Source organism: Dromiciops gliroides, chromosome 2, assembly GCF_019393635.1.
Source record: "Dromiciops gliroides isolate mDroGli1 chromosome 2, mDroGli1.pri, whole genome shotgun sequence".
In the NCBI taxonomy this organism is placed as follows: Eukaryota; Metazoa; Chordata; class Mammalia; order Microbiotheria; family Microbiotheriidae; genus Dromiciops; species Dromiciops gliroides.
In genome coordinates this window covers 433,731,722-433,803,810 of record NC_057862.1, presented here as the reverse complement: position 1 = coordinate 433,803,810, position 72,089 = coordinate 433,731,722, and the positions used below count along the sequence as shown (strand labels likewise).

The following is a 72,089-nucleotide window of genomic DNA, read 5'->3' as shown; positions in this document are numbered from 1 at the left end:
TATGAATTTGACTTTTCAGATCTAAAGGATTTTCCTTTTTTTTTTTTTTTGTGAGGCAATTGGGATTAAGTGACTTGCCCAGGGTCACACAGCTAGTAAGTGTTAAGTGTCTGAGGCCGGATTTGAACTCAGGTACTCCTGACTCCAGGGCCGGTGCTCTATCCACTGTGCCATCTAGCTGTCCTGGATTTTCCTTTTACATTTATTTTTTTTCATCTCAAGAGATTTGGGTTTTTGAATTATGACTTTCCTATATTTCAGCTATCCTCTCAATATTCATGCCATCTGCAAATGTGATAAGCATGTCATTTATGCCTTAATCCATGTGAAAGTCTCAAAAGGCACAGGGCTAATGTCCTTGAGCCACTTGGTTAGAGACTTTCCTCCATGATTAAATTGAAACATGAATGGCTATTTTTTGGTTTTAGTTACTTAAAGAATTTTGAATCCAGCTAACTTTATTATTATCTAGTCCATCTTTCATATTAGATAATATAAAATGCTTGGTCAAATGTATTGCTGAAATCCAGGTTAATTATATTTATGCAATTCTGCTGATCTACATAGTCATAGTATCACTGTCCAAAAATGAAAAAAATAACAGTGAAAGAACTATTATAGCAATATTCAAAATGTGAGAAAGAAGGTAGCTGGCAAGGGCAATTTCTCTGGTTTAGAATCTGTAGCCTACATAAAATCATAGCTTAAATACAGTCTTATCCATGAAGTCTTTCCTAATCTTGCCAGCTACTGATTCTTTCCCCAACTCTGAAATGAATTTGCCTTGAATTTGTATATATTTGTATACATGCATATTGTTTTACTCAATAGAATATAAGCTCATTGAGGGCAGGGTCTATTATCTTTTTTCCCAGTTAGTCAATAAAAATCATTTATTAAGTGCCTACCATGTGTCAGGAATATGTTAAGGGCTAGGGATACAAAAAGAAGTCCCCCCACCTCACCACTGCAAGAAAGAGACCTGAAGGAGCTCATGATCTAAAGGGAGAGAGAACAAGCAAATAATTAGATTGCAAGTTCCTAGGGCAGGGACTATCTTTTGACTTTTTTTTGTATCCCCAGCACTTGGTACATAATAAGCACTTAATCAATGTTCATTGATTAACTGATTGATACACAAACAAGCTACAAACAGGGTAAATAGGAAATAAATTACAGAGAAAATAGAAGGCTTGATAGAAGCTTGCTATAGAAGATAAGATTTTAGTTGGAACTTGAAGGAAGCGGGGGAACCCAGTATGAAGAGATGAGGAGGGAGAGCATTCCAGGCTTGGGGAACAACCAGAGAAAATGTCTGAAGTTGAGAGATGGAGGGTCTTGTTTGTGGCATAACAAAGAGACCATTTTCATTGGATTGAAGTGTGTGTGGCAGGAAGTGAGGTGTAAGAAGCCTGGATAGGTGTGTTTGTGGGTAGGTTATGAAGGTGGTTAAATGACAGACATTCAAAGTCTAGCATAGTACCTACCATGTAGCAGAGATGCTTAATAAATGTTTGTTGGTTAATTCACTCTCTAAAATACTTTCATCAAGTAAAATAACTGAATTCCAGAAATTCAGGATTTAACTTTCAAGAGAAAAGCTGATTTCCTAGTACAGCCGGGGCCTGTTGTCAACCCTGACTCTAGATCTTTGGGCTGACTTCTGTATTCATACTGACAGATCTGGGTTCCCAAAGTCATGACATTCAGTCATATTCCTGGAACTCAAACTCTCTTTCAGGACACTAAGAGTAACCTTGCTGTTGAGAAGCCCCTGTGAAAAAATTTTAAGATGATGGCAATTGTGGGAGGCAAGATGTTTCCTGAGGAGAAGAGTTCTAATGTGTTATCCTTGACCATCAGCCATGTTGAAGTGGAGGCCAAATTTGCCATCAAATATGTAGCCTAGGTCCTAGCAATCTGTTTATTTTTATATAACCCTTATCCCAGGTCCATAAATGGAACCAATAACTCTATACCCTCTGCTTACCTAATCAGGCCACAAAGAGATCTAAGTTCTTGTATCCTTATGAATATTTTAGCACCCATGGGTGCTGTTTCTTTTTCTTCCATTGACTTCCTGAGTGACTAAACATGGGCTTGAGACTCCTCTAACTTTCTTTAAATAAAGAATATGTCACATTGAAAAGATGGCCAGGAATCACAAAGTTATTTTGTGAGTGGGATTAATCAGAAGCTAAAATACTGCTTTGTCATCCAGCATTCTCTTATAGTTGGCCCATTTGAGGAGTGAGTCAATCTTGAGGCAGCCAAATAACCTTTTGTGATTTTGATGACATATTAATTTCTATCCCGGAGTCCTATTAGAAAAAAGGTATTTATTTGTATTACATTGTCCAGGAAGAATGACAAGCATGAAGAGATTAAAGCAACAATAGATCAAAGAAATTATCTCAGAATATTCTATGTGACTCACTTGGCATAAGAAAAAGACCTCCTGGGATAAGGAATTCTAGCCTGAGGCCAGGCCTTCCTAGAAGTGGCTTATCAGGCTCAAGCAAAGAGTGGGACCTGGGACTTCTCTGTGGTCCTGGAGTCCAAAGGTTGGGTTTTTAGGACAAAATATTTTTCTATAGCATGGACTGAGCTGACCAGTGGGATTGTCCTCCCAAAGACATGACTGACTAAATCACTGGTCCTGAGAGATTGAGATGGCCAAAGCAGGGTAGGCAGCTGTTCCCATAGTTTTCATTGAGAAACCTTAAGACTTAACCTTTCTACCCTGTTCAATTGCAGATTGATATTCCCAACATTAAATGTTTACCAAGGTTTAATAGAAAAGGCCTAATAAGTTTTTTAAAAAAATTTTTATTTAAAAAATATTCAGTGCAACAAACATTTATTTTATTTTTCCAGTTACATGGAAGGGTAGTTTTCAACATTAATTTTCATAAGATTTAGAGTTCCAAATTTTTCACCTTCCCTCCCTTTCCTCCCCTCTCCACAAGACATCAACCAATTTGATATAGGTTATATATGTGCAATCCACAAGTGCTCTTTTTATCAGTTCATTCTATGGGGGTGGATAGTAAGCTTCATCATTAGTCCCTTGGGATTGTCTTGGATCATTGTATTGTTGAGAGTAGTTAAGTCATTAACAATTGCTCATAGAACAATACTGCTGTCACTATGCACAATGTCCTCTCAGTTCCACTCACTTCACTATACATCAGTTCATTTGAGTCTTTCCAGGTTTTTCTGGAATCTTCCTGTTTGTCATTTCCTAGAGCACAATACTGAAATGGGGGAGAAACTGATAGTAGAAAGCAGGTGGGTCTTTAGGATTCCTCTGTAAAGAATTACACTCTCGCACAAGACCTAATCAGGAATAAGAGAACAGGTTTATTGGGGTACAAGAGAAACCAGCCGGGAGGTGACCAGCATCATGTCAGGCCTATGGCCAAGCTGGACATAGGAGGCAAGCCTAGGAATGGTTTTGGGGCGACCTCTGTCTTACTCTCTGGTTCAGGTCCTAGCATGCAATCAAGGCACAAAGTGGGGATGGGATAAAGGGACCCTAAATGGAGACAGACACTGCCTATCACAGAAGTAGGCTTGAACTCCCTCCTGTAAAGCAGGTCACACCCTGTCCTGCAAAAAGGTCCCACTTGACTCCTGATCTGATAAAGTCCCTTTTCCTTTTTGCTCTGGTCAGTTTTAATTTTTTTGTTTAAGTCTGTTCCATCTAGGCTCAAGGATTCATGGCAGATACCCATTGTGCCTATGTGTCGACTCTGGACTCTCTGGGCCCCTCACAGCTCTGCGCACTCCAGGCCTTCTCCACTTCTCTCCCCTCCCCCTCCCTTGCACCGTGATTTCTTCAACCCCCGGTCAGCATGAAGCAGTTTCAGAAGAATCTTTGTCCCCTTTCCTTATATATAGAGTGGGGAATGTCATGGAGTGCAGAGCACCCCAGAAGTTCTCTGGGGCACATCAAGGAACCTTCTCCTTGAGAAACTAAACCAGAGGACAGATAACGCCTAGAGAGATAAGCTGAATCAAATTGGACTGAGCTAGCTTTGGATTCCTACCCTTCATTTTGGTCTCCCTTACCCTGGGGAGATAAGTTTAGGTGTGGCTTCGGCCTTTGTGTCCTGAAGAGAGGTCTGTAGCCACCCCTCACCGATGTAATGGTGGGAAAATGGGGTACGGGTTTGAGTAGGGGTTGGGGTTCTTAGGAATTCCTCTTTAAAGAATCACACCGTCTTGCACACAAAACTTAGTTAGAATAAGGGGATAGTTTATTTAGGAGCAAGGGAAGGGAAGGGTGGGGGGAGGGAAACCATGAAAGAAATCCTTGGACTTTCATGGGGAGATTGGCATAAAGCACACGGCTCAGAGGTACCAAATCTCCTCGAACAGGAGACTGGAAGGTACTTTTATAGAGGACTGATGGGGATGGACCATCTGCCTGTGAAAAGTTCCTTTAGTGAAAGAGGACCATCCCCCACTGGTGGTAGCTGGGGGAATTGGGTGAGGAGTGGAGGACCATCCCCCACTGGTAGTGACTAGAGGAATTGGGTGAGGGGTGGCTACAGATCCCTCTTCAGAACACAAAGGCCACAGCCACACCCAAATTTATCTCCCCAGGGTAAGGGAGACCAGAATGAAGGGTAGGAATCCAAAGCTAGCTCAGTCTGATTTGGTTCATCTTATCTCTCTAGGCATTATCTGTCCTCTGGTTTAGTTTCTCAAGGAGAAGGTTCCTTGATGTGCCCAGAGAACTTCTGGGGTGCTCTGCACCCCATGACAATACCATTCCACTACAATCATACAATCATTAAATATATAGGTGAAGTCTCATTAGATTATATTCACTGGAGTGGAGTTTGACAGCAAAAAAGTCAGAACAGTCAAACTTCTGTGTAACTTTTGGTTCTATGCATCTCACTAAAAGAGCCAAAGGCAGAGATAGTTGTTAGAACCTGCCAACTCTGATTCTCCTTGGACTTCAGACATTCTAAGATTTTGTATCTCTGGAAGTAGCAAGGGGGCATATATTTCATGTCTGATACAAATTAAAGCTCCAAAGAATGATCAGTAAACTCCACAGTGGACCTCCAAGATTGTGTTAGCTTTAGGTTTGGTGGTAATACAGGTTTTGCTAAGGGATTGAATTTCTAGGCTGTAGGCACTGACTCAGCTCTTCTTTGAAAAGGCAGCAAGAAGAAAAGCCTTCTTTGAACAAACTAGGAGAAATGTAAAGTTATCTTCATGTTATATCCCTTTCCTCATCCAAACTTGTGGAGATTTTGGGGAGTTAGGGATGTGAATAAGTTCCCAATTAGGAGATTTATATGGGCTTTTTTTTTCTGTAGAGAGGAGAGGTTGGGGAGTGTTTGATATGTGGGTGAGGTGTGGGGATTTGTTGGCAGAACATAAGAGGGATGAACTTCTCAACCACTGGTAAGCTGCTTCCTGGTATCCCATTAATTCTGGAAATTTAACTTACCTAGTAGCAAAATAAGGTACCATAGAGGGTGACTATTACAGAGATAAGAACTAGAGAAGTATTGGGTCAGACCTGCCAATTATCCATTCTAGGTTCTTTGGGAAGTTTCCAATGGATATAAGAACCCTTAAAGTCTTATAGGAATACATGAATTTCCTCCTGATTGGTAGATTTGATAGAGTCATCATCTTTAAACAAGGTGATAGCAAGAATGGGTTTTGACTCTATGCTTTCCCTGACTCTGCACCAAACCTCCTTTCATTCCCTTTCTTGTCTAGTTTTTTCCTTTTCTCTCTCTCTCTATGCATATGTATATGTATGTATGTATATATATATATATATGTATATATATATATATATATGTATGTATGTATATTAACTTCTTCACAGAATGTATTTAATTACTTAAACTATAGTTCAGCTAGTGAGCTCTGTGGAAGGAAATTCTTTTTAGCAAATCCATTCACATGTGTCTTTGCTTTTGCATCATCCTTCACTCCAGAACAGGCACAGCTATTTGAAAGTTTCTAAAAGATATTCTAGAATAATCTAGAATCCAACAGATTAGTTGCAATTGAAGAGGCCACTTGATTCAGTACATCTACAGGAAGGTGGTCTCTCAGACCATCCCAAAGATAAGACCTTGTTTAATGCATCTCAAAATGGTTTCAGTCATGATTTAAACTGAAGTCCTCTAATTCCAAATCACATGTCCTTGTACCTGTGGCTTTTTGTGATCTTTCAATATCATGGTATTGGGAAGCTCTTGTTTCTGCTATTTCATGAAACCCTAAGGAACCATCACTGAGTATCCATTGGATTTTTAAAGAAGAGGATGATTCACTTCATTCTCAGAATCAGTGATATCCAGGAAATATCAGCTATCTTTTCAGATAACCCGTCATTCCCTATGACAATATGCTTTATAAGTTTTTCCTTCCTTTTCTAAACTCTCTCTATCACTCACAACTACTGTTTTTTTCCAGTGCTACATAAATGTATGAAGCAATCAACCTTGGTTAAATCTGTTTCTTTTTTGAGGTTTTCTTGGGGTCAATGGACACTGAAGCCAGCAACAATCAGTCAAGGTGCCCTTGACTGGGAGCCCTGGGAACACAAACTTCCAAAGGTTGGGAGGGACTTATAGCTTCTATATATGCAATCAGAGGTTGCATATGGAAGATACTCAAATCGATTGTTGAAAAATGAAAATAAGACCCATCCATTTTCTCTTCATGATGCTAACTCTAAGAACTTTAACTATGGTAGCTCAGGGTTTTGTTCCAGGACATTAAAACTGAAGACTTGCAGTCTTCAGCAGAGGAGATTCAGCTTTGATCTTAATAGAAAATTAGCAAGCATAATTCTTTGAAGTAATAAGCTACTAGAGGGTATGCTTCCTTCTACCCTCCCTCACTCTTATCCCCCAGGAGAGCTCCTCATAGTGTCCCTAGATTTCTATCTCATCATCCACTCCATGAGCTAGTGACCCAGTGTTTCCTTGTGATCAACTCTATTTGTCTTTCAAAGTTGATTTCTGAATGTATTTTATGCCATTTGCTGTGGACACATATCATATTACTTACCTTAGGTGTAATAATTGCTAGTTCTAGCTTTGCTAACAACCTTTTCCCTTTCCATTAAAATAAAGAGCAGTTTGTTTTTCTCTGTCAGCTGAATGTTGTACTGGATTGATCAGATGTTTGGAAATGCAACAGAAATGCCCTGAAGCTTCTGCCATTTGCATGGGAACCTGTGAATAACAGCAACTGACTTATATAATGCTTTGAAGTTTACTGAACTTCTTGAAAACATAACTTCATTTGAGTCTTACAATAATGCTTTGAGACATATACTAGAGGTATTATTACCTCTATTCACTAATTGAGGAAGTTGAGGTGTAGGGAGGTTAAGTGAATTGCCCTTGATCCCACAGCTAGTGTTAGAGGGGAGGATCTAAAGCCAGACCCTCCCATCTGTAGCAATGCATAGTAAGCTATACCCTGTTATTGTTAATAACATGGCTGGACCCAAAGGTAAGGAGAGAAGGTAGGGACCTAGGAGGAGTGGATAAGGACCAGAAAGGCTGTCTGACTGATTGCCATGAGATTGACTATACCCACTATTATCTGAGATACTTATTTGTTGGAATACCATTTAATATGCTTCATAGGCTATATATTCAGACCTGTGGTATATATGCTATGGGGATTATACATAGGTATAAAACAAGATCACTGCTTTCAAATGGTCATGTATTCTAAACCATGAGGTAGAACATTGAGACACCACCATCATCATAAACAAGACACTGATAGGGCACTTATTGTGTGTCAACCTTTGGGAATTAAAAATGTATATGATGATGGGGCAGCTAGGTGGCACAGTGGATAAAGCACTGGCCCTGGATTCAGGAGTACCTGTGTTCAAATCTGGCCTCAGACACTTGACACTTACTAGCTGTGTGATGCTGGGCAAGTCACTTAACCCCCATTTCCCCAGCAAAAAACAAATGTATATGTTCAAGCCCCTGTTCTCAATGCATTTATTGTTTAGTAAACATTTATAGTTTAAATATATTAAAAGGCAGGATGGTAGCATGTAAGCTTGGGATTAGGGATACTTTTATGTTTTGTCTTTGTATCCCCAAGATCTTACCTCTTGTCAGACAAAATAGAAAAGTGGAAAAAGAAATTTAAGGCGAAACAGATCAACGGCATCTGGGTGTCTCCAGAAGGTAAACCACATTACCCCCTTTGGCGTCTCTCCATTATCGCTAACCGACTGTTAAAACTTTTTACCACACACCCATCTCAATTATGAGAAGGAACAAGTTCCACATTTTCTTAGAGGAAGCTGGTGCCACAGTGGATAGTATATTGGACCTGGAGTCAGGAAGTCTAGAATTTGGCCTTAAACACTCATCTATGTGTCCTAAACTTTTCTGCCTCAGTTTTCTTAACTATAAAATGGGGATAATAATAGAACCTACCCACCTGCCCTTAGGGTTGCTGTAAGAGTCAAATGAAACAATATTTTTAAAAGCAGTTAGCACAATGCCTGGCACATAGCTAGGTGGGGGCACTGCATAAAGCACTAGCCTTGGAGTTAGGAGGACCTGAGTTCAAATCTCACCTCAGACTCTTACTAGCTGTGTGACCCTGAGAAAGTCATTGTGTGACTCTGGGCAAGTCACTTAAGCACAACTGCCTTAGTCATGTGGGGCCATCTCCAATTGTCCTGTTGTATATCTTGTCAATGTACCCAGATGGCTCTGGAGGAGACAGTGACCTTGCACAGCCCTCCCTCACTTAAATCCAATTCACTGCAAGTCATGACATCACCTCCCATCACACCTTGTCCTTTCCCAAAATAAAAGAGAAACACCACCACCACCACCACCACCAACAACAACAACAATAACACAGGAAGAAGATACCCTATAAGTACTTATTTCCTTCCTCCCCTTCCGCATATGTACACTGGTGTATTCCTTTTACCCTCCACTTGTCCTTCTTTACATCTTCAGTTCCTTAGAATTTTTAACCCCACTACCTTGGTTCTTATTTGCCTCCCTCAATCCCCTTTGAAGACATTAAGTTCAGAAAGGACATTTGTTTCTTTTCTTTCTGGTGGAATATTAACACTAAATTACAATACACTTCCTTCCAGATTGCTTAAATAAATGTACCTTTCTAGGTTTCTTTGGACTTTTGTGTTTATATTTCAAAGTTCCTACTCAGCTTTGGTCTTTTCCTTAGAAATGCTTCAGAGCCCCCAATTCTAACAAAGGTCCATCCCCCTTCCCTGTACGATTATATTAAAATTTGAAGGAGAAATAATTCTTTTTTGTGTCTATCTCTTTTGCCTTTTTGAATATTGTATTTCAAGATATCCTTTTGTTTTTAGTAGAAGCTTTTAGGTCTTGCATGATCCTGACTGTAATTTCTTGGTACTTCTACCACTTCTTTCTAGATCCTTGTTTTGGTTCTGCTCAGTATTAGTCTGCATGCCCTTGGTTACTGCACTGACCTCCTTCTTCCACATTTAGGCTCCCCTGTATCTTTCAAGTTTAGAGCCCTGGATTTGCAGGCTCCTCTCTGGCATCTCATAAGACAGAGTTAGGGATCTCATTGGGCTATGTCAATATGAGCACTGTGATCTGCTGGTCACTGCCTCATTTTTGGATTCCAAGGATCCCACTTCTAGTTTTTATGACCATGTTGGGGCTTTCTAAGCCAGAAGGCTGCCTATTGTAGGCTAACTTGTCCCTTGCTCATTTCCTTATTGGAGATTCCCATTTTTATTTCCTTTGGGCAATTGGCTCACATTTTTTGGATGTTCTAGGGTGTAAAAATCCCCATTGGGAGGTTTTTTATTAGAATTCCTGATCATTTTTCAGTTTAGTATGGACTTCAGAATTCTTCTGGAGTTACATAGCTATTTGAGAGCGAGGTGCTACCTGAAGAGGATGCCTCCTGTTTGGCCAGCCATCTTGGCCAAAAGTCATCCTCAATACTTTTAAATTTACTTCCCTTCTGGGTGCTCCCTTTGATTCCACTGATACTATTACTATTTAAGTAAGCAACATTAACACCGATTCAAATAAACATCTTGATTTTTAATTTTTCTCCAATTTCATATAAAAACAATTTTTGACATTCCTTTAAAAAATGTTGAGTTCCAAATTATTTTCCTCCCTCTCTTCCTCCCCACCTTGAGGAGGCAAGAAATTTGGTATAGATTACATATATGCATTATGACATGTAGTCAAGGCATCTGAATTTTAAGGTATTATCACACACAAAATGAGAAATCACTTGAAACTATACCATTTACAAAGATCACAATTTTAAAATTAGCCATAGTCTGCTGCTATAAGATGGGGAAGGGGAGGCAGGCAGGAGCAGCGTGCTTTACTTCCTCAGAATCTAATTCTCAGGTGAGCAGTAAATAGAATAATGGAGAAAATGGGATGGAAAATCAGAGAGTATGATGTTAGCTCCCCAAGAAAACTTGATCTCCCAGACAGTCCCACCAACAGCCCCTTCCCTGCAACTTAGATGGTTGCTGTGGATGACTCTGGAATTCTGTCATGTATAGAAATGCTGATGATTTATGTGGATTTATTTTATATTCTGCTACTTTGCTAAAGTTGTTAATTGTTTCAAGTAATTTTTGAGTTGATTCTCTAGGATTCTTTAAGTATGCCATCATATCATCTGCAAAGAGTGATAGTTTTGTTTCCTCCTTGCCTATTCTAATTCCTTTAATTCCTTTTTCTTCTCTGATTGCTAAAGCTAACATTTCTAGTACAATATTAAATAATAGGGGTGATAATGGACATCCCTGTTTCACCCCTGATCTTATTGAGAAGGCCTCTAATTTATCTCCATTGCATATAATGCTTGCTGATGGTTTTAGGTAGATACTGTTTATTATTTTAAGGAAAGCTCCACCTATTCCTAAACTCTCTAGTGTTTTTATTAAGAATGGGTGCTGTATTTTGTCAAAAGCTTTCTCTGCATCTATTAAGATAATCAAATGATTTTGGTTAGTTTTCTTATTGATGTGGTTGATTATGTTAATAGTTTTCCTAATGTTGAACCAGCCCTGCATTCCTGGTATAAATCCCACCTGGTCATAGTGTATTATCCTGGTGATCACTTGCACTAATCTCCTTGCTAATATCTTATTTAAGATTTTAGCATCAATATTCATTAGGGAAATTGGTCTATAATTTTCTTTCTCTGTTTTTGCTTTGTCTGGTTTTGGTATCACCACTATATTTGCGTCATAAAATGAATTTGGTAGAACTCCTTCTTCACCTATTTTTCCAAATAATTTGTATAATATTGGAATTAATTGTTCTTTAAATGTTTGGTAAAATTCACATATAAACCCATCTGGCCCTGGGGATTTTTTCTTAGGGAGTTCATTAATGGCTTGTTCAATTTCTTTTTCTAATATGGGTTTATTTAAGGATTTTATTTCCTCTTCAATTAACCTGGGCAGTTTATATTTTTGTAAATATTCATCCATTTCATTTAGATTGTCAAATTTATTGGCATACAGTTTGGCAAAATAATCCCTAATTATTGATTTAATTTCCACTTCATTGGTGGTAACATCATCCTTTTCATTTTTGATACTGGTAATTTGGTTTTCTTCTTTCTTTTTTTAAAATCAAATTAACCAATATTTTAATCTATTTTATTGTTTTTTCATAAAACTAGCTCTTAGTTTTATTGATTAATTCTATAGGTTTTTTTTGCTTTCAAACTTATTAATTTCTCCTTTAATTTTTAGGATCTCTAGTTTAGTATCTAATTGGGGATTTCTAATTTGTTCTTTTTCTAGCTTTTTAAGTTGCATGCCCAATTCATTAATCTCCTCTTTCTCCTTTTTATTCATATAAGCATTTAGAGCTATAAATTTTCCCCTAAGCACTGCTTTGGCTGCATCCCATAGATTTTGGTATGTTGTCTCATTATTGTCATTCTCTTGGATATAGTTATTGAGTCTTTCTATGATTTGTTGTTTGACTCATTCATTCTTTAGAATGAAATTATTTAGTTTCCAATTGATTTTCCTTCTACTTTTCCCTGGCTCTTTCTTATATGTAATTTTTGTTGCATCATGATCTGAGAAGGATGAATTTACTATTTCTGCCTTTCTACATTTGACTATGATGTTTTTGTGCCCTAATACATGGTCAATTTTTGAAAATGTGCCATTTACTGCTGAGAAAAAGGTATATTCCTTTCTAAACCCATTCAATTTTCTCTAGACATCTATCATGTCTAACTTTTCTAGTAATCTGTTCACCTCTTTCACTTCTTTCTTATTTATTTTTAGGCTAGACTTATCTAATTCTTAGAGGGGGAGATTCAGATCCCCCACTAGTATAGTATTACTGTCTAATTCCTCTTGTAACACATTTAACTTCTCCTCTAAGAATTTGGATGTTGTATCACTTGGCACATACATATTTAATATTGATATTACTTCATTATCTATAGTACCTTTTAGCAAGATGTAGTTTCCTTCCTTATCTCTTTTAATGAGATCTATTTTTGCCTTTGCTTTGTCTGAGATAAGGATTGCTACCCCTGCTTTTTTCACTTTTGCTGAAGCATAATATATTCTACTCCAGCCTTTTACCTTTACTCTGTGTGTATCTCTCTGCTTCAAATGTGTTTCTTGTAAACAGCATATTGTAGGATTCTGGTTTTTAATCCACTCTGCAATTCGCTTCCATTTTATAGCAGAGTTCATCCCATTCACATTCACAGTTATTATCACTGTCTATTCCACTCCATTCTATTTACCCCCTTTGTACTTTTTCCCCCTTCTTTCACCCTATTCCTCCTCACCAACATTTTGCTTCTTACCCCTGCCTCCCCCAATCTGCCCTCCCTTTTTATCACCCCCCTCTCTTTTCTTTACCCTTTTCTCCCTTGCTTTTGTCCTCCCTTCTATCAGTCTTCCCCTTTCCCTTCCCATTTTGCTTCCCTAAAGAATGAGCTAAGTTTTTTTATGCCAATGAATGTATATGTTATTCTCTCTTTGAATCAAATCTAATGAGAGTAGGGTTGAAACAATGTTCACTCCTCCTTTCTTTCCTTCTATTGTAATAGTTTTTTTTTCACCTCTTCATATGATATAATTCACCCTGTTCCACCTCCCCTTTTCTCTCCTCCCCATAGAGTCCCTTTTTAGCCCCTTAATTTTCTTTGTATCATCACATCAAAGACAATTTATATTTATGCCCTCTATATAAAGTCCTTCTCTCTTCCCAAATACATTTATAGTTCTTAAGAGTTATGTGTATTATATTTCCATATAGGGATATAAACAGTTTAACCTAATTGAGTAACTTTTTTTCCCCTCTGTTTACCTTTTTAATCTTCTCTTGAGTCTTGTATGTTAAGATCGAATTTTCTATTCAGTTCTGTTCTTTTCATCAGGAAACATTGAAAGTCCCCAATGTCATGGAATGTCCATCTTTTCCCCTGAAGGAGAATGTGCATTTTTGCTGGGTAATAGATTCTTGGCTGCAATCCAAGCTCCTTTGCCTTCTGGAATATCATATTCCAAGCCTTGCGGTCCTTTAATGTTGAAGCTGCCAGGTCCTGAGCAATCCTGACTGTGGCTCCATGATATTTAAATTGCTTCTTTCTGTATGCTTGGAGTATTTTCTCCTTCACCTGATAATTCTGGAATTTGGCTACAATATTCCTTGGAGTTTTTCTTTTGGGGTCTCTTTCAGGAGGTGATCGGTGGATCCTTTCAATGATGATTTTATCCTCTGATTCTATAATATCAGGGCAGTTCTCCTTAAAAATTTCCTGGAATATGGTGTCTAAATTCTTTTTCTGATCATGGCTTTCAGGCAGTCCAATGATTCTCAAATTGCCTCTCCTGGATCTGTTTTCCAGATCAGTTGTCTTTCCAATGAGGTATTTCACATTTTCTTCTGCTTGACTGATTCCTGGTGTCTCATGGATTCTTTATCTTCCAACTGTCCAATTTTAATTTTTAAGGCATTGTTTTCTTCAATGAGATTATGCACCTTTTTTCCATTTGGCCAAATGAAAATTTTAAGGCATTGTTTTCTTCAGTGAGATTATGCACATTTTTTTTTTCCATTTGGCCAGATGAATTTTTTAAGGCATTGTTTTCTTCAATGTGATTATGCACCTTTTTTTCCATTTGGCCAGATGAATTTTTTAAGGAATTGTTTTCTGCAGTCAATCTTTGTGCTTCCTTTCCAAGCTGCTGATTCTTTTTTCATAGTTTTCTTGTTTTGCTTTCATTTCTCTCCCCATTTTTTCTTCTACCTCTCTCAATTGATTTTTTTTTTTTTAGTGAGGCAATTGGGGTTAAGTGACTTTCCCAGGGTCACACAGCTAGTAAGTGTTAAGTGTCTGAGGCCGGATTTGAACTCAGGTACTCCTGATTCTAAGGCTGGTGCTCTATCCACTGAGCCACCTAGCTGCCCCCTTCAATTGATTTTTAAAATCCTTTTTGAGCTCTTCCAGGAAAGCTTTTTGTTCTTGAGACCAATTCACCTTCCCTCATGAGGCTTCACGTGTAGGCAATTTGAGGGTATTGTCATCATCTGAGTTTGTGTTTGCTTCTTCCCTATTGATACAGAAACTCTCAATGGAGAAGGTTCTTTTTTGCTTCTTATTCATTATTTTTTTTTTCATGGAAAATCAGGCACTTTACTTTTTTTTTTTTAATGTATGAGGTATTTTATTTTTTCCGTTACATGTAAAGATAGTTCTCAACTTTTGTTTATACATGCTTTACAATTTTAGATTTTTCTCCCTCCCTCCCCTCCCTCCCCCCTCCCCTAGACAGCAGGTAATCTGATATAGGTTATATCTATACATATACATATAGATATAGATATATACACACACATATATATACACACAAAAAATATGGAATGCTTCACGAATTTGCGTGTCATCCTTGCGCAGGGGCCATGCTAATCTTCTCTGTATTGTTCCAATTTTAGTATATGTGCTGCTGAAGCGAGCACTTCTTATTCATTATTGCAGCTTATTTATTTATTTTTTAAGTTGAGGTCTGCTCTCGGGGCACCAGGGTCCTTGTTTTGGGCTTCTTGTGCAGGGGTATAGGTGCTGTTCACCAGCTTTTTACACTGAGGACTTTAAGTATGTGCAGTTCCTCCCCTTCCTCTGCACTTCCTGTCTGAGTGCACTAGAATCAGTGGGCCTAGTCGTGCCTGTCCTGTTCATGGCCTTACAGCTGGCAACTTGCCCTCTTGGCTTGTTCAGGTAGGTTTTTCCATTGTCCTGCTTGGCCACCAGATTTTTGAGCCAAGTTCCAGGGGCCTCAGTTGTTTGGCTGTGGCCCACAGCTCCTGCTGACTTGCCCCGACCCCCTTGGTGCTGGGCTGCTGCCCTGCTCTGGGCCTCCCTTTTGCCCAAGTCAGACCGACCTTTTCCTGAAGTCTTCTAAATTATCTCTGGTTGGAAGACTGTGTCTCTCTGTCTCTTTGCAGGTTCTGTAGTTTCAGAATCTGTCCAGAGCCTTGATTTAATGTTCTTTTTGAGGGAACAGAAGGAGAGCTCAGGCAGCTTGCTGATTCCTCTCTGCCATCTTGGCTCCGCCATTTCTTTCTTAACATATATGAGTTTCCTGACTCAGGTACCATTGTAGTACTATACCCAATGGACACAAAGGAAGCTCTTCCAGGTCTAGGATTCAATTCAATTCAACAGACATCTATTAAAGACCTGCTATGCCCAAACCTTTTCATGAGGTGCTGGTAAAAGACAAAAAGAAAATGCCTTCTTACCCTCAAGGCGCTTATATTCCCTTGGAGGGATACAACATAACTACAGATATATGTTATATAGTGTAAAGAGCAAAGAAAGAAGAGTGGGTAAAATAGAACACACAGAACTGTAAGAATCTTTGAGGAGAAAGATAATGGGCAGATAGATCATGCAGGCTTAAAGGAAGTGGTGGCCCCAGAATTGAGTCTTGAAAGAAGAGAAAGATTTTTGATGTCATAGATGAAGAAGTGTTACATTACAGTGTTAGGGGATAGATCAATTAGATTATAAGCTCCTTGAGGTCAGGGATTATCTTTTGCCTCTTTTTCTTTTTATCAGAAGTTCTTAGAAAAATCCCTAACACAGTGTAGGCTTTTAATTAGAGTTTATTGACTGAAGTTGAATTTGAGATAAAGCAAATAGTTGAGTGTTACTACAACGCTGAGTTGTAATTGGAGTGATACAAAACATGGTTGGGAGACGGTGGAGAGACTGGAAGGACAGGGAAATGGGTTTGTGTTTTATCTTAGAGACAATAGGGAACCCCAAAAGAAATTATTTCAAAATGGGTGTGACATGGACAGATATGAATCTTAGTATAAGTACAGTGGAAAGAGCACTGGCTCTGGCATCAGAGGACCTGGCTTCAAATTTCACCTCTGATGCAATATTCATGATCTTGGGCAAGTTATCAATCCCCCTGCCCCCATGCTGGTGACCTCAGTTTTTTTATCCATATAATAAGGGGATTAGGTGAGATGGTCTCTGAGGTCATTTCCAGCCCTAAATCTGTGATTTTATGATTGGCAGCTGAGCTTAATGCTGAAACCACAGAATAACTATTTATTCTCATTTCTGAAATGTTTGCCTTAATAAAGCAAAGACAACTTGAAGTCAGGCTGGAGTTGTGAGAGGCAGATCACCAAATCCAGGTAACAAATTTAAATCTGGAAGAGACTTTTGAGGTCTAGTCTAATTTCTTTATTTTAAAGAGAAGCAAATGGAGGAATTGGGTGCTTAATTGACTTAAACACAATCATATAAATTGTAACTGGAACAGGTTGGATTTGGCCTCAGGTCCTCTGATTCTATGTTCAGTATTATGCCATGCTGCCCTTCTGAAACTCTGCTGGGATAGCTCACAGGTTATTCAAAAGGACGAGGCAAGTTGGATTTGGCCTTTGGGAGAACTTTGTGCACATCTGCTCTAAACACTGAGTAAGTGCATTTCTTCTCTTAAGAGGTCTGGGATGCTCTGTCATGTCCAAGGCCCTTGTACCTATACTACCAAACTCATAGTCAAGCCAACCCTACCACACTAGCTCCCTCAGTTTCTCTCCTTGGACTGTGCAGACATCTCTATCCAATGTTTCTTTTTCTTAAAAAAAATGGATCCAAGCATAGTCTCTCTGCCCCTTTTCTTCCCTCCATCTCCCCTTATCTGGAGACCTTTGTGGAGTGCCAGAAACTTGATAGGAGAGGTACAGTTTTCATCACAATGATGCCATTGTGGTGACTTAGAGCACAACCCCCAAAGTTTCAGTTGTCTTGGGTTCAATTCAAGGTTTCAGGCAGATTTAGCTAGCTAAGACAATGATACAATTCCATGTTTAAGCTTCAATTTAGGAGAAGGGGATGTTGAGCCTCTGAGACATAGTGCTAATTTGGTAACAACTCTCTAGTGATTCTCACCAAATCATTTGGCTACATTGTCCTTATCTGTCAAACAGTACTAAATATGGCTGCTGTGAGGTTGTGAGTACCTGAGAGAACAGCTCTTTCCAGATATGAGGTGAAGAATCTCGTTCATGGTGGAGTTTTTAGAAGAACTATAACTCAAGTCTTATATCCTTCATCTATATCAAACCCCAAGAATTTTAAAGTCCTTACTATGTCCCGGAGAGAGGCAAGTGTAGGGTAGAGAACTGGAAGCTAACCTTGGAGCCAGGAAGACCAAGGCTCAAGTTCTACCTTTGACACATATTGGTTATGTGATTCTGTGCAAGCCTCAAACTCCAGGGCTCTAGAAAACTGTTTGAAACTAGATATTGTAAAAGAAGTACTAACCTACATTGGTAGAGTTCATCTGGGAGTTCCCCATACCAATGAAAATCTAGTCCTTATCATATGTGCTACTGTGCTCATCTAAAAAGGAAGATGAGCTAGGTACTCACATATCCACATAAGCACATAAATATAAAGTAACTTTTTTGTGGGGAGACAACAGTAGCTGGGGAGATCATGAAAAGTTTCATGTAGAAGATGGCTCTTGAAGTGAGTTTTGAAGGAAATAAGGGATTCTAAGAGGCCAAGGTAAAGAGGGAATACACTCCAATGTTGGGGAATTCCTGTATAAATGCATGGAGTTCAGAAATGGAGTGTTTCATGGGAAGAGTAGTAAAAGAGCCAATGTGAATGGACCTTAGAGTTCATGAAGACATGCATGCCAGATGAAAGTCACTAATTCACCTAAAAAACCTTGAAAAATCATGTGAAAACTCTTCCTTCCTTCTTTCACTCCTTCCTTCCTTTCTTCCTTCTTTCCTTTCTTCCTTCCTCTCCTCTTTCTTTCTTTCTTTCTTTCTGTTTTTGTGTTCTTGTACAAAATCACAAATATGGAAATGTTTCACATGATTGCACTTGTGTAAACTATATCAGACTGCTTACTGTCTTAGGGAGGGTAGGGAGACAATTTGAAACTCAAAACTGAAGAAATGAATGTTAAATTATTTTACATGCAATTGGAGGAAAATAAAATGTTATTTTTAAAAAGCATAGATAGTGACGGGATAGGCCAAGGAAGTGAGTAGGAATGAATTGAAGTCATTGATTTTTTTTTTCTTCATTACTCAAAAATTACAAGACCTTTGAAAACTCCTCCTTCTGATTATAATGTGCCTCCCACCAATAAAGGTATCAATTGTGAGAACCTATAAAGATTGCAGGCATCCAAAAACTAGATCCTGTTGATTCTCAAGGTGAATTTTAATAAACTATCATTAAAGAATCATAAAGACATTTGTCCAATTGCTTCCAAAAATAATGGTATTATCACTTCGCCTTTGAAAGACGGCCTGGGGCATTGTATGTGAGGAGGGTTATTCTTCAGTGCCTTTGAATGTGGGGTGCTATATAAAGAGGGAGTCTCAATGTGAGGAAGGGCATGGTCTTTTCAATTTATATAACTAGGCTCTCTGCTGAAAATTCATTGTATAGCCCTGTGAAGATGAAGGTACTATTCTTGATTTTCTTGATCTCAGTCATCCATGCCTGGGAATACTTTACTTTTGATAAGAACATTTCAAAGGTGAGTCTACTTTTTTGGGGAGGGAGAATGGGTGGGAGAGACATATACCAGCAAGAAGATGCCATTGTCAGCCTAGGAACCCACTCAGTCTGTTTCTAAGCTGTTCTACAACCCTGAAATCCTCTTACCCATAATTACATGACTATGGATTTGGTAGACCTCCTTGGGCCCACAGAAGAGAAGGTCAGAGAGGGAAATAGGACAGGTTCCAAGGTGAGAATTTTCCCACTTTGTTCCAAGTCTACTGTGACCAGAATGAGCTGGAAGCTGGAAGCAGTGATATTCCTAATTCTCTTGCTGCTGATAGCTAATCAGAATTAGTACTACCCCTATATGGAGCTAGTTTCCTATGGATCACAAGTTGTTATTTTCAGGGAACCAGTTAATTGGCTCATTGGCCTTTAGAACTTCAATTCCATTTTGACCATTACTTGGATTTTGTAGATTTGCTTTAGAAACATTAGTTTATGAGAACCTACTTACTTTCTCTTAGAAAACTGTAGTTTGGGCATGTTGCCACAGGGACCATGGTGACATCTTGTAGATGCTATGGGTAAGGTGAGGGCATAGTTATTAGCAGTCCTCAGGAAATTTGGAATAGGTGTTGGTCCAAGGAGAAGTGATAAATGAAGTTGCACCAGAGAGGGTAAGAGAAAGGGTCAGTCTGGTTTGTGACACTGTAGTAGGTTTTTGTCAGAGAACCCAACAGAGAAATCTAGACCATATGGTGGTCATATAATTCTGAGAGAGACATGTTAATTTAACAGGGACATCTTTTAATCAGAGGCAACTTTTTGAACTCTGCTAGAAAGAGCCTTATTAATTGTGAAAGGAGAGGGCTGGTTACTTCTGATAAGATTTCTCAGTATCGGATGTTGTGTACTCCAGCCAGAATCCTGAGAAGCAGACACTGTGGGGTAGTGGACCATTCTCTGGGCATCCCTAGATCTTCCCTACAGAAATCATTTTAGTGGCAGCAGCCTTCTTCCTTTGGTGTGCTATAAGCCTCCAAAGCTGTTATGGGAATTCACTGAAGCAAGGCTCTGACTAGCCTCATGAAACTTGGTAGTGTATTGTTCATTCTTCTATTACATTGCCTTTTTTACACCTCCAGTTATGTCTCTCAGGAACAACCAGAACCTGAATGTGCTTTTCCTAATCATATCCCCTTTCCTCAAACCTAGGGTGAGTCAGAGCCTGTTCTGCAGAGTCTTGGTTTTGGAACCTGTATGAGAGAAGGAAAAGGTGCCGCTGTTGTTGCTGGCATTTTCTAGCAGCAGCCCAGAGATCTAATGTCCACCCTACTTGAGCATCGATCTGACTATAACTCCTGCCCTTCCTAGTTCTTTCCTGTACCTATGAACATAGGCAGATTCCTTTCACCATCCCATTGCTATTACTTCTTTTTCTCCCCGTCTGTCCCAGGATTCTTACTGTTTCATTATCTAGAATTTTCAGTCTGTGCCTCCCATATCCCTACCTCTCTCTCTAGGTGTATGGAATGTGGTTTATTAATGCCTGGATGGGAAATATGGAAATTCCTGATGATAAGAAGAATCAGAAAATACCTCCCTTCACTTTCAGATCTCTTCCTAATGGTAAAATGGAGGCCAAATTAAATCTTAAGTAAGTGTACTTTGTATGGGAATATACCCTAATCATTCCATGCTTTTCTGTTTCCCTGAAAGCAGTACAATTGCTTTTGGGAAATGGTAGTCAAGGTCTCAACTGGATCTAGTAATTTGAAATGTGTGATAAATTGCACTAAAGCCTACCACTAACTTAGCCTTTCAAAAAAGAATTTGCTGAGCAAATTAATACAGTAATGATTCAGTTATCCAGAAGTGACCAAATTGAATGTCTAGACCAGTGCCAATTCAAGAAAACAACCAACCAATCATAGTATTCCAGGAAATGGTGAAGCATCTTTTGAGCATCATAACAGGAAAAGTACTTGGGAAGTATCATGACATAGTGGATTGAGTGCTGAGCTTTGAGTCAGAAAGACCTGAGGTCAAATCCAATCTCAGCTATTTCATAGCTGTAAATGATCCTGGGCAAGTCACTCAACCTCTCTAGGCATCTGTTTGCTCATCTATAAAATGAAGGAGTTGATTTCAATTTCCGAAGTACCTTCTAGCTCTTGATCATGATGTCTCATAAAGGTTATCAGCTGTGTGATACCTCTGCAGCTTGGAGATCGTATTTCTTTTCTTTCTTTTTTTTTTTTTTAGTGAGGCAATTGGGGTCAAGTGACTTGCCCAGGGTCACACAGCTAGTAAGTGTTAAGTGTCTGAGGCCAAATTTGAACTCAGGTCCTCCTGACTCCAGGGCCGGTGCTCTATCCACTGTGCCACCTAGCTGCCCTCGAGATCATATTTCTTGAAAGAGCAAATTACTTTAGAGACTTTTTTTCTCTTCCTTTGATCTCACTGGGTTATGGATGTAGTAGTGCTATTAATGGGTGGAAGGGTATGCAAATCGTTCTAATCTGCTTTTCTGAATGGTTGGATCAATTCACAACTCCATCAACTCTGTATTAGGGTACTTGTTTAGTGGAAACCATTTTAGAGAGACTTCTTTGAACTTTGTCTGTTTCAAGAATGTGTTTTTCAAAATGAAAATTGAAACTGAAACAGAGAATGGAAAGATTGAATTGACAATTCCCAGTGTCACCCTCAAGACATTTCTCAGGAGCTTAGATAAATTTTAATTCTTTATTGCTTCCATATGAGAAAGGGACAAAATTATAAAGACAATGACAATGATATCTAGCATTTATATAGCTCTAGATGAATTGCAAAGCATTTGACAAATGTTATTTCATTGTATCCTCACAACAACCCTGAGGGGTTGGTGTTAGCATTCTCATTGTGCAGATATGGAAATTGAAGCCATAAGAGGTTAAGTCACACAGCTTGTAAATGTCTGAGGCTGGATTTGAACTCAGGTCTTTTGATTCGAGGCACAGCACTCTATCCACTCTGCCACCTTAGTGGCATTTCCAAGTTACCATTTCTAGAGCAGCTTCTGGAATCAGTTCCCATTTGGTATCATGTCCAATATTATCTCTATTTATGTATGCTTCTGAAGCTACAGATAGATCTAAAGCAGTTTAGCTATGCATGTTCTTAATGATATCACTAAATCATGAAGATAAAGGTAGATGATTTTCAATGTGATTTAATAAGGCAGCAGAGTCCATCTGAAGCAATTTGAAATAAAATAGTTATACACATCCAAATGGTAAAAGCAGTTAGTTAGAAGGATCACTTTTCCAGAAAACTGTAGACTCCCAATGATGTAGGATCACAGAAGTCTTGCTGTGGCATTTAATCAAAAGAGTAGGAATAAAGATTGGTCTAAGTTAAGAGAACAACCATTTGAAAGATTCTTTAGGGGGCAGCTAGGTGGTGCAGTGGATAAAGCACTGGCCCTGGATTCAGGAGGACCTAAGTTCAAATCCGGCCTCAGACACTTGACAGTTACTAGCTGTGTGACCCGGAGTAAGTCACTTCACCTCCATTGCCCTGCCCTCCTCCCCCCCACCCCAAGAAAAAAAAAGGAAAAAGAAAGATATTTTAGCAGCAATGTCTTCCTTACATATTATGATAAATATACCTTAATAAATAAAGATCATTCTAATATATTCACTAAAGTAGGTCCAGTTTAATCACATGATGATGCTTTTTAACTAAAAAATGAATAATCTATATATGTCTTCAAAAATACCCTGTAACTAAAAAAAAAAATACCCTGTAACTCAGGCTTTCCATTAATTCAAACTGGCTTTCCTTCTGCTTATTCCAAACAAATAGGCTTAATTGGGGAGGTAGATGTGAGAGGGAGAAAATTTAAAAGAAAATTTAATTTAAAAAAATGGATGAGGTTTATAATGATCTCCAGTGATGCCAGAGAATGAGGAAAACTTTGTCAACTTCCATAGGAGAATGAAAGTAATACCTGGGTATGAAATCTGTGGATGTAATACTCTGATTATACCCAAAAAGTGATGGAGAGATTAGGGCATTTGCCACCTAGGTTAGAAAACTTGGTGAGGTGTCCATGGTCATGTAACCAAAGTCATTTGTTCAATCTTTTTAAGGACTAGAGAATTATATAATCATCATAGTTAATATTTATACAGCAGTTTAATAGAAGTCAGTCCCTGTGCTAAGTACTTTACAATTATTATCTCATTTCATCCTCCCAACAACCCTGGGAGATCGGTGCTATTATTATCCCCATTTTATAGATAAAGAGACTGAGGTAAATAGAGGTTAAAGTAACTTGCCCAACATCATACAGCCAGTAAATATTTGAGGTTGATTTGAACTCAGGTCTTCCTGACTCCAGGGCTTTCCATTATACTCTGTTTACCATACTACCTTGTTGCTCCATGTAAACCTGTTGAATGATCATAGATGACCTTTGCTGGGTCCAAATGACTGCTTCACTGACATGTCCTATTAGAAACCAAATGAAAAAAATTGTGTGGCTCCATGTACCAGATCTCCACTTCTCAGAAAAAAATGACAATGACAATGACAACCCCAACAAAAACTCAAGGCATTGAAAGAACGTTGGCTTGGGAGTCAAGCAGACCTGAGTTCAAATCCCAGCTCTCATCATTAGTTTGAGAAAGTAATTTTTTGTTATCTATGAGTATGATTACTTAGAGCATTATAGTTTCACTGAAGTGTAAGGGGCTAAAATTCTAGCTAGTCTGTCTAAAATATTTAATGAGTGGTCGCCAATAAATTAGAAGCTTTAGCAAGAGTATTTAAGTATTTATTAAAGAGCATAAGAATTTGGTGAAGAGAGAGAAATAGGCCTAGATGCCTACATCTATCTATCTCTAGGACCCTGTGTTTTTGCTCTACTCTCAATGAGAGTCCTGATGAAAGAGAGTGAGAGAACCAGCTTTGCCCTTTCTTCCTCCCCCAGCCTCCTATGAAACTGGGAACATCCTGTCCACACACACAGAGCTAGTAGCTTTGATATTACCCTCAAGCAATCTTCACTTCCTGACACCAAGGAAAAGCTGCATGGCTTGCCCTCAGATGCCTTCTCCTCATGATGGAGCTTTCCTACAGTAACTCCAGCAGGTGGAGTCACTCCAGTTGTTACAGAAGCTATGAGTTGCTTATGCTTGGCTGTTATGAGACACAAGTTAGGAGCAATGAAATTTTGGTGATAAATTGATTCCCATGCCCTGGGCTTGTCCAGGGACTAGGGCATTTTACTTTAGACACAAGTCAAGTCCTAAATACATATTCTTTAAATTGAACTAAAGCTTTCAAGCATTTTGGGGAGGCAGCATCATAGCATCACTGGAGGCAGAATCAGTAGAACTGGCTTTAAGTCTTGGCCCTGGCTCTTACTAACTACATGGCTATGAGTACATGATCTCAAGTACTCATCACATAGACATTAGTCAATGCACTGTGCTTTAGATGCAGGTATACCTGCAGAAAACAATCCCTAGTTTCCAACTCTGAAAAAAATTGGTGATGATATTTATATTGTGACTTTGGTGCAAAGACAAAGCTCTGAAAACTATAAAACAGGCAAGGAAAATATATTACCTGCTGACTATGTGCCAGGCATGGTACTATGGTCAGTGTCTATAAATCAGGGTAAAAGACAGTCTTTGCTCTCCAGGATGTCACAGTCTAATTGGGGAGAAAAAATATAAACAACCATGTAGAAAAAGAAAGATATAGGATAAAATGGAAATAATTGAGAGAGGTAAGGTACTAGCATTAAGTATTGTATCATTTTGAGCTGTAGTTATTATTATAATAATTCTCCAATAACACATTTTTGGGCAGCTAGTTGGCACAGTGGATAGAACACCAGCCCTGGATTCAGGAGGACCTGAATTCAAATCTGGCTTCAGACACTCGACACTAGCTATGTGACACTACAATGCAAGTCACATAACCATCTCTGCCCTGCAAAAACAAAACAAAACAAACAAACAAAAAACAAAACAAAAAATCCCCACATTTTATCTCAAAATCTCATTCATGGATATTTTGTTTTCTAGAAAGAATGGCCGGTGTGAAGAAATTAAATTAACTCTAGAGAAAACAAAGGAACCTGGGAAAATGACAACCTGTAAGTGACTAAACTATGCCAGATTAAAGGGGTATAGGAATCCCAGCCTGAGGTTAGATTACAAATGTAATATTTCTGGCTTAATGATAAAGCAGAGGTTGGGAACCCATAGCTAACTGTGATCCAGAGCTAAGAGCCACAGTTTAGCTGACATTTTCCATGGCATGTACTGAACCATCCACTAGGTTTGGCTTCTGAGAAATGGGAGGTGGTGACATTTGCTGTAGTATTTCCCAGTGTTGTCATGAAGAAAGAGCTCTGCAAAGTGTAAAGCATGCATTGGTTTGAATTATATTTCTATTGCTATTCACTGAAGCAGAAACTGGTGCTAGAAAGAGAAATGCTTCATGGGATTTCTGTTTCCAGAAAGAAGATTTATTGTGAAGAAATTATGTTGTGATACCTGCCAGTTATGTTTGTGAGATAGAACTGACAGAATCACTGGACATGAGGAACAGGAAGAGCATTGAGAAGCTAGGCAGGGCCTCCCATAAAACAGTTTGGCTATCTGACCAATCCCCTCTAAAACCTCCCCAGGATATGTTCCCTTCAAGTTTCCACCTGTGGAGGTGATCAAACAATCAAACAGTCTTTTTCTTCTCTGTGGGGTACTGTTGTGGAGTCTTTCTTCCCAAGGGTCCTTGGGTCCTGAGGTATCTTCTCAGTCCCCAGATCCAGGGGCAAGTCTCCCAAATTTGAATATTTCAGAGGCACTAGAATTCCTGGTTCAATCTCTACAAGGCATTAACTCTCAAGTAGAGGTGAAATAACACCCAGGAAAAAATTGGTGATGATTTAGGTACATCCTCAAAATTGTTTAAAATGAATCTTTTATAAAAATAATTTTACTAATTTAATTGTACCAGAGGAACTTGATCATTAGAGGCATTCTTTTATGAATCCCTTTAGAGAGTTAAAAAGGATAGAGACTGTACATGTGCTTTCACTGGTACAGGAAACTCCCAGGTGAAGGAATTCCCTCTGTCAGTGCAGCTCGCCTTCAAAAAAAGGCAAATGTGTAGAGAACTGAAATTAACTTGCCCAGGCTCATCAATCCAGTTTGTGTCAGGGGCAGGACTTAAGCCCAGGCCACACTTTAAAAAATGTTAAGAGCTCAAGATCATAGAAACAGATCAAGATCCTTAAGAGAACATTTCTAAATACTAAACACACTCCGTGTTGCTTTGCTGAACTGAAGCCTGTTCTCTGATTACTAATACCTTTTTTCACTTGCTTGCAATGTACTGAATCCCCCTGGCTCTTTGACTATCATCCTGTGGACCACCTTAGCATCAGCTCTTAAGCAGATAGAGCTGAAGGGATAAATAGACTTTTCCTATGGCAATCTCTAGTTTACTCTGTGTGAAGTTCTCAGTTCCATGCTCTCTCTCTCTCTCTCTCTCTCTCTCTCTCTTGCCTTCTAGAAGAACATGGGAAAGGCCCCTGATTGACCTTTGAACCTGGAAGCAGTTTGCTTGTCTCAGCCTAATTCCTTAGGTCCTCTAGTTCCTCTAGTTCTTGTTTTCTTGGTGAAACATTTAGTACCTCCTAACCATTTCACAACTTGACTTCTTAAAACGGCCAGATCACATTTTCAACAAATTCAGAGATTAACTTACAAATGAGATGCAACTTTAAACCTTTGTCAAGCACCTCCTAAGTAGAAGGAACTGTGTACTTGCCATGGCTCTACATTGTATAAATGTAAAGTGGATGTTTTACTTTTTCTCCTTCACAGGGGGAAAGCAGACTATTGGGTTAATAGACATATTTATAAAAGACCACATGATAGCATATATAGAAAGCAGGATGAATGGAAAAGACGTCATAATGATGCAACTTATGGGTATGTATTATGGCAACCTTTGGATACTGCTGACAGAACAGAGTTCATATTAGTAACATTCTGATGTAGTTCATATAGGCTGTTAGAATTCAGATAAATTCAAATCACAGTTCTGAAAAGCCTATTCTTTTAGACACTTAATAGGTACTTGGAATCTGCCAGCATAAATAATTATAGGCCTTCAACGATTTCTTAATTACATGTTTGACTCCCCTGGATGATGGCTTTGGCACAAGAATATGCCAGATCCCCTTCCATTGATTTGGGAGCTCGATGGAGTATCTAAGGCTTTTGTTAATCTAAGGTCTGGTTGGCATACATAAATGACCAGGAATCTTCTTTACTTGCTCTGCTCTCAATAAGTCACTTCAGAGCATAGGATCAGGAAAGACCTGGCTGTTTGGGAACATTAATTACAGAGAATTCATCATAGTGAGATCATAAGAGCATTGTTTTCTTTAGAGAACACATGGAGACACCGAGTCATCTTCCTGAGAAAGTAGCTTTCATGGAAATAGGATTTTGGTCTGGTAGAATTTAAATACAGATTACCTCACCTGTAAAATGAAGACAATACATTACTGAAAGTTGAGAGCTAGGCAAAATTATCTCTAGGCCTCTCCAAATACAATTATTTATGATGCTAGTGATCTTCAATTTGGGGCATTTCCCTGAAAAGGTTAAAAGAGTTTCTCCATAGCAATAGCTAACCCACCTCTTTCTCAGGAATAGTGGGGAGGGAAAAGAGAGAGAGATTATGGATTTAAAAAATTCCTGGGTATGCCCATGAGGCTCTTCCAAGAGACAGTAGAAATAATACTTAGACATCAATTCCTCTATTTCTTTTCTGAGCAGAGTACTTCCTAGAGATAGCAGTACTGCATTCATTCATTATGACTTGCCATTACAGGTCGAAGTACAACTATTAATCCTGAAGCCTTGAAGTTGTTTAGAGAATTTGTTCAGAGCAAAGGACTAGACAAGACAAAAATCACGATGGTTGAACCACAGGGTAACAAAGATGGATTTTCTGATTTCTCTTGTGTTTATGTCAAGTCCTAGCTTCTCCTTTCTAATTTGTGGTAGTGTGGTACAGTACAAAATTCATCAGGTACAGAATGATAAGACCTTAATTCAAATGTTTGCCCTGCTACCTGTTTGAGCTTGGACATGAATGGAGGGTAGAGTGACTAGAACCCTGGTCCTTGAATCAGGAAGAACTGAGTTCAAATTTCAGACATTTCTTAGCTTTGTGCCCTTGGGAAAGTCACTTAGCCTCTGTTTGCCTCAGTTTCCTCAACTTTAAAGTGGGGAAAATAGCCAATTTCTTCATCTTTAAAATGGAGAGATTGGACTTGATGACCTCCAAGATTTCCTTTAAATACATGATCCCATGATCTCTCTGGATCTTTCTGAGTCAATTTCTTCATCTATATAATGGGGATAATAGTCATATTAACCACCAGCAAGAATTGTTGAGAGAGTTTTTAAAGTCCTCTGCAAACAGAAGCCACTGGTAAAATTTAAGCTGCTATTAACCTCACATTCAAAATGTTGGCCATTTAAGGAGATATGTTGTGGTAACTGCATTTGTTAAATGGATCTATGTATTCTTTTGTTTCTGCAGGTGACTGTGTTCCAGGAAGGGTATAGGGTAAGTGGTCTTCTCCAAATGGTGTTAGCCTCTAATGTCCTAGGGTTGGCTTAGTGAAAGCCCCCCATCCTATTCTTTAATACAATCCCAACAACCCACCACTGAGTTCTGTTTGCTCTTTTCTAGGGGAAGCTGATTCCTTCACTTGACCTCAGCCTACCTATGAAATCCTTGGTCCTGTCTCCTGCTGAGAAGCAGTTCCATGTGCCTGGACTCTGAATATGCTTCTCCTTCCCTGCCATCTCCCCACCCCCTTCCTAACACTTTCTTCAGATGCTACATAAACTATGCAATAACCACACTTGGCTCAGTCTGTTTGCTGAAATCTCCTTTGGTGAGGGAAAAAGCTAGGACAGCTGACTCAGAGGCACCCTGTTCCTTCATTTAAATTATTATTTTATTATATGTTTATCATCACATGATCTCTGGTGTCCCAACTCTTTTCCCCATTTCCCCTTTTTGGCCAGAGATTGAAATATTAATGACTATTTTTTGGGTTTATTTCCTTAAAGAATTTTGAATCCAGCTATCTTTATCATCATCTAGTCCATCTTATAATATGAGATAATATAAAAGGCTTGGTAAAATGTATTGCTGATACCCAGATTAATTACATCTGTGCAGTTCTGTTGATCTACCTACTCACAGTATCACTGTCCAAAAATGAATAAAAGTAACAGTGAAAGAAATATTACAGCAGTATTTAAAATGTGAAGAAAGAAGGTAGCTGACGAGGACAATTTCTCTGATTTAGAGTCTGTAGCCTACATCAATTCATAGCTTAAATAAAGTCTTATCCATGAAGTCTTTCCTAATCTTTCCAGCTACTGATTCTTTCCCCAACTCTGAAATGAATTTGCCTTGAATTTGTATATATTTATATACATGCATATTGTTTTACTCAATAGAATATAAGCTCATTGAGGGCAGGGTCTATTATCTTTTTTCCCAGTCAGTCAATGAAAAATCATTTATTAAGGGCCTACCATGTGTCAGGCCTATGTTAAGGGCTGGAGATACAAAATGAAGTCCCCTCCCTCACCACTGCAAGAAAGAGACCTTAAAGAGCTCATAATCTAAAGGGAGAGAGAACAAGCAAATAATTAGATTGCAAGTTCCTTGAGGACAGGGACTATCTTTTGACTTTTTTGTATTCCCAGCACTTGGTACATAATAAGCACTTAATCAATGTTCATTGATTAACTGATTGATACACAAACAAGCTACAAACAGGGTAAATAGGAAATAAATTACAGAGAAAATAGAAGGCTACATAGAAGCTTGCTATAGAAGATATGATTTTAGTTGGAACTTGAAGGAAACTGGGGAACCCAGTATGAAGAGATGAGGAGGGAGAACATTCCAGGCTTGGGGAACAACCAGAGAAAATGTCTGAAGTTGAGAGATGGAGGGTCTTGTTTGTGGCATAACAAAGGGACCATTGTCATTGGATTGAAGTGTGTGTGGCAGGAAGTGAGGTGTAAGAAGCCTGGACAGGTGTGTTTGTGGGTAGGTTATATAGGTGGTTAAATGACAGACATTCAAAGTCTAGCAGGGTACCTACCATGTAGCAGATGCTTAGTAAATGTTTGTTAATTAATTGGCTCTCTAAAATACTCTCAACAAGTAAAATAACTGAATAATGTAAGGAATTAATTGTGATTTGGGGTTTCCATGATGCCATCTTTGCTTCATCATGGTCAGACTGAAAAGATGACACCTTGAAAAGCCCAAGAGAAGATGGGTGTGTACTTGAAGAGTTAATAGAACAAACAAAAGGAACTCTGATTAGATTTGTCATGTATATTAGGTGTGACTGAATAACACAAAGAACATTTGACTGAGTCAAAGCATCCCACAAAGTACCTAAGCCCCACCTCGAAGTTCAGCCCTGCCCACATGGGCCTGGCCAAATTATAATGGGGACAGCTCAGGAGCTATGTTGAACCAATTGAAGACTCAGCATGGCTAAGAACCTTCCTTCTAGTGGGAGAGGCAGGAAAGGTAAGGGAAAAATCCAGGTGGAAGGAAAAAAAAAAGGAGGATTGAGAGAGAAACTGGTGGTGGTTGACCTTCAGGCTAAACCAGAAGACATTGCACAGCTGATTCTCCTTAAAACTACAGATTCCAGGTGGTGGTGAGTTTATGTTGTTGAAGTGAGGCTAGCTCTTTAGGCCAGCTGAGCTGGAAGCAAGCTTAGTGTTTGAGTCAGTTTTTGTTCAAGCCAAGCTGTTCTGAGTAGCTGAGGAAGCAAAGCTTATCTGAGGTACCTGGGGGCCTTTTTACCCTAGACATTTAGATTCTAACCATCTGGGTAGTGGGTTATATCTTTCCCTTTCTCTATCCCCTTTCTCATTGTCCCTGGCTTTATTAACTTCACTTGTGTTGTAAATTTGTTCCCATTAATAAAACCTGATTTGTTTGTGGAAAAGAGGCTATTAATCTCCTTTCTTATCAGTCTTACTGAAATAACTAAAAAAAGGCATTTTGGAAGTGAGGAAACTCTGGACCTAGAGGTCTCTCATTATTTTCTGAACCCCAATATTACAGTGAGCCGCCCACTTAACTCTCCCCATACTAAATTTGGCCCAAACAGTTGGCGAGCTAGCCAGGATTTAACAAACTTTGTGGATCTCTTTAACCTCCCCCACTGCCTCCCTTCTTTAGCTAATCTCCCTTACTTTTAAAAGCCTCTGAAAGCCTTACCTCAAGTACTAGCACTTATCTTCCTGGTCAGAGAAAAGCCAATCCATTTTAAACTGCACCATGATTGAATATTTTTCTTACCTCATGCCTTTTCTCATTGGAGTATTTTGGGACTACATAATGTCCCAGTTCAAATGAATGACCTATTAAGTATTTCTTCATAGTTTTACTAGTTTTCTCCTCATCTATATAGTATGACACCGTAATGATTGCAATGATGCCACCTACTGGAGACTTGCTGTGGGAAAGCTCCACCATGAGGAAAATGCCTCAGAGGCATTGTGGCTTTTCCTTGGCATCAGGAAATGACGTTTGCTTATGGGTACTGTCTATCAAGGCTACCAGCCAATCAACTTTAGGAGCCTCCTATTTTCTGGGAGGAGACAGGAAGGAGGAAAGGGAGCCTGCGCAGAGAGCGCTGGCCTTTTTTGGCTTCCAGACTTGATGGTGGTGGCGGCAGAGGACTTCACAGGAAATTTGAGGAAAGATAGGAATGCCAGGCTGTTGGAATTCTGTTCTCAATCTTTTTCTTTCTATTTTCCAATAAACCCTTAAAAACCTAAACTCGTTTTATCAGTGATTTTAGTCAGTTTCCCCCAAAATTGGGGGAACAGATTAGAATCCACATTTAGAATCTTAAATTACACAACATCTTTGAAATAATGGAGTGGGAGAGTCTGTCCCCCTCATCAATCTGGAAGCATTATAACTAAATTTGACCCTTACTACAGTAGTATAATCATAGCTCTAGTGAGTATAACTTTCATTCTCTCTATTATCAATATTGTAACATGGCATTTTCTCATAAAAAGCTGGATAGAGAGAAAAGAGTGTGACCATAGTAGGCCACGTGTTCAGAGAGAAGCTAAGACAGCTCCCTCTACTGGAGATGACCTGAGTTCCTTTTGTTTGTTCTATCATCACTTCAAGTACACACCCATCTTCTCTTGGGCTTTTAAAGGTTACATCTTTTAAGTCTGACCATGATGAAGCAAATATGGGGTCATGGAAACCCCAAATCACAATTAATTCCTTACAATTTCAGAAATTAAAGATTTAGCTTTCAAGAGAAAAGCTGATTTCTTAGTGCAGCCAGGGCCTGTTGTCAACCCTGACTCTAGATCTTTGGGTTGACTTCTGTATTCATACTGATAAATCTGGGTTCCCAAAGTAATAACATATTCTTGGAACTCAAACTCTCAGGACACTAAGGGTAATTTTATTGTTGAGAAGCCCCTGTGAAAAACTTTTAAGATGATGGCCCCTTTTCTAACCATTATGTTAGGTCCTCCATGTTGATTTCTTTCCATTTTAATGATTGGAGCCATATAAGGTAAAGTTGGCATGAAAGGTTCTATAAATTAGAAGGATGGGGACTAGCAAGAAGTTATTAACAAACATTCATTACTCCACTGATTTTTTCCCCCCAGCCAGGTCTTGAACCCCATGTGACTTTGTTACCTATCCAAAGGACAATGAATTTAGGTTTAACAGACTCACTTTGGATTGAGTTTATGGTGATGGTGGTATGGATATCAGTGTAGGAAATAGAGGTGAGATCAAGTATTTCTATGCTCTCTTGCCTTTGCTTATGTCTACTTATCCAGAGTGAGCTGGAAATGAGGCTTTGATCATACTAATTCTATCCTCTGCCATTCAGAACAAATGATGTTCCCAAGAAGAACTCAATCTCAAAGTGACTCTGTGTATTCAATCTATGGACTCAGTGCTAAATCTCTTCTTCAATCTGGGTTTTGAAATATTTGCTTCAACTTAATATGTTTAGGTAAGCAAGGTTATTTCACTTAAGCTTACTGACTTCCTATAGACCTCATATTCATGTATGCTGCAAATAGTTTCATATTAGTGCCTAGGTTGCTTGCTCGTGGATGATTTTTTGTAGTCCAAATGAGGCTTATATTCAGAGATGGGTGTCAAGATCAGGAGGATGTTTATGGAGGGGAGGCCCAATTTCCTTTTTTTACTGCCATAGCTACAACTCATAATTCTGTCTAGGGTACTTACTATGTGAAGGGAATTGTGGGAAGCAAGATGTTTCCTGAGGAGAAGAGTTCTAATGATGTGTTATCCTTGACCATCAGCTATGTTGACGTGGAGGCCAAATTTGCCATCAAGTATGTAGCTTAGGTCCTAGCAACTTGTTTATTTTTATGCAACCTTTATCCTAGGTCCATAAATGGAACCAATAATTCTATGCCCTCTGCTTACCTAATAAGTCCACAAAGAGGAAATCTAAGTTCTTGTATCCTTATGAATATTTTAGCACCAATGGGTGCTATGTTTCTTTTTCTTCCATTGACTTCCTGAGTTACTAAACATGGGCTTGAGAATCCTCTAACTTTCTCCAAATGTCTCTGCCCCATACAGTACATTACACAAGTCAACCTAGGTTATATACTGCAACCTATTCATAGCATGCATCTCTATTTTCTTTGAGATCAGCTATGATTTTGACTCCTTTAGAGATGATGGCATTTTGTGATTCCTGGCTCCAAAGTTCAATCTGAAGAATATGTCACATTGAAAAGATAGCTGGGAATCACAAAGTTATTTTGTGAGTGGGATTAATCAGAAGCTAAAATGCTGCTTTGTCATCCAGCATTCTCTTATAGTTGGCCTATTTGAGGAGTGAGTCAATCTTGAGACAGCCAAATAACCTTTTGTGATTTTGATGACATATTAATTTCTATCCCTGAGTCCTACTAGAAAAAAGTATTTATTTGTATTATTACATTGTCCAGGAAGAATGACAAGCATGAAGAGATTAAAACAACAATAGATCAAAGAAATGATCTCAGAATATTCTATGTGACTCACCTAGCATAAGAAAAAGACCTCCTGGGATAAGGAATCCTAGCCTGAGGCCAGGCCTTCATAGAGGTGGCTTAACAGGCTCAAGCAAAGAGTGGGACCTGGGACTTCTCTGTGGTCCTGGAGTCCAAAGGCTGGGTTTTTAGGAGAACATATTTTTCCATAGCATGGACCAAGTTGACCAGTGGGATTGTCCTCCCAAAGACATGACTGACTAAATCACTGGTCCTGAGAGATTGAGGTGGCAAAGGCAGGGTAGGCAGCTGTTCCCATAGTTTTCATTGAGAAATCTTAAGACTTAACCTTTCTACCCTGTTCAATTGCAGATTGATATTCCCAACATTAGTTGCTTAATTGAGTAAAAGCATTGTCTCTTGACAGTTATTCTGAGGATTCATATGTGCTATCTAAGAGATATGTTAGACAATAGTGTCATATGGCCAATATATGTTTGGCATAGGATGTGAACTCAGTTCCTTCTCACTCCAAGGTTGCCTCTATATCCATTATATTATGCTTCATCTGTGACTTGAGATAAATTCCATGACCTTTCTGGGCCTCAATTTCCTTATCTCTAAAATGGGGATGGTAGATGTGCTGCTTTAAAACATCTTTCAGATTTTAAGTCCTTTGGTTATAATGCTCAATACACAATAATTTATGACAAATGCAGAAGTGCTTAATGAGGTCCAAATGGAAGGTCATGTTGCTCAGGGTCATATACAACTTTCCTCGGGGATTCTTGGATTATGGTTGATTCCTGGGTCTGGATATAGTTTGTTAACAGTTATATTCCCAAGTCTTCCTCAGTTTTTTCTCCACAGATATTTTCCAGGAAGATTTAGGCTTACCAAAGGCATATATATATCTCCCCATCATCCCTCTGCTGACAGGAGCCAAAGCTACAAAAATGTCCCATTAAATATATAGGTTAAGTCTCATTAGAATATATTCAGTGGAGGGGAGTTTGATGGCAAAAAAGTCAGAGTTGTCATAATTTTGTGTAACTTTTGGTTCTGCAAATCTCACTAAAAGAGCCAAAGGCAGAGATAGTTGTTAGAACCTGCCAACTCTGATTCTCCTTGGACTTCAGACATTCCAAGATTTTGCATCCCTGGAAGTAGCAAGGGGGCATATATTTCATGTCTGATACAAATTAAAGCCCCAAAGAATGATCAGTAAACTCCACAGTGGACCTCCAAGACTGTGTTAGCTTTAGGTTTGGTGGTAATACAGGTTTTGCTAAGGGATTGAATTTCTAGGCTGTAGGCACTGACTCAGCTCTTCCTTGAAAAGGCAGCAAGAAGAAAAGCCTTCTTTGAACAAACTAGGAGAAATGTAAAGTTATCTTCATGTTATATCCCTTTCCTCATCCAAACTTGTGGAGATTTTGGGATGTTAGGGATATGAATAAGTTCCCAATTAGGAGATTTATATGGGCTTTTTTTCTGTAGAGAAGAGTAGTCGGGGAGTGTTTGATATGTGGGTGAGGTGTGGGGATTTGTTGGCAGAACATAAGAGGGATGAACTTCTCAACCACTGGTAAACTGCCTCCTGGTATCCCAATTAATTTTGGCAATTTAACTTACCAAGGAGCTCTATTCCCAAGTATTAAAGTTTTGGGGCTTTGTCTCTTTTTTTTTTGGCAGGGCAGTGAGGGTTAAGTGACATGCCCAGGGTCACAGAGCTAATAAGTGTCAAGTGTCTGAGGCTGGATTTGAATTCAGGTCCTCCTGAATACAGGGCTGGTATTTTATCCACCGTGTCACCTAGATGTCCAAGGTCATTGACTCTTGTTTGATTCTTTGTGGAAGAAGAGAAAAATTGACTCCAATCCATGACCTTATGAAAGGAAGTGTGGAGTAGGGGAAAGCATGCTGAATTTAGAGTCTAGCTGGAAATACTTGTGTGACTTTTGGAAGTCATTTAACATCTCTGGGCCTTGGTTTTCTCTTCCCTAAAATGAATTGGAATGGACTAGATGAGTCCTATGGTCTCTTCTCGTTCTAACTCTGGAATTCCATAATCTTAATTATTCTTTAATATATCTGAAGGCAGTAATGGAATTGTCCTTCATTCCTCTCCTTCTAGTTCCTCCAGTCAACCTCTATCACTCTCTCAAACACATGATTCTGTTCTCTAAAAAGTTCTTTTCATAGAATGCTTTAGGGATGTTGATACCTACTGGTTTGTGGCTTTGCACATTATAAGTTTTCACTTTACCTTAGCCTATTTCTTCCTGGTATGATAGGATCTAAGGTTTAAAGATGATCATCTCACCCAGACCCTTAATTTAAAAGTTGAAGTAAATGAAGCCCCAAGAAGTCACACAAGTATTAAGCAATGAAGTCAAGATTTAACCTGAAGTCCTCTAATTCCAAATCAAATGTCCTTGCACCTGTGCCTTTTTGTGATCTTCCAAGATCCTGGTATTGGGAAGCTCTTGTTTCTGCTATTTCATGAAACCCTAAGGAACCATCACTGAGTATCCATTGGGTTTTTAAAGAAGAGGATGATTCACTTCGTTCTCAGAATCAGTGATATCCAGGAAATATCAGCCATCTTTTCAGATAACCAGTCATTGCCTATGACCATATGCTTTATAAGCTTTTCCTTCCTTTCCTAAACTCCCTCCATTATTCACAACTACTTTTTTTTCCAGTGCTACATAAATGTATGAAGCAATCATCCTTGGTTAAATCTGTTTCTTTTTTGAGGTTTTCTTGGGGTCAATGGACACGAAGCCAGCAACAATCAGTCAAGGTGCCCTTGACTGGGAGCCCTGGGAACACAAACTTCCAAAGGTTGGGAGGGACTTATAGCTTCTATATATGCAACCAAAGGTTGCATATGGCAGATACTCAAATCAGTTGTTGAAAAATGAAAATAAGACCCATCCATTATTTTCTCTTCATGATGTTAACTCTAAGAGCTTTAACTATGGTAGCTCAGGGTTTTGCTCCAGGACATTAAAACTTTAGAGTTGCAGTCTTCAAGCAGAGGAGATTTAGCAAGCATAATTCTTTGAAATAATAAGCTACTAGAGGGTATGCTTCCTTCTACCCTCCCTCACTCTCATCCCCCAGGAGAGCTCCTCATAGTGTCCCTAGATTTCTATCTCATCATCCACTCCATGAGCTAGTGACCCAGTGTTTCCTTGTGATCAACTCTATTTGTCTTTCAAAGTTGATTTCTGAATGTATTTTATGCCATTTGCTGTGGACACATATCATATTACTTACCTTAGGTGTAATAATTGCTAGTTCTAGCTTTGCTAACAACCTTTTCCCTTTCCATTAAAATAAAGAGCAGTTTGTTTTTCTCTGTCAGCTGAATGTTGTACTGGATTGATCAGATGTTTGGAAATGCAACGGAAATGCCCTGAAGCTTCTGCCATTTGCATGGGAACCTGTGAATAACAGCAACTGACTTATATAATGCTTTGAAGTTTACTGAACTTCTTGAAAACATAACTTCATTTGAGTCTTACAATAATGCTTTGAGACATATACTAGAGGTATTATTACCTCTATTCACTAATTGAGGAAGTTGAGGTGTAGGGAGGTTAAGTGAATTGCCCTTGATCCCACAGCTAGTGTTAGAGGGGAGGATCTAAAGCCAGACCCTCCCATCTGTAGCAATGCATAGTAAGCTATACCCTGTTATTGTTAATAACATGGCTGGACCCAAAGGTAAGGAGAGAAGGTAGGGACCTAGGAGGAGTGGATAAGGACCAGAAAGGCTGTCTGACTGATTGCCAGGAGATTGACTATACCCACTATTATCTGAGATACTTATTTGTTGGAATACCATTTAATATGCTTCATAGGCTATATATTCAGACCTGTGGTATATATGCTATGGGGATTATACATAGGTATAAAACAAGATCACTGCTTTCAAATGGTCATGTATTCTAACCATGAGGTAGAACATTGAGACACCACCATCATCATAAACAAGACACTGATAGGGCACTTACTGTGTTTCAACCTTTGGGAATTAAAAATATATATGATAAAGCCCCTGTTCTCGATGCATTTATTGTTTAGTAAACATTTATAGTTTAAATATATTAAAAGGCAGGATGGTAGCATGTAAACTTGGGATTAGGGATGCTTTTATGTTTTGTCTTTATATCCCCAAGATCTCACCTTGTCAGACAAGGTAGGCAATTAATGTTTTTTGAATGACAAACTTCTCACACATCTCAATTATGAGAAGGAACAAGTTCCATATTTTCTTAGAGGAAGCTGGTGGCACAGTGGATAGTATACTGGACTTGGAGTCAGGAAGTGTAGAATTTCACCTCAAACACTCATCTATATTTCCTAAACCTTTCTCCCTCAGTTTTCTTAACTGTTAGATGGGGATAATAATAGAATCTACCCACCTGCTCTCAGGTTTGTTGTAATAATCAAACGAGACGATATTTTTAAAAGCAGTTAGCACAATGCCTGGAACATAGCTAGGTGGGGCATTGCATAAAGCACTAGTCTTGGAGTTAGGAGGATCTGAGTTCAAATCTCACCTCAGACTGTGTGTCAACCTTTGGGAATTAAAAATGTTTATGATAAAACCCTTTTTATCAGTGCACTTATTGTTTAGTAAACATTTATAGTTTAAATATTCTAAAAGGCAGGATGGTAGTATATAAACTTGAGAATAGGGATGATTTTATCCTTTGTCTTTTTTTATCTTTAAGATCTCACCTCTTGTCAGACAACATAGGCACTCAATGGTTTTTGATAGATAAACTTGATTGATGAGTTATGATTAAAATGACTAAATGATAAAAATACAACCTATTACATTTCATAAAGTCTTTTCCTCTATAGACTGTTGTTTAATTGTTTTCAGTCATGTCAGACTCTTTGTGACCTCATTTCATAAAGATATTGGAGTGGTTTGCCATTTCTTTCTCCAGTTCACTTTATAGATGAGGAAAACTAAGCAAACAGGGTTAAATGACTTGCTCAGGGTCACACAGCTAGTAAGTGTCATAGGCCATATTTAAACTCAGGAAGATGAGTCTTTCTGACTCTAGGTCTGACACTCTATCCACTGTGCCACCTAGCTGTCCACTGGTTGTTCCTTCAAAGGTGATAGAAGTATTCCAATGAGGTTTCCATTGGTTATCACTTTTCTGAATCTCATGGTTTTCTCACTCCTTGTTGAAGAGACCTTTTGACTGGCTTTCGTGTGTATGATTCTCTAGTTTTCTGACTTAACACCTTGCCCCTTGGCCTACAAGACTCTGAAATATGCTTTCCTGCCTCAAGAATATCTTTCTTTTTCTTTATTGACTTTTCTTTGTGTGATTGCTGACCCAGCTGACAGAATCCCAGCAAAGGCCCCTCCTGTCTCATTTGTGTTTCTCTGTTCTATTGAGGCTTTAGTACTGATATAATTGAAGAAATAAATGAGGCAATGTTATAATTATGTATAATTAAGCTTATAAATGAAGCTTTACATCATTATTGGCATACAATTTAGTCAATCCTTTAGTGTTCAAGGCTTGGGCAGAATGAATAAATTCTATATCTCTTTTCGAACATGTCTTTTGTCTATAGAACAACTCGGCTAATTATATAGAACTGTATTACTAGTAAATTAGTAACTAGGTGGTGGGTGCTTTGGCCATGGCAGTCCATGGAACAGATACACACATAGAAAGTGATTAATAAATGCTTATTAAATTAATTGGAATTGAATAGATTGATTATAGGTTGCATAAATAGAAGGTGCTAGGTATGTTAGGAACCATGATTGGCAGTACTGAAGAGGATTAAAGCCCAAGATTCTGAATGCAAAAAGTGGGAAAACAGTGTGGAGATTATAGCAAGTGTCACTACTGAACCTATGACCTCAGATTAAAGTGCTGGTTTAGAAGTATCAGTCAATTTAATGTTAGTCAGATAAAGGAAAATAGATACCTCCATAATTCAGTCAAAAACGTAGAGGATTCATTGACCCTGCAGAAATTTTAAAAAAATTATTAAACTGGTTATTGTTCCCATATATAAAAATGGTGGTCATCATGAGGAAATCAGGGTGGCCTGTCAGTCATCCTCTGTGTTCTCAGCTACCAAGGCTGCTTAGTAAAACTCACTTCTTTTCTGTTTTGGGGGAAGGCTACTACTTTCCTTTTAAACCCAGCCCACAAATACGACTGACCCCAGTGAAGGAAAAATGACTCTGCTTTGCACACTTAAAGCCTGGAACTTCTTACTCACTGTCTAATGTCTCAAGAGGAATAGGGCATTCAATTAGAATATCTTTCCCCTTTAATATGCTATTTTTTGTGGGCCAATGAGGGTTAAGTAATCTGCCCAGGATCACACAGCTAGTGTCAAGTGTCTGAGGCTGGATTTGAACTTGGGTCTCCCCAAATCCAGGGCCAGTGCTATATCCACTGTGCCACCTTGCTGTTCCCTAATATACTATATTCTTAATTAAATATGTGAGGTTCTTCTTTTTTATTTTTCGGGGCAATGAGGGTTAAGTGACTTGTCCAATGTCACACAGCTAGTAAGTGCCAAGTGTCTGAGGCAGAATTTGAACTCAGGTCCTCCTGAATCCAGGGCCAATGCTTTATCCACTGTGCCACCTAAGCTGCCCTCTGTGAAGTTCTTCTGATGCCTATGTCTCTTACCCCTTCTTCCAAATTTGTATATCCTTCTCACACATCTCAATTATGAGAAAGAGCAAATTCCACATTTTCTTAGAGGAAGCTGGTGCCACAGTGGATAGTATACTGGACCTGAAGTGAGGAAGTCTAGAATTTGGCCTCAAATACTCATCTATATTTCCTTGGGCATGTCAATAAACCTTTCTGCTTCAGTTTTCTTAACTGTAAGATGGGGATAACAATAGAACCTATCCGCCTGCCCCCAACATTGTTGTAAAAATCAAATGAGACAATATTTGTAAAAGCAGTCAGCACAATGCCTGGCACATAGCTAGGTGGGGCACTGCATAAAGCGCTAGCCTTGGAGTTAGGAGGACCTGAGTTCAAATCTCACCTCAGACTCTTACTAGCTGTGTGACCCTGGGCAAGTCACTATGTGACCCTGGGCAAGTCACTTAAGCACAATTGCCTTAATCATGTTGGGCCATCTCCAATTGTCCTGTTGTATATCTTGTCACTGTACCCAGATGGCTCTGGAGGAGAAAGTGAGGTTGGTGACCTTGGACAGCCCTCCCTCACTTAAATCCAATTCAGCCATGGCATCACCTCCCATCACATCTTGTCCTCTCCCAGAATAAAGGAGAAACACCACCACCACCAAGAACAACAATAACACAACAAGAATATACTCTGTAAGTGCTTGTTTCCCTCCTCCTCTTCCTCATATCTACACTGGCCTATTCCTTTTACCCTCCACCTGTCCTTCTTTACATCTTCAGTTCCTTAGAATCTTCAACCCCACTACCTTGGTTCTTATTTGCCTCCCTCAATCCCCTTTGAAGACATTAATTTCAGAAAGGACATTTTTTCTTTTCCTTCTGGTGGAATATTAACACTAAATTACAATACACTTCCTTCCAGATTCTAAAATAAATGTACCTTTCTAGGTTTCTTTGACCTTTTGTGTTTATATTTCAAAGTTCCTACTCAGCTTTGGTCTTTTCCTTAGAATTGCTTCAGAGTCCACAATTCTCATAAAGGTCTGTCCCCTCTCCCTGTAAGATCATATTAAAATTTGAAGGTGAAATAATTCTTTGTTGTGTTTATCTCTTTTGCCTTTTTGAATATTGTATTTCAAGATATCCTTTTGTTTTTAGTAGAAGCTTTCAAGTCTTGCATGATCCTGTATAGTTGCTATCTGTATGGGACTAAAATTCTAGCAAGCCTGTCTAAACATCTAATGAGCGGTTACCATAAATTATAAGCTTTAGCAAGAGTTTAGCCTTTTAAATATTTGTTAAGGAGCATAAGAATTTAGTGAGGAGAGATAAAGAGGCCAAGAATCCTTCATCTATCTATCTCAGGGAGCCAGCATCTCAGCTCCACTCAAACTGAGTTCCAGGACAAAAAAGAACACTTGCCCCTTCCTCCTCCCAGAAGCCTCTTGCAAAAACGGAAACAGAGCCGTATACACACACAGTTCCAAGCTAATTGGCTGGTAGCTTTGATTGACAGAACTAACAGGCAGCTCTACAGCTGCAAGCCAGCCAGCTTCTGTATGCTAACACCATATTGGCTTGTCCGCACACAGCTTCTCCACATGGCAGAACTTCCCTACAGTATTTCTCCAGCAGGGGCATCATTCCAATTCTCACAATCCTGACTGTAATTTCTTGGTACTTCAACCACTTCTTTCTAGATCCTTGTTTTAATTCTGCTTAGTATTATCCTGCATGCCCTTGGTTCCTGCTCTGACCTCCTTCTTCCAGATTTAGGCTCCCCTGTATCTTTGAGGTTTAGAGCACTGGATTTGCAGGGTCCTCTCTGGCATATTATGAGACAGTGTTAGGGATCTCATTGGACTATGTAAATATGAGCACTGTGATCTGCTGGTCACTGCCTCAATTATTGATTCCAAGGACCCCACTTCTAGTTTTTATGACCATGTTCGGGCTTTCTAAGGGAAGCCTTCCACTCTTGCTGCTTCTTTCAGGCAAACTTGTCCCTTGCTCATCTCTTGAACCTATATGTAATTGCATGATGGCATTATTGGAGATTCCCATTTTTATTGCCCTTGGGCAACTGGCTCACATTTTTTCCTCCCTTATCTCTTGCCCCACTCCATAAGCCCTTTCCTGTTTCTTTCATGTGGTATTTCACCCCAGGCTACCTCTGTACTTCCCTCTCCCCCAGTGCATTCCCTTCACCCCTCTATTCATCCCTAACGATATCATCAGGGGGCACCTAGGTGACAAAGCATCCACCCTGGACCCAGGGGGATCCCAGACAAAACCCAGCCTCAGACACAAGACAGTCACCCACTGCACGACCCCAGGAATGTCCCCAAAATCCAATTTTTTATGGTTCTCTATGGTCTTGTATTTGAAAATAAAATTTTCCATTCAATTTAGGTCTTTTCATCATGAATATCTGAAAGCCCTCTTTTTCATCAAAGTCTCATTTTTTCCTCTGAAAGATTATACACAGTTTTGCTGGGTAGGTGATTCTTGATTGTATTCCCAATTCCTTTGCCCTCTGGAATATTACATTCCATGTCCTCTGGCCCTTTAATGTAGAAGATGCTTGATTTTGTGCTATCCTGACTGGGGCTCCACAGTTCTTGACTTCTTTCTTTTTGGCAACTTGAAATGTTTTCTCCTTGACCTGAGAGCTCTGGAATTTGGCTATAATATTCCTAGGGGTTTTCCTTTTGGGATCTCTTTCAGGAGGTGATTGATGGGTTCTTTCAATTTCTATTTTATATTCTGTTTCTAAAATATCAGGGCAATTTTCCCTGACAATTTCTTGGAAGATGATGTCTAAGCTCCTTCCTTGATCATGGTTTTCAGGTAGACCAATCATTTTCAAATTATCTCTCCTGGACCTATTTTCCAGGTCAGCAGTTTTTCCAAGAAGATATTTCACATTGCCCTCTACTTTTTATCCATTTGGATTTGCTTTATTGTGTCTTGGTTTCTCATAAAGTCACTAGCTTCCATTTGTCACTCCTAATTCTTAGGCTATTATTTTCATCAGAGAGCTTTTATACCTCCTTTTCCCTTTGGCCAATTTGGCTTTTCAAGCTGTTGACTTTTTTCTCATGTCTTTCCTGCATCACCCTCATTTCTCTTTTCATTTTTCCTCTACCTCTCTAACTTTATCTTCAAAGTCCTTTTTGAGCATCTCTATGTCCTGAGATCAATTCAAATTTTCTTGGAAGCTTTAGATATAGGGGCTCTGACATTGACATCTTCCTCTGAGGGTGCACTTTGATCTTCCTTGTCAGCGAAGAAACTTTCTATGGTCCTCACCTTTCTCTGTTGGCTCATCTTGCCTTTCTTTTACTAGACTTTTAGCTCCTTAAAGTGGGGTACTGTTTCCAGGCTGCACTATCCCAAGCTTTAGAAGGTCCCAGGTGGTATGATTTAAGGAGGATCAGGTCCTTCACTCACCTGGCCTGTTCCCTGGTCCATAGATGGCCCCAGACCAACTTGATAATCAACCAGCTTTGTGTGCTGTGGTTGTAAGCTCCAACAAGCCTGTGCCCCTTCCCTACCTGGGCCACTGCTACTCAAGTCTATCTCTTGGTTCCCAGCAGGGGTGAAAAACCCACGTTCTGCCTCAGCACCAGCAGAAACCCCTGTAACGTCCCCCCTGGAATGGGCTCAGCCATCTCACCAGATTGCGAGCTTAGTTCCAGATGACACTGTTGCTGTAGCTGATTCAGAGGCTTGGGGGGTCTTTTTCTCTGGTGAGGCCTTCCTGGAACTGGATCTGTATCAGGCTGACTGTGGGATTGGGCTCCACTCCTGTCTCAGAAGCTCCCTCCTTCCAACCTTCTAAGACGTCCTTGGTTGGAAGATGATTTCAACACATGCTTCTATGGATTTTTCTGCTACAGGAATTGTCCTATGGCATTATTTGGATTATTTTTGGAGCAATTATGTCATGAGTTTGAGAGCTCACTGCCATTCCTACACCATCTTGGCTCTGCCCTTGAAGTTCAACAAGCATTTATTAAGTGCCCACTTTGTGGCACATACTTTGATAAGAGCTGGGGATATAAAGAAATGTAAAGGAAAGTCCGTATTCTCAAGCAACTCAGAATCTAATTGGTAAAGAAACATGCAAACAATAATCCACAATCAAGATATATACAAGATAAGTTGTAAATAATCAAAAGAACAAGGGCCCTAGCCTTAAGGGGTATCTGGAAAGGCTTCCTGTAGAAGATGAGATTTTTTCTGGGGTATAAAGATATCTAAGAAAGGCAAGAGGCAGAAATGAGGAGGGAAAGCATTCTATGCAGGGTAATAACCAGTAGAAAAGCTCAGAGCTGGAAACTAGAATGTCATGTCTGAGGAAAAGCAAGGAGGCCATTACTGCTGGATCACACAGTATGTGGGGGTGAGTAAAGTATAAGAAAGCTAGAAAGGAAGAGGCCAGGTTACAAAGAACCCTGAAGAAAAGATTTCATATTTGATTCTAAGGAACCACTGGAGTCAGTTGAATAAGGGTCGACAAGGTCAGATATGTGCAGAGCAGCCAAGGGGGTGACAAGGGAGTAGCCCTTACCAGGGTTGAAAGAATAGCTGGGGCTTCTCCTGTCAGGGCAAATTGTGTTGATAAAGGCTATTCTTCCAATCCTACCTTTTATAGGTTGGCTCAAAACCATCTGGGTAGTCTCTCTCTTAGTAGAAAAGTGTTCATATGATCCTCATGAAAGAAACCTGGCCACCTGAAAGACACCTCAGGAATCCAAGAGGCCATTTCTTTCTTAACATATATGAGTTTCCTGACTCAGGTACCATGGTAGTGCTACACCCATTGGACAAAAAAGAAGCTCTTCCAGGTCTAGGATACAATTCAATTCAACAAATATCTATTAAAGACCTGCTATGCCTAAGCCTTTTCATGAGGTGCTGGTAAAAGACAAAAAGAAAATGCCTTCTTACCCTCAAGGCACTTATATTCCCTTGGCAGGATACAACATAACTACAGATGTATGTTATGCAGTGGAAGGAGCAAAGAAAGAAGAGTGGTTAAAATAGAACCCACAGAACTATAAGAATCTTTGAGGAGAAAAATAATGGACAGATCATGCAGGCTTAAAGGAATAGGTGGCCCCAGACTTGACTCTTGAAAGAAGAGAAAGATTTTTGATGTCATAGATGAAGAGGTATTATATTATAGTCATAGGAGATAGATCAATTAGATTATAAGCTCCTTGAGGTCAGGGATTATCTTTTGCCTCTTTTTTATCACAAGCTCTTAGAAAAATGCCTATCACAGTGTAGGCTTTTAATAATAGTTTATTGACTGAAGTTGAGTTTGAGACAAAGCAAATAGTTGAGTGTTACTACAACACTGAGTTGTAATTGGAGTGATACAAAACATGGTTGGGAGACGGTGGAGAGACTGGAAGGACAGGGAAATGGGTTTGTGTTTTATCTTAGAGACAATGGGGAACACCAAAAGAAATTATTTCAAAATGGGTGTGACATGGACAGATATGAATCTTAGTATAAGTACAGTGGAAAGAGCACTGGCTCTGGCATCAGAGGACCTGGCTTCAAATTTCACCTCTGATGCAATATTCATGATCTTGGGCAAGTTACCAATCTCCCTGCCCCCATGCTGGTGACCTCAGTTTTTTTATCCATATAATAAGGGGATTAGGTGAGATGGTCTCTGAGGTCATTTCCAGCCCTAAATCTGTGATTTTATGATTGGCAGCTGAGCTTAATGCTGAAACCACAGAATAACTATTTATTCTCATTTCTGAAATGTTTGCATTAATAAAGCAAAGACAACTAGAAGTCAGGCTGGAGTTGTGAGAGGCAGATCACCAAATCCAGGTAAGAAATTTAAATCTGGAAGAGACTTTTGAGGTCATGTAGTCTAATTTCTTTATTTTAAAGAGAAGCAAATGGAGGAAGCAGGTGCTTAATTGAATTAACCATGATCACATAAATTGTAACTGGAACAGGCTGGATTTGACTTCAGGTCCTCTGATTCTATGTTCAGTATTATGCCATGCTGCCCTTCTGAAACTCATAGGTTATTCAAAAGCAAGAGGCAAGTTGGATTTGCCCTTTGGGAGAACTTTGTGAACATCTGCTCTAAACACTGCATCTCTTCCCTTAAGAGGTCTGGGATGCTCTGTCATGTCCAAGGCCCTTGTACCTTGTCTATACCTCTCAAACTTATAGTAAAGCCAACCCTACCACACTAACTCCCTCATTTTCCCTCCTTGGACTGAGCAGAAATCCCTATCCACTGTTTCTTTTTCTTGAAACCAATGGATCCAAGCATTGTCTCTGCCCTTCTTCTTCCCTCCCTTTCCCCTTATCTGGAGACCTTTGTGGAGTGCCAGAAACTTGATAGGAGAGGTACAGTTTTCATCACAATAATGCCATTGTACTGACTTAGAGCACAACACCCAAAGTTTCAATTGTCTTGGGTTCAATTCAAGGTTTCAGGCAGATTTAGCTAGCTAAGACAATGATACAATTCCATGTTTAAGCTTCAATTTAGGAGAAGGGGATGTTGAGCCTCTGAGACATAGTGCTAATTTGGTAACAACTCTCTAGTGATTCTCACCAAATCATTTGGCTACATTGTCCTTATCTGTCAAACAGTACTAAATATGGCTGCTGTGAGGTTGTGAGTACCTGAGAGAACAGCTCTTTCCAGATATGAGGTGAAGAATCTCGTTCATGGTGGAGTTTTTAGAAGAACTATAACTCAAGTCTTATATCCTTCATCTATATCAAACCCCAAGAATTTTAAAGTCCTTACTATGTCCCGGAGAGAGGCAAGTGTAGGGTAGAGAACTGGAAGCTAACCTTGGAGCCAGGAAGACCAAGGCTCAAGTTCTACCTTTGACACATATTGGTTATGTGATTCTGTGCAAGCCACAAACTCCAGGGCTCTAGAAAACTGTTTGAAACTAGATATTGTAAAAGAAGTACCAACCTACATTGGTAGAGTTCATCTGGGAGTTCCCCATACCAATGAAAATCTAGTCTTTATCATATGTGCTACTGTGCTCATCTAAAAAGGAATATGACCCAGAGACCCATATACCCACATAACTATGTATTTATATACAACAAATAAATATAAAGTAACTTTTTTGGGGGAGAAGATAATAGTTGGGGAGAACATGAAAAGCTTCATGTAGAAGATGGCTCTTGAAGTGAGTTTTGAAGGAAATAAGGGATTCTAAGAGGCCAAGGTAAAGAGGGAATACACTCCAATGTTGGGGAATTCCTATATAAATGCATGGAGTTCAGAAATGGAGTGTTGTGTGGGAAGATTAATAAAAGAGCCAGTGTGAATGGACCTTAGAGTTCATGAAGACATGCATGCCAGATGGCAGGAAATTCTTAAATCCACCTGAAAAACCTTGAAAAATCATGTGATAGCTTTTCTTTCCTTCTTTCCTTCTTTCCTTCCATCTTTCTTTCCTTTCTTTCTTCTTCCCTCCCTCCCTCCCTTCCTTCTTTTCCTACCTCCTTGCTTCCTCCCTCCTTTCTCTCTCTCTCTTTCTTTCCTTGATTCTTTCTTTCTTACTTTTTTCTTCCTCCCTCCCTTCCTCCCTTCCTTTCTGCCTTCCTTCCTTCTCTTTCTTTGCTTCTTTCTTTTTCTTCCTTTCTTCTCTTTCTTTCTTCCTTCCTTCTTTCCTTCCTTTCTTTTCTTCCTTCCTTCCTTCCTTCCTTCCTTCCTTCCTTCCTTCCTTCCTTCCTTCCTTCCTTCCTTCCTTCCTTCCTTCCTTTCTTTCTCTTTCTGTGTTCTTTCACTAAATGACAAATATGGAAATGTTGCATACGAATCCACATGTATAAACGATATCAGACTGATTGTTGTCTTAGGGAGGCAGGGGAGACAGAATTTGGATCTCAAAACTGAAGAAAGAATGTTAAATTCTTTTAAATGAAATTGGAGGAAATAAAATGTTATTTTAAAAAAGCATAGATATTAAGGGGTAGGGCAATGAAGTGAGTAGGAATGAATTGAAGTCATTGATTTTTTTCTTTATTACTCAAAAAGTATAAGCCCTTTGAAAACTCCCCCTTCTGACTACAATGTGCCTCCCACCAGTAAAAGTATCAATTGTGAGAACCTATAAAGATTGCAGGCATCCAAAAACTAGATCCTGTTGATTCTCAAGGTGAATTTTAATAAACTATCATTAAAGAATCATAAAGACATTTGTCCAATTGCTTCCAAAAATAATGGTATTATCACTTCGCCTTTGAAAGACGGCCTGGGGCATTGTATGTGAGGAGGGTTATTCTTCAGTGCCTTTGAATGTGGGGTGCTATATAAAGAGGGAGTCTCAATGTGAGGAAGGGCATGGTCTTTTCAATTTATATAACTAGGCTCTCTGCTGAAAATTCATTGTATAGCCCTGTGAAGATGAAGGTACTAATCTTGATTTTCTTGATCTCAGTCATCCATGCCTGGGAATACTTTACTTTTGATAAGAACATTTCAAAGGTGAGTCTACTTTTTTGGGGAGGGAGAATGGGTGGGAGAGACATATACCAGCAAGAAGATGCCATTGTCAGCCTAGGAACCCACTCAGTCTGTTTCTAAGCTGTTCTACAACCCTGAAATCCTCTTACCCATAATTACATGACTATGGATTTGGTAGACCTCCTTGGGCCCACAGAAGAGAAGGTCAGAGAGGGAAATAGGACAGGTTCCAAGGTGAGAATTTTCCCACTTTGTTCCAAGTCTACTGTGACCAGAATGAGCTGGAAGCTGGAAGCAGTGATATTCCTAATTCTCTTGCTGCTGATAGCTAATCAGAATTAGTACTACCCCTATATGGAGCTAGTTTCCTATGGATCACAAGTTGTTATTTTCAGGGAACCAGTTAATTGGCTCATTGGCCTTTAGAACTTCAATTCCATTTTGACCATTACTTGGATTTTGTAGATTTGCTTTAGAAACATTAGTTTATGAGAACCTACTTACTTTCTCTTAGAAAACTGTAGTTTGGGCATGTTGCCACAGGGACCATGGTGACATCTTGTAGATGCTATGGGTAAGGTGAGGGCATAGTTATTAGCAGTCCTCAGGAAGTTTGGAATAGGTGTTGGTCCAAGGAGAAGTGATAAATGAAGTTGCACCAGAGAGGGTAAGAGAAAGGGTCAGTCTGGTTTGTGACACTGTAGTAGGTTTTTGTCAGAGAACCCAACAGAGAAATCTAGACCATATGGTGGTCATATAATTCTGAGAGAGACATGTTAATTTAACAGGGACATCTTTTAATCAGAGGCAACTTTTTAAACTCTGCTACTAAGACAGGGCCTTCTTCTTCTTCTTTTTTTTTTTTTTTTTAGTGAGGCAATTGGGGTTAAGTGACTTGCCCAGGGTCACACAGCTAGTAAGTGTTAAGTGTCTGAGGCCGGATTTGAACTCAGGTACTCCTGACTCCAGGGCCGGTGCTCTATCCACTGCGCGACCTAGCTGCCCCAAGACAGAGCTTTCTTAATTGTGAAAGGAGAGAGCTGGTTACCTCTGATAAGATTTCTCAGTATTGGAGGTAGTGTCCTCCAGCCAGCATCCTGAGAAGCAGACACTGTGGGGTAGTGGACCATTCTCTTGGCATGCCTAGATCTTCCCTACAGAAATCATTTTAGTGGCAGCATCCTCATTAGTAGGCACCTGTTTTTAGAGCCTTCTTTTTTTGGTGTGCTATAAGCCTCCAATGCTGTCATGTGAATTCCCTGAAGAGAGGCTCTGACCAGCCTCATGAACCTTGGTAGTGTATTGTCCAAAGCCCTTGAAGATTGGTTCTGTTCATTCTTCTCTATAGCAGAAGAAACTCAGATCCTGCCAAATCAACCAAAGATATGTTATTACATTACCTGTTTTACACCTCCAATTATGTCTCTCAGAAAAGATCAGAACCTGAATGTGCTATTCCTAATCATATATCCCTTCCCCAAACCTAGGGTGAGTCAGAGCCTGTCCTGTAGACTCTTGATTTTGGAACCTGCATGAGAGAAGGTAAAGGTGCCACTGTTGTTGCTGGCATTTTCTAGCAGCAGCCCAGAGATCTGATGTCCACCCTACTTGACCATAGGTCTGACTATAACTCCCGCCCTTCCTAGTTCTTTCCTGTACTTGTGAACATAGGTAGATTCCCTTCACCATCCCATTGCTATTATTTCTTTTTCTCCCCCTTTCTTCCAGGACTCTCAGTGTCTCAATATCTAGAATTTTCACAGTCTGTGCTTCCCATATCCCTACCTCTCTCTAGTGTAACGATTGGAATGATGCCACCTGCTGGAGACTTACTGTAGAAGAGTTCTGCCCATGAAGCGAAGGTCTTTGAGGGCAAGACTAGGAGTCTTTTCTTTGGCATCAGGAAGTGACGCGGGCTAGTGGGAGGAGGAAGGAAGAGACTGGCGCTCAGTCTCGCGCTTTTTTTCCTTTGGACTCTGGTGGAGAGCGGAGCTAGAAATGTGCTCTCCCTTTAATAGATAGGAATCTAGGCCTTTCTCTCTCTTTACCAAAATTCTTATTCTCCTTAATAAATGCTTAAAACTCTAACTCTTGCTAAAGCTTATAATTTATTGGCGACCACTCATTGGATATTTGAGACAGACTAGCTAGAATTTTAGCCCTTAACATCCTCCCACTAGCCCGCGTCACTTCCTGACGCCAAAGAAAAGACTCCTGGTCTTGCCCTCAAAGACCTTCGCTTCATGGGCAGAACTCTTCTACAGTAAATCTCCAGCAGGTGGCGTCATTCCAATCGTTACAGTCCCCCCTGTTGTTCCTCAAGAAACAAAATGTTTCCTTGACGGAACAGTAAAAACAATATAATAACTATTGCTAACTAATAATATGTGAACAACAATATAGAAAAGGAAGAGAGGAAAGTTTTGTCCAGAGGGGCGATCTTTTTTGTCCTCATGAACCAACGCTTTGACATTGGTCTTGCAAAGGGAGGGCCTTTGCAGAGAATACATGTTACAGATAGTGTATAAAAAAAAATAACAAAAACAAAACAAAACTGTTCATTTAAAGTCTCTAAAAGTCTTTTCTCAGATGTCCTCTAGGTGTAATCATGGAATGGAAGTCTTTTCAGGGGTTGATGTGTGGATGCTGGTAATCAGCCAGGAAAATTTCCTACAAAATTGAGCTTAACACAACTTTAAAATAGCTTTGTCAATAATCAAATCAAACAATGAAAGTTCTCAAAAACATGTCTAAGGGAATTCAGAATCTTGGTTGTTACACATGAAACATATAATAAAACAAAAAATGAACCATTCTTTAAAATTATAATATTATTACACTAGGTACTTGGAAAATGGCATATTATTTCCTGGATTGGAAATATGGACATTCCTGTAGATCAGAGGAATCAGAAAATACCTCCCTTCTTTATCAAAGCTCTTCCTAATGGTAAAATTGAGCTCAAATTAAATCTTCAGTAAGTATACTTTTTATGGGAATATACCCTAACCATTTCATGCTTTTCTAATCTTTCCCTGAAAAAAGTACAATTGTTTTTGGGAAATGGTAGTCAAGGTCTCAACTGGATCTAGTAATTTGAAATGTGTGATAATTTGCTCTAAAGTCTACCACTTAGCCTATAAAAATAATTTGCTAAGCAAATTAATACAGTAATGATTCAGTTATCCAGAAGTGACCAAATTGAATATCTAGACCAGTGCCAATTCAAGAAAACAACCAACCAATCATAGTATTCCAGGAAATGGTGAAGCATCTTTTGAGCATCATAACAGGAAAAGTACCTGGGAAGTAACATGACATAGTGTATAGAGTGCTGAGCTTTGAGTCAGAAAGACCCTAGGTCAAATCCTTTCTCAGCTACTTACTAGATGTAGGTATAGCTGCAGAAAACAATCCCTAGTTTCCAGTTCTGAAAAAACAGGTGATGATATTGGTATTGTGACTTTGTTGCAGAGAGAGCTTTGTTAACTGTAAAGCAGACAAGGAGAATTTATTACCCACTGACTATGTGCCAGGCATTGTACTAAGGTCTGTGGCTATAAAGCAGGGTAAAAGACAGTCTTTGTGGGGCAGCTTGGTGGCGTAGTGGATAGAGTGGAAATAATCAATAGAGGTAAGGTATTAGCATTGAGTACTGTGTCATTTTGGGCTATAGTTATTATTATAATAATTCTCCAGTAAGACATTTTGGGGAAGCTAGGTGGCACGATGGATAAAGCACTGGCCCTAGATTTAGGAGGACCTGAGTTCAAATTTGGCTTCAGACCCTTGAGACTTACTAGCTGTGTGACCCTGGGCAAGTCACTTAACCCTCTTTGCCCTGAAAAAAATAAGAAACACATTTTATATAGAAATCTCATTAATGGATATTTTGTTTTTTAGAAGGAATGGGCGGTGTGAAGAAATTAAATTAACTCTAGAGAAAACAAAGGAACCTGGGAAAATGACAACCTGTAAGTGACTCAACCATGCCAGATTAAATTGGCAAGGTCAGGAATCCCAGCCTGAGGTTAGATTACAAATGTAGTATGCTTAATGATAAAGCAGAGGTTGGGAACCCATAGCTAACTGTGATCCAGAGCTAAGAGCCACAGTTTAGCTGACATTTTCCACGGCATCTACTGAATTGTACACTAGGTTGGCTTCTGAGAAATGGGAGGTGGTGATATGTGCTGTAGTATTTCCCAGTGTTGTCATGAAGAAAGAGCTCTGCAAAGTGTAAAGCATGCATTGGTTTGAATTATATTTTTATTGCTATTCACTGAAACAGAAACTAGTGCTAGAAATAGAAATGCTTCATGGGATTTCTGTTTCCAGAAAGAAGGTTTATTGTGAAGAAATTATGTTGTGATACCTGCCAGATATGTTTGTGAGATAGGACTGACAGAATCACTGGACATGGGGAACAGGAAGAAGATTGAGAAGCTAGGCAGGGCCTCCCATAAAACAGTTTGGCTATCTGACCAATCCCCTCTAAAACCTCCCCAGGATATGTTCCCTTCAAGTTTCCACCTGTGGAGGTGATCAAACGATTAGTCTTTTTCCTCTCTGTGGAGTACTGTTGTGGAGTCTTTCTTCCCAAGGGTCCTTGGGTCCCAAGGTGTCTTCTCAGTCCCCAGATCCAGGAGCAAGTCTCCCAAATTTGAATATTTCAGAGGCACTAGAATTCCTGGTTCTATCTCTACATGGCATTAACTCTCAAGTAGAGGTGAAATAACACCCAGGCAAAAATTGGTGATGATTTAGGCACATCCTCAAAATTGTTTAAAATGAATCTTTTATAAAAATAATTTTACTAACTTAATTGTACAAGAGGAACTTGATCATTAGAGGAATTCTTTTGTGAATCCTTTTAAAGATTTAAAAAGGATAGGGACTGTACATGTGCTTTCACTGGTATAGGAAACTCCCAGGTGAAGGAATTCCCTCTGTCAGTGCAGCTCGCCTTCAAAAAAGGCAAATGTGTAGAGAACTGAAATTAACTTGCCCAGGCTCATCAATCCAGTTTGTGTCAGGGGCAGGACTTAAGCCCAGGCCACACTTTAAAAAATGTTAAGAGCTCAAGATCATAGAAACAGATCAAGATCCTTAAGAGAACATTTCTAAATACTAAACACACTCCGTGTTGCTTTGCTGAACTGAAGCCTGTTCTCTGATTACTAATACCTTTTTTCACTTGCTTGCAATGTACTGAATCCCCCTGGCTCTTTGACTATCATCCTGTGGACCACCTTAGCATCAGCTCTTAAGCAGATAGAGCTGAAGGGATAAATAGACTTTTCCTATGGCAATCTCTAGTTTACTCTGTGTGAAGTTCTCAGTTCCATGCTCTCTCTCTCTCTCTCTCTCTCTCTCTCTCTCTCTCTCTCTCTCTCTCTCTTGCCTTCTAGAAGAACATGGGAAAGGCCCCTGATTGACCTTTGAACCTGGAAGCAGTTTGCTTGTCTCAGCCTAATTCCTTAGGTCCTCTAGTTCCTCTAGTTCTTGTTTTCTTGGTGAAACATTTAGTACCTCCTAACCATTTCACAACTTGACTTCTTAAAACGGCCAGATCACATTTTCAACAAATTCAGAGATTAACTTACAAATGAGATGCAACTTTAAACCTTTGTCAAGCACCTCCTAAGTAGAAGGAACTGTGTACTTGCCATGGCTCTACATTGTATAAATGTAAAGTGGATGTTTTTCTTTTTCTCCTTCACAGGGGGAAAGCAGACTATTGGGTTAATAGACATATTTATAAAAGACCACATGATAGCATATATAGAAAGCAGGATGAATGGAAAAGACATCATAATGATGCAACTTATGGGTATGTATTATGGCAACCTTTGGATACTGCTGACAGAACAGAGTTCATATTAGTAACATTCTGATGTAGTTCATATAGGCTGTTAGAATTCAGATAAATTCAAATCACAGTTCTGAAAAGCCTATTCTTTTAGACACTTAATAGGTACTTGGAATCTGCCAGCATAAATAATTATAGGCCTTCAACGATTTCTTAATTACATATTTGACTCCCCTGGATGATGGCTTTGGCACAAGAATATGCCAGATCCCCTTCCATTGATTTGGGAGCTCGATGGAGTATCTAAGGCTTTCTGGTTGGCATACATAAATAACCAGGAATCTTCTTTACTTGCTCTGCTCTCAATAAGTCACTTCAGAGCATAGGATCAGGAAAGACCTGGCTGTTTGGGAACATTAATTACAGAGAATTCATCATAGTGAGATCATAAGAGCATTGTTTTCTTTAGAGAACACATGGAGACACCGAGTCATCTTCCTGAGAAAGTAGCTTTCATGGAAATAGGATTTTGGTCTGGTAGAATTTAAATACAGATTACCTCACCTGTAAAATGAAGACAATACATTACTGAAAGTTGAGAGCTAGGCAAAATTATCTCTAGGCCTCTCCAAATACAATTATTTATGATGCTAGTGATCTTCAATTTGGGGCATTTCCCTGAAAAGGTTAAAAGTTTCTCCATAGCAGTAGCTAACCCACCTCTTTCTCAGGAATAGTGGGGAGGGGAAAGAGGGAGAGATTTTGGATTTTAAAACTTCCTGGGTATGCCCATGAGGCTCTTCCAAGAGACAGTAGAAATAATACTTAGACATCAATTCCTCTATTTCTTTTCTGAGCAGAGTACTTCCTAGAGATAGCAGTACTGCATTCATTCACTCTGACTTGCCATTACAGGTCGAAGTACAGCTATTAATCCTGAAGCCTTGAAGTTGTTTAGAGAATTTGTTCACAGCAAAGGACTAGACAAGACAAAAGTCCTCTTGCCTGAAATGGAGGGTAACAAAGATGGATTTTCTGATTTCTCTTGTGTTTATGTCAAGTCCTAGCTTCTCCTTTCTAATTTGTGGTAGTGTGGTACAGTACAAAATTCATCAGGTACAGAATGATAAGACCTTAATTCAAATGCTTGCCCTGCTACCTGTTTGAGCTTGGACATGAATGGAGGGTAGAGTGACTAGAACCCTGGTCCTTGAATCAGGAAGAACTGAGTTCAAATTTCAGACATTTCTTAGCTTTGTGCCCTTGGGAAAGTCACTTAGCCTCTGTTTGCCTCAGTTTCCTCAACTTTAAAGTGGGGAAAATAGACAATTTCTTCATCTTTAAAATGGAGAGATTGGACTTGATGACCTCTAAGATTTCCTTTAAATACATGATCCCATGATCTCTCTGGATCTTTCTGAGTCAATTTCTTCATCTATATAATGGGGATAATAGTCATATTAACCACCAGCAAGAATTGTTGAGAGAGTTTTTAAAGTCCTCTGCAAACAGAAGCCACTGGTAAAATTTAAGCTGCTATTAACCTCACATTCAAAATGTTGGCCATTTAAGGAGATATGTTGTGGTAACTGCATTTGTTAAATGGATCTATGTATTCTTTTGTTTCTGCAGATGACTGTGTTCCAGGAAGGGTATAGGGTAAGTGGTCTTCTCCAAATGGTGTTAGCCTCTAATGTCCTAGGGTTGGCTTAGTGAAAGTCCCCCATCCTATTCTTTAATACAATCCCAACAACCCACCACTGAGTTCTGTTTGCTCTTTTCTAGGGGAAGCTGATTCCTTCACTTGACCTCAGCCTACCTATGAAATCCTTGGTCCTGTCTCCTGCTGAGAAGCAGTTCCATGTGCCTGGACTCTGAATATGCTTCTCCTTCCCTGCCATCTCCCCACCCCCTTCCTAACACTTTCTTCAGATGCTACATAAACTATGCAATAACCACACTTGGCTCAGTCTGTTTGCTGAAATCTCCTTTGGTGAGGGAAAAAGCTAGGACAGCTGACTCAGAGGCACCCTGTTCCTTCATTTAAATTATTATTTTATTATATGTTTATCATCACATGATCTCTGGTGTCCCAACTCTTTTCTCCATTTCCCCTTTTAGGGCAGAGATCATAGGCAATTGCTTTGGAACTGGACGGGCCCTAGCAATGACATAGTCTAATCCCATGGACAGTTGAGGAACAGGAGGCCATGCCTTGCTTAAAGTTTCACAGACAGTCATCGGTAAAGCCACATTTCAAAACTAGGCAATCCACTTCCAAATTAGGCCTTTTTGCAGGTGTACTCTTATTTTATGGGTTGCATAGTGCAGGCTTTGGGGCCAGGAAGATTGGAGGGTTTAAATGTTGCCTCTCATGGATTGCTATGTGAACCTGAACATGTCACTGTTCAGGCTTCTCATTTTACAATGCAACTCTCTGAGACTATATATAAGTTACAGGGCAGGTATTGATCTGCCTTGATATAGGGTGTTTTTCACACTGACATAATCATGAATCTCATTAAAAACTGAAATATCAACAAAAACAGTCAAATAGGCGTGCAAATAAAAAAGTAAATTACACATAAATCTTTCCTATGATATACCATACATTTGAACAAAAGAAGACAAAATAAATTAACAAAGAATAAGCTTTTTTCTCCTGAGTTTTTTAGCTTTAGTTCTATTACTTTTTATTTGGTTTCTTAGGTACACTTCTATAGGATTTCTAGAGATCTAGACTTTCAAAGGTTGAAAGACAAGAGTAGTTCCTGTAAAATGTTGAAGGCTGTACCTCTCTGATGCTTGCATGGCTGGTTGAAAAGAGAAAATTGGACCAATACTTTGTTTTAGGGCAGAGATGTCTAACTTGAGGTCAGCAGGCCGACCATGCAGCCTGCATTGTGCCTGACTACCATTTAAGCCACATTAAAATGTAATTACAGGGGGCAGCTATGTGGTGCAGTGGATAAAGCACCAGTTCTGGATTCAGGAGTACCTGAGTTCAAATCCGGCCTCAAACATTTGATACTTGCTAGTTGTGTGACCCTGATCAAGTCACTTAACCCTCATTGCCATGCACCAAAAAAACATGTAATTAGAAAATATACAATAAAAATACAACAAAACAAAGATAATATTGACATGTGGCTTTCTAAGTGAAGATATGGCCAGCAGGGATCCTGATGCACAGTTTAATGGCCTGATCTATTTGAGTTTAACCCTTGGTCTTAGGGACATGGATTTAAAGCCAAAAGTTACCTTAGACATCATTCCATTCATTGAGAAGATAAAGGAGACTTGAGGCTCAGCTCAGAGAGGTTCGACCACTAGATTGAAGTCATAGCTCATAAGTGGCAAATCTGAGATTTGAAGCTGGGTCTTGTGGCTCTACATTCCCCACTTTTTATGCTATGATACATAGTAGTAAGATACACCACTGCCACCTAAAGGCTGTTTATTGTAGAGAAAGTATGTCTCAGAGATAATATTATACAGTGTATTTTCATAGGTGCCCATTGGCATTATAAAAGTGGGATGCATCTTATTTACTTTTAAAATTCAGTTGCTTAGTTTTAAGATAAGAATGGAATCCCACACTGGTCCTTTCTTGCATTATGCTTGGACTTCTGGCTTTTTCTTCAATGAAAAAAGGACTGAGCTAAACCCAACCTTTTCCTTCTGTCCCCACCCAGGAAACTTGAAATTCCAAGTAATAAGCATAGCTACAAGAACAAAGGTGTTATGATTTCCAGTGATAGAGAAATTATAATTTACCTAGAAGAAGCACACAAGTTAAGTCTGAAGGAATATATTCACAGCTTTATAATCATTAATCATATCTTGGATCTAATCCTAACACAGGAAAGAAGCTAGGGGGAAAAAAGTAAAGGATTGGTTATTATAATGATTGCTAGGCTGGAAACTCCTCAGAAGAAAGGGTTTGGAGACTCTAGAGGTGATCTCCTATGACTTCACTTATTATCATGACACCCTGAGAGATCAAGATAAGTGTTATATTCCACATGCAACATGTGGAGTGGTAGCAGTCCAGAGTACACCAGAGAGGTCACATAACTTCTCCAAGAAGTCCAAGGTTATACAACTAATGTGTAGATGCTCATGAGCTATATTACATTGTGACCAGTGAGAAACCATAAACCATATGAGTGACTTTAAAGAAAACCCACAGAATTTCCCTTTATATATTGAAAGGAAGCTCTTAACCAACTTTCAATAGGACATTCACTTATTTCTTCTGCTGGGGGTGGATACTGGAGTTATTCACATTCTCTTGACTGATTGCACTTTTAAATGGTCACAATTAAATTGTTTTTTTGAGGCTATGGGATAGTCTTTCTCAGTGCTACTTTATGGGTAAAGACCCCCAACCTTGGCCATATTCCAATTGATTCCTACCCATATGAAAAAATTTGGAAAATCTAAATGACCTAGTGGCTCTTCATCTTAGCTTTCTGTACTCTGATCCACCTTCAATAACATATGAGGGAGTGGTCCTGGGAGGGAGTAGGAACTTATCAAGGAAGGGCTCTGGTAGGAGATAAGGAGACCTCAGAATCTTATCCAGCTTATACTAGGAGGTGTGGTATGATATTATATGGTTTTTCCCCCTAAAGAAGTATATAATCTAAGTAAGGAAATAAGACAAACATACATGAACCTGTGGGATTTCCCTAATCCTAGAGCAAAATCCCATGAGTAAGGGTGAAACATGTATGAGAAGCATATGCCTTGTCAGTAAGGTAATAAATACCACACAAACTTGAGGGTAAAGGGCCCTATTTGTCTCCTTCTCAATAACAGAAATAGATTGGTCATCCTTCCAGGAATCAACTGGGCCAGTTCCTGAACCAAAAAGCACACCATGCAGATTGATTTCCAGGTCTTGATTACCTCCTGAGATATTTGCCCTTGCCTACGGAAAATGAGTCGTGAATATGATAGTCAGTCAACAAGCATTCATTAGACAATTACTATGTGCCAAGCACTGTCCTAAATTCTGGGGATTCAAAGAAGACAAAAGTCAGTCCCTGCTCTCAAGGAGCTCACAGTCAAATGGGGGAGACAACATGCAGACATCTTGGACAAACAAGATATGTACAGGATAAATTGGAGATAATTAACAAAGTTAAGGCACTAGCATTAGGGACTAGTTTTAAGGGAGAACACTAATGTCTTTTTGTGGTAGGTGGTGTTTTAGTTAGGGCTTTAAGGAAGCCAGGGAAGTCAGGAGGTAGAGATGAGAAAGGAAAGAATTCCAGGCAAGTGGGACAGTCACTTAAAACACCTGGAATTTGGAGATGTATTCACTTGTGCAAGGAGCAGTAAGGAGGTTAATGTCATGAAAGCTAGGCTTCTTGCTCTCAAGGAGCTTATAAACTAAATAGGGAAATAGGACAAGTCACACCCAGAGAAGTCATGAAAAATAAAATAAACTGACTTGGCAAAAAGAAATTGGACATGGCCTCAGACACTTGACACTTACTAGCTGTGTGACTCTGGACAAGTCCCTTGACGCTCATTGCCCCACCAAAAAAAAAAAAAGTGATTCAAAAGAAAGTGAAAAAATTCAAATTACAATGGAAACTTCATATCAATGTAGAGAAACAAAATAATGGCATGTCTGGAACTGGAGGTAGTCATAAGAGATTTACTAGGGAAGGAATTTTGAGAAGGGTTTACCAGTAGGGAAACCCTGTGATTTAATGAAGAGGATGGTGTGTGTCCCTTGTGTTTCTCATCAATCCAAGTCAGGTCTCTTGGGATGAAGGCCAAAAGATTTTGGCAGTGATGAAATAACATGCTTCTTAGGAATACTGGTTGGTTGCTGGAGTATTTCTTCCTCATCATTGTTTGGGGCATGTCTCTAAGAACTCTCTCTCCCCCCGCCTCATCATTTAGACAGTATTTCACAATACTTGAGCTCATAGAAATATAGTTGTCATTTTCTGCCAGCCTGGCACCCAGTTCCACTCCCCTCCCCAATACATCTTCTACCAAGAATTGATCAGGGGTCCATTTTGTAAGACTGAGTTCCATTCTGCCAGGTTTGACCATGGAATCTCTTTCCTGTTAGGTACTTAAAGGAAAATGAGTGTCATTATCTTTGGAAGGAACTTTTGTTTTTCTGGGTGACAATGCCATCCAAGCCTTGCCAGCTGGACTATTTGGGCTTCGAGGAATCAGGCTCGTGGTGGGGAGGGTAGCACGGCATTGCCCTGGTACAACCCACACTCCTGTTCTATAAATAAGGCTGTGCTTAGGTGATTCATCCATCATCACTCTCTTCAGACCTCAGAAAAGTGAGATCCAATAGCTGCGATCATGAAATTTCTTCTGCTCGCTGTTGGATTGGCCCTCATTGGTGCCATCCAGGCCATTGAAAACATCTCCTCCAAGAAAGATTTAGTGGTTGAAAAGGTAAGAGTTGGTGAAAGCAGGTTTAAGTGGGATGTTCTGGGACAGTGTCACTCTTAGTGATGGGCCAGGACAGAAAGAGGGTTGAGAAGGTGAATCAAATTTTGAGAGGACAATGCTTCCTAGAGTTTGAGGAAAACAATTCCTTTGTCTATTATAGGGACTTTTCCCTTCCCTACCTATTAGAGACAATTGTAGACTTGAGTTAAGGGAAGACTCACTTACAATTATAATGTGTCCCATAGTTCGGTGGACTGTTTTTGGAGGTAGTGAGCTCCCCCTCCCTGGTAATCTTCAAAGAAGGGCCCAATTACCACTTGAGCAGTATCTTGTAACTGTATTAACTTCCGAAATTCTCTTTCAAATTTGAGACTATACATCAACTTGTGATTTTACCTCCCAACAAGATTTTTTAAAATCTTGGTTAAATAGTGAGAGATTTTCCAGTTTTTTTCCTTTTTGTGGGGCAATGAGGGTTAAGTGACTTGCCCAGGGTCACACAGCTAGTAAGTATCAAGTGTCTGAGTCCGGATTTGAACTCAGGTACTCCTGAATCCAGGGCCAGTGCTTTATCCCCTGTGCTACCTATCTGCCCCCCTGAGATTTTCCATTTTCTAAGATGGTTTTGAGGGGTTTTATAAAGAGGTTTCCTCTACCTGGGGAGTGAGTATGCTAGAATTGGGAGGGAAGAGCATATTTAGAGACACTCTTCCATAGTGAGTATGTAAAGCATGTTTAGAGATACTCTTCCCATAAAGTAGCATTGATTACAGGGGAGATGAGTACACATCACAGAAATGGTATTTATCCCTGGGAGAACTATGATTATGTCCCTAGAACAGGGGTTCACACCACTGGGAGCTCTTTTTCCTTTCTATTATTCCCTCTTTGTCAACTCTCTTTTTTTGCCCCTTTCTGTAATACTTAGCCTTTAGACTGGGCTCAGGGTATTTTTGAAGATGTGACTTCTCCCAAATCAAGCCATTTGCTTTCTAGGGCCATTGAAGCAGGTTCATGTGAATAGGACTATCTTTTCAGAAGAGCAGTTTTCATTCTTGCCTCTGTCATTCAGAGAAGTTTGTTTTTGTCTGTGCCACAGTTATAGTGTAGCTGGGGTTGAATAGCTCACCTGAGAGCAAACTAGAAGGGGCCATGGACTTCTCTCTTTTCAACAACCTCACTGTTTTCCACACTTGGAAGCTCATCTTTTCTTTTACTTCTTTTCCTTTGTTATCTTGTGTGAGACATATGAATATTTGTACATTTCCCCTGAATTATTCTGCAATAATATCTATAATCCTACAATAGTTAATAGACTTGTGATTAATGTAGGAATTACTTCCATCATCACAGCATCTCTGACTTCTCCTCTTACATTATTCTTGTTCCATATTATCCCATAGAATTGCCATGGGCAATTTCTCCAGCATATGCTGAGGCCTCCCTTAGGGCTTTTTTTTTTTTCTTTTTACAATTTGCGGGTCCTAGTGCAACAATTTCTTATCTCTTACTTTCTTACATGATTGACACACATCTTTTTCCTATTGTATAAATTATTGAATGTTATCACACAAGATATTTCCTAATAGTTAAAATGATGGGGATGCCCTCAGATGGGTTGATTCTATAAATTGAAAAGAATAGGGGGGAAGTTAGGTATCATGGTGGATAAAGCAACAGCCCTGCATTCAAGAGGTCTTGAGTTCAAATCCAGCCTCAAACACTTGACACTTAATAGCTGTGTGACCCTGGACAAGTCACTTAATCCTCATTGCCCCACAAAAATTTTTTTTAAAAATTGAAAAGAATAGAATTTCCTTGGGCATATAAATTCCTGTTTATGCATGTGACAACAACTATGGTATATAATAGATTGGGATCAGTGTTAATTGGAGCCTCCTAAATCTATCATTAATTCTTTTAGACTCAGGCCAATGCCATGAATCTTGGAGTTAAAAGTCTTCAGGGCTGGTGAAGGATATGGCAGGGGCAGTAGGAAAGTGGGTAGCTATGTCTGGGAGCCCTGAAGTGGAGTTTCATGCGTATATTCTCCATAGATTGTAGGGCGATGGTATCTCAGACAAGAAGTAAAGGCCATGGACTTCCCAATTCCCTTGTTGGACATGGACATTAAGGAAGTGAACCTTACTCCTGAAGGCAATCTGGAACTGGATGTGTTAGAAAAGTAAGTACTACATACTCCTAAGATGATCAAAGAAAGTAATGAATCAGGGAACAGCGAATTATAGCTTTGAGAGAAATTTGAAGGTGATTGGTTGAACAGATATGTTCTGGGGGTAATGTTGGAAACAAAGCAACAAAGCAACAAAGGCTATAAAGCTCAGAGACCATGGCACGGATCTAAAGTAAAATTTAGTCCAAAGGGGATCAAGACTTATTCCCTTAATAAGGTTTTAGTAGCCCTTTCCTGAGCCTCTGACACAACTGCTTCTAGTCATAGGTAGAGGTCCTTGTCAAAATGATGAAAAGCACCAGAATACAAATGGTGGACTTGCCACTTCCTTACTGTATCAATGAGGAGGGCAATTTGACTTCTAGGACTTTTAGGTGGAATAAAAAGAAATCAGTGCAAAGAGCCATTTGGCTAAAACTGGTAGGAGTCAGGAAGTGGTGCTTGGCTCCTGTAGGTGGCAAAAAAACCCCCAAAGGAAATGATCCTGAAAATGTAGGCATGATTTTGGCACCTTCAAAATTAGATTTTCATTTTCATAGCTGGAGGATAGTACCTAGAGAGGAAATAGGGAACTCTTGTGTCTTGAACCTGCCCTAAAGCTAAAGAGTTTCCCACATCCAGTAAATCACCTGATTGTTTTATAAGGCATGAAATGCTTCCGATGATTTGTTTTTCATTAAGAGTCTATTTAAACATATACAATTTTCTGACTTAATGGGCTATTATTTAATTTATCAAGAAAAGAAGAGTTGAATTCAATCTCACCACCAGGTATAGTGCCTTGTGAATAATAAACCCTTAATAACTATTTATTGAATAGTATTGATTTGACTCACTTAACTGGCCACTTGCTTCTAGGAGATGAAAATAACAAGATCCTCTTAGATTTTCTTTGTTTCCCAATTGGTTCAGGTGTAGTATGAGCTCTCCAGACTACCTGTGCTATTTTTCCTTTCAGGCCTGGTATTTGATTCATAAAAAGTGGGGTCTGAGAAAAGATTGATTAATCTAATTGACTTTTCAGGACTGACAAGTGTGTTGAGAAGAAGTTTCTTGCAAAGAAAACTGCAAAATCCGCTGAATTTGAGATCAACAGTAGGTATCACCAAGTCATGACTCCAAATACTGTTCATATAGCCCCTGTTTGCATGGTGATCCAGAAAGGAAGCATATTCTCCCATACTCAACAAAAGATGAAAAGGGCTCTTACTCTTTTTTTTTTTTTTTTTGGAAAGTCCACCAATTAAACCTATACTGATGACTGGGTTCTTTTTATAAGATGAAAAGAAATGATAGTGATATGTCAATTTAAAATTTATTGTTAAACTGTTTAAGAAAAAACTTCCATAAGTAGTAAACAATAAAGTTAGAAAGGTGGCAGATGATATGATTGGCCACACAAAGACCTCATTGCTTTGGTGTGTATTGAGGTTGGAGATGAGGTCGAAAATGAAGTGGATCTTGCTTTTATAAATGGAAAGGTAAAAGATAAATTTGGAAAATATGCTATTGGGGGGAGGTGTCCTAGTATTAATTATTGAACTTTGATCTCAAACATAGAACTTGATTCCAAATCTAAAATGTGAACAGGTTTTTCCCAGAACAGAGCTGGGAAATAAAATATTGAGGTTCTTTCTTGCCAGAGCTGTGATATGTACTTTTCTATTTATGATATTATTATCAACATACAGTAATAGAAATAATTTTTCAGATTCAAACTTTGAGGAACTATGTTTTTATCCCTGGCCTGCTAGTTAATTTCTGGACCTTTGGAGAGTCATTTCCCTTGTGTTGGTCTCAGTTTGAATATCTTTGAAATCATGGGACTAGACTGGACAACCTTCCAGCTCAGAATCTTTATGAAATGATGATCTATTGAAAGTAATGATTTGAAATCTTGGGAACATTGACCTAGAAGGCTGACATGTGGAGGGGTATTAAGGGGTAGGACCTGTCATGAAGCTTTTGCTTCTGGGTTCTAATTCCTGGGTTAGGTATGCCTTTAGAAAGTTAGGAGGCATTGTTGAATCAACAGAAGTTATAGGAACTGCAAGCCAAGGAGAGGGCAAGATGGGAGGGGATAAAGAGAATAAGAACCAAAGAGTTTTCCTTTGTAACTCTTAGTGAGGTATTCCTTACCCTTGTGGACTTGATGGGGGAAAGTTAGAATGATTTTGAAGCAGCACCCCAAATGTTTTAGATTGCTTCCAATTTTGAACAAGAATTTAAGCCTTTCCTTATGGCTTCTTCTCTAGTTCCCTCAGTGTCTTCCTTGTATACATTCTCTGTGATGGAAACTGATTATGACAACTACATCCTCTTTTGCTTGAGGAACATTGATTCCCGGGAGAAAATGGCATGTGCCCACTATGGTATGTATCTTATTCATTCAAAGTTGGAATGAGGTATAACAACAGATCATCATTAATAAACACACTATCAAGAAACTAATCAGTCAACTGGCTGTCCAAGCATTTATTAAGCACTTACTATGTGCCAGACATTGTACTAAGGACTTCCTAGCCCTTCTTCCCCTCAAAGAGTTCACATTCAAATGGGGAAGCCAAGATGCAAATCGTTATATATAAATAATCTACATACAGAATATATAGAAGGTGCTCTCAGAGAGAAGGCACTAGCAGCAATTATGGAACTGTCTGAAGTTCTGGGGAACAGATTAGGGTCTAGTGGGAATCAGAAGATTAATAATCATCTAGTCAACACAACAAATACAAATCGATCCTACATATTTCTCTTTCACACGATGCATATAAGTAGATGTACATATGTAACACATACATGTAAATAACATACATGCATTTATATGTATGTATATGGATATGCGGGGTAGCTAGGTGGTACATTGGATAAAGTGCCAGACCTGGAGTCAGGAAGACTCATCTTCCTGAGTTTAAATCTGGCCTCTGACACTTACTAGCTATAGCCCTGGGCAAGTCATTTAACCCTGTTTGCCTCAGTTCATCTGTAAAATGAGCTGGAGAAAGAAATGGCAAACTACTTCAGTATTTTTCCAAGAAAACTCCAAATGGAATCACAGAGACTTGGACATGACTAAAAAATAACTGAAAAATGTATATGGTGTGTGTGTGTGTGTGTGTGTGTGTGTGTGTGTGTGTGTGTGTGTGTGAGAGAGAGAGAGAGAGAATGTTATTTTTGATTTCTCATCATGATTTGAAGTAACACTGGGTCGTGATGATGTTTACAACATAGACTCTGACAAGCCTTACCATAATTGTAAAGGTTTATGAATATAGAAAGGCCCAGTGATAGGCTATGTTATCTAGCCTAGCTAAGTTCAAAGAGATTCATCACCATGTTGGCTGCAGGGTGATGATCTTTTCAGTCTTGGTAACTCTCCAAAACCTTCTCCTGTTCAAGGGATTGTAATTTGCTTTCGTGGAGGGGTACAAAACCACCAGTCCTTGAAGTAGTTTGTGAAGTAGATAATTAACAACATGTTACAGTAATTGGATAAAGGACATAATGTAATGAATTTCTGTGCCAAACCTAATTTTGAATTAATATCAATAGAAATAGCTGACATTTATAGAGAACTTTAAGGGCTATAAAGCCCTTTACATAACTTTATCTCACTTGCATTATAGTTTAAATAGTGACTAATGGGGCATGATGTGTATCAAAGGCAGCAAAGTAGGGATCAGATGTAATTTTAAACACATAGCATGAAAAAATATACAGATGCCTGCTTGTGTGAAGTCTTTTCTTTTCATGTTAGTTTATTAATCAGTATGTTTGAATCAAGCAAATGAATCAAATAATTTGCTTGACTAATTTTCCCTCCACTAAAATGCCTAAATGAAGCAATTCCTTTAAAAATTTCAACATGTTGGGGGCAGCTAGGTGGCACAGTGGATAAAGCACAAGCTCTGGATTCAGGAGGACCTGAGTTCAAATCCGGTCTCAGATACTTGACACTTAAGTAGCTGTGTGACCATGGGCAAGTCACTTAACCCTTATTACCCCACCAAAAAAAAAAAATTAAAAAAATTAAAAAGAATTCAACATGCTAGGCAAATGGAAAATACTAATACTATGACTATTATAATTGCTACTACATTATTAATAATAACAACAACAATAGATCAGTTTCTTAATAACCTTAACAGGGATCATAGAGATTCTGTACATAGGCTGGTATGTGTGACTTAACAAGTTCTTCATATAGGAACATGTTTTTCTCTGCATTTTCATCAAGGTCTTAGAAAAAAAAATCAAATTACTTAAATTTTAACTCTACAGTCAGAAGAATAGAGGAGGACAACAAAGGCATGGAAGAATTCAAGAAAATTCTCAGGACTTTGACCATGCCCTATACAGTGCTTGAAGTCCGTACAAAAGGTAGGTTTCTCAGATCTCAGCTCAATATCCAGAAATAGATATCTCAAAGCAGAATGTATATAAATTGAAATGGTTCTTACTAGTCTCTAATAAATGAGATCAAAGCTTTCTCTTATAGAGAACTACCTTACTTTTAGTCATACCCCCAACATCCTCTCTGGCTTATCTATGAATGAATTTGAGCCAGTATAAAATATAACCTATAGAGGCAAGGTCAGTGTTCTCCATTCCTACTGGTATACAGTTCTTTTATTATACCTATCTAGCAACAGCTCAACTTATTATTATTATTAGGTATTGTATTTTAACCAGGTAAAGCCTCAGTGATATTTATCTTGGAATCTTTGGATGTAGGGGCCCTGAGGTTGTTTTCCTCTTCTGAGGATGCACCTTGATCTTCCTTGTCACTGAAGAAACTTTCTATAATTCTCAACTTTCTTTGCTTGCTCATCTTGCTGTCTTTTACTTGACTTTTAACTCCCCAGTAGGGGGCCCTACTTCTAGGCTACACTACTATCCCCAGCTTCAGAGGGTCCCAGGTGTTTTGGTTTGAGGGAGGGAAGGTTTTTCTCTTGCCTGGCCTGCTCTCTGGTCTGAAGATAAATAACCTCAAGCCAATTTACTAAATAACCAACCAGCAAAGCTTTCTGTGCTGTGGTACTTAGCTTCTTCGATGATCCTGTGGCCCACCCCCACCTGGGCCTCCTGCTTCTCAGGATTTCTTCCTGGTTCACCAGTGGGGTGGGACAGCTGAATTCCTCCCTATGTCCCACTGACATCCCTGCACTTTCCCCCCCCCCCACCCCGCCTCTGGCCAGCTGTTCAGCCCTCTCACCCGACTGCAAGCTCAGTTCCAGAAGACACTGGTGCTGCAGATGATTCAGAGGCTCCTGGATTAAGTTCTTCTGGTACAGTGTGCCTGGGATCTCTGTCGGCACCATCATGGGGTTGGACTTTATTTGCCACCCAGCATGGTCCCCTTTAATCTGTCTATGGCTGGAAAAATAATCTCAGCCTGTATTTTTGTGTTTTTTTCTGCTCCAGGGGTTCTTTTATTGCTATTTGGGGGGTAATCATATCAGAAGCTCTGTGCATTTAATGTCTTTCCTATGCCATCTTGGCTCCACCCTCAGTGATATTCATCAAAATTCTTTCCTCTGCTCATAGGTGGGAGTGTGTGTGGGAATATCATAGGAAACCTTCTTTGGGTTATGTGAGGATGAATTTGCCTCCTTACCCTTTGCAGGAGCGATTTTGCTATGTGGTTTCAGTTGTAATGATTTTGCTCCCAAAGGCAATTTCTTTTTCATCAAATGATGTCACTCAAGTATTTCTTTCTCTTTCCACAGATATGTGCCGTGTTTAGGTAAGTTTGTGTTTGACTTCTTTCCTTTGGGAAAATGCTTTGTCCCATTCCTTTCTATAGCCTTCTACATTTATGAGATTTCAGCATGTGGAGATCCCTATGATGATGTGGTAAAGACTTTCCCCTATTTCTTGGGATCTAAAGGGGCCAAGTTTGTAATACAATTCTCCATGTCCTCATTGCCTGTCTGGAGGACTTAAGCATGAGTAGATTCAGGCTAAGACTTAGAAGGCTTGACCTGTTGGTCCTAAAATTCATAGGCTAGTTTTGCCTCTTTTGGACATGGTCTTCACACAGGCAATATTTTAATGATTTTTGACTTGGTTACTTTCTTGACATGGAAAGCCAGGAAACTCAAGTCTTCTCTTGAGACAGGGAATACCTTGCAAAAGGAAGGTAGAAGACAATCACATCTTGTAAACTATGGAAGAGACAGACCCTAGGAATCACCTAATATAGCCCCTCCTTTTACAGAAGGGAAAACTGAAGCACAAAGAAGGGAATGGACATGACCAATGTTATACGGTGTGAGATTCAGGACTAGAAACTAAGTCCCCTGACACTATTCAGGGATGTGTTCCCACTGTAACACTCTATCTTTCTTTTTATGTTAACACTCTATCTTTTTATGGCTGCAAAATCTTGTTTCCAATTGTACTCTGGCCTTACCCTCAATTATGCAACGTCACTCACTGAAGGATAGGGGCCCATACTTTTGTGTTTGCTACATTCAGAGACAGTAGACATATAGTGGTGGGGGGAAATACCTAAGCACTGCCAAGTGTGTTACATGATAAATTGTGTCCCCGATAAGAAGTTGGCACATCCCTCTTTGTCCACCTAAGTAATTTTAACTTTATCACCTTTCATTATTCACAGGGAAAGCAGAGGAAGTTATCCCCCTCCAAGATCACTTCTCAACATGGCAGAATCTAAGGCAGTTTCCATTCTGAAATCACCAATATACTGACAATCAAGGATAACATTTGATTCTTTCCCTTTCTTCTTTTTATTGAAGGAAGTGATGCCTACCATGTTTCTGTCCTGAGGATCTTGTGCTTTCTTTCTGAGAGGTTTCTCTTTTTGTAGTAAATAAACCTGTTCAGCAATTACTCTTGAGAACTCTGTGTATTGTATTGGAGGGTGATTTGGGTGAAATTATTCAAAAATACTAGTTGACTATGGGCCATTTAAATAGGGGGTTAAAAATTTTAGTCTCTTGTATGCTGACTGAGCTTCTCAAGAATCCTTTTCATGTTATGTGCTACTGAGTGAACAGTCAAGTGAAGTCAATAAGGATTTGCTAAGTGCCTTCTATGTACCAGGCATTTTGTGAAGCACACACCAGGTTTTGTCTTGGGCCCTCTTCTCTTCTCCCTCTAGATTCCTTTATTTGATGTTCTCATAAACTCCCATGGATTTAATGACCATCTCTATGAAGATGATTCTCAAATCTACCTTTCCTGCCCCCAACCCCTATGTTGGCCTCTAGTCTTGCACCTCCACCCACCTTTTAGACATCTCCAACTGGATGTCCAGTAGATGTCTTAAACTCAACATGTTCCAAATGGAAATCTATATTTCTCCTTAGACACTTCCCTTCCTCCTACATTTCCAATTACTGTAGAGGGCAACACTATCCTCACAGTCCCTCAGGCTCACAACCCAAGTGTCATCCTGAATTCCTTACTCTCTCTTTCTCCCAACCTCCCATCCCCCACGTCCAAGCTGTTGCCTAAGTCTGTTGACTTCACCTTTGCAAGATCTTTCATTATTGCCCCCTTCTCTTCTCTGATACTGCCACCACTCTGTGCACCCTCATCACCTCACACCTGGACTATTGCCATAGGCTGATGGTGCGTCTGCCTGCATCAAGTATCTCCCCACTCCAATTCATCTGCTATTAACCCACTAAAGCAATTTTCCTAAAGCACAAGTTTGACCATGTCACCACCCATGAAATTAATTCCAGTTGTTCTGCATTCCTTCTAAGATCAAATATAAAACCCTCTGGTATTCAAAGCCTTTCATAACCCAGTCCCCTCCTACCTTTCATCTTTTTACACCTTACTCCCTGCTATGTACTCCTCACTTGAGTGACACTGGCCTCATTCCAGTTCTATGAACAAGACACTCCATCTTACAGCTCTGAGTTTTTTCTCTTGATGTCCCCCATGCCTGGAATGTTCTCCCTCCTTATCTTCACCTATTTGCTTCCTTTAAATACAAACTAAAATCCAATCTAACTGCTCTTAATTCTAGTAACTTTCCTCTCTTAATTATTTCCTATTTATCCTGTATATGGTTTGTTTGTATGTATATTGTTTGCTTGTTATCTCTTCTGTGATTTCCTTGAGGCAAGGGACTGTCTTTTGACTTTTTTTGTATCTTCAACATTTAACACAGTGCCTGGCACATAATAGGCACTTAAATGTCTATTGACTAGTAAAAAAATTCTGGAAAGAGGAACAGTGGGGAAGAAAGATTAGCCTTGTTTGGAGAGAGAAATGTAATAATATTATATCCA

At 39.3% G+C, this 72,089-nt stretch overlaps 2 protein-coding genes and 1 non-coding gene across 3 annotated transcripts; 2 read left to right on the top strand and 1 right to left on the bottom strand.

Annotated features, from left to right (window-relative positions):
* Positions 1-14,919: 14,919 nt before the first annotated feature.
* On the bottom strand, positions 14,920-15,026 carry LOC122744750. Its single transcript, XR_006355098.1, has one exon. It is a non-coding gene; the product is annotated as a U6 spliceosomal RNA (small nuclear RNA).
* A 3,989-nt stretch (positions 15,027-19,015) lies between these two features.
* On the top strand, positions 19,016-61,411 carry LOC122739054 (major allergen Can f 1-like). The gene is made up of 7 exons (XM_043980911.1): positions 19,016-19,096; positions 20,589-20,722; positions 25,149-25,219; positions 26,958-27,065; positions 27,976-28,077; positions 35,712-35,799; positions 61,282-61,411. Exons 1-7 carry the CDS (start codon positions 19,016-19,018, stop codon positions 61,409-61,411), a joined length of 714 nt encoding a protein of 237 aa, XP_043836846.1.
* Positions 61,412-61,529: 118 nt separating this feature from the next.
* Positions 61,530-69,762, top strand: LOC122739053 (beta-lactoglobulin-like). The gene is made up of 6 exons (XM_043980910.1): positions 61,530-61,625; positions 63,680-63,807; positions 64,841-64,911; positions 66,072-66,188; positions 68,098-68,196; positions 69,623-69,762. Exons 1-6 carry the CDS (start codon positions 61,530-61,532, stop codon positions 69,760-69,762), a joined length of 651 nt encoding a protein of 216 aa, XP_043836845.1.
* Positions 69,763-72,089: the final 2,327 nt, after the last annotated feature.

Excerpts from the sequence above, each read along its gene's own strand:
- LOC122739054 (XM_043980911.1), top strand. The coding sequence starts at position 19,016 with ATGAAGGTACTATTCTTGATTTTCTTGATCTCAGTCATCCATGCCTGG. Across the intron at positions 20,723-25,148 it reads GAGGCCAAATTAAATCTTAA|AAAGAATGGCCGGTGTGAAG; the intron begins GTAAGTGTACTT and ends TTTGTTTTCTAG. Across the intron at positions 28,078-35,711 it reads CACGATGGTTGAACCACAGG|AGAAGAGTAGTCGGGGAGTG; the intron begins GTAACAAAGATG and ends TTTTTTCTGTAG.
- LOC122739053 (XM_043980910.1), top strand. The coding sequence starts at position 61,530 with ATGAAATTTCTTCTGCTCGCTGTTGGATTGGCCCTCATTGGTGCCATC. Across the intron at positions 61,626-63,679 it reads AAGATTTAGTGGTTGAAAAG|ATTGTAGGGCGATGGTATCT; the intron begins GTAAGAGTTGGT and ends TATTCTCCATAG. Across the intron at positions 64,912-66,071 it reads CGCTGAATTTGAGATCAACA|TTCCCTCAGTGTCTTCCTTG; the intron begins GTAGGTATCACC and ends CTTCTTCTCTAG.